Below are 72089 nucleotides of genomic sequence, written 5' to 3'. Positions count from 1 at the left end.
CTGGCTGTGCGCTGTTTAAATATCCTAGCCTATTAGTGTCTCTGCATGGTCAGCGAGTGGGGGGAAAAAAAAGTTCAAGACACCTGCTTATTAGTCTTACATTAAATAAATACTATTCTTTTCCTCTAAAATTTCTTATTGGACTCTCCAGCAGTTAATCAGGAAGCAGAAGTATCCCTCTGGAATGACAAGAGTAATTACTGTGCATTCTGCTTTGCTTTTAGGCCCGTCTGTTTTAATGGATGCCATAGTCTTTTGAAGATGCTTCGAGGTGCGTCTAGCTTCGGAGCTGTTATGCATTGCATCATGTCAATCTGTAGCACTGTGGATATTGTTTTGTATGAGTATTATGCATTGTACATCAATGCATCATGCCTGTCTGCTGTACTATTGATTGCTATGATACCACATAACACACAAAACGACATACACAGTCACTGAGTGGAAAGTGTAGCCATTTTTTAACCTGAATTTTGAAAAGGATTACAAGATGCACCTCCGACTTCAAAATGGGTAGTAAACACACCCACCACCTCCCCTGGAGCAACAGAGAAACTCTCTCATGGGGCACCACCTTTTGTATATGCAGCTGGTCAGCTTTTATAAATCCTGTCCATCTCAAAAAATTTTACTTTATGGGATAATCTTTCTTGTACATCTGCTGCAGAGACAGGGACTGGTGTACTAACCAGTCTGGATTCTCACACTGCAGTTTAAAGCTTTTTGAAAGTATCCTGATCTTGTACAAAGTTAAACAGCAAATCAAATTACAACATTTTACTATTGCATTTCAGGAAGACTTTAGAAATGTACATTTTCTCTCTTCTTTTTCTTTCTTTATTTTCCTTGCTTTTCACCAACAGTATACTATGACTTCCTTTGCCTCAGTTCTGTACATTGGCTGTTGTCTTGTGTAACACCTGTCTAAATGTTGAGGATTTGGTGTTTCATAATGTGTATATATATTTTAAAACTACTGTTTCTGAAAGAACTGCACTTCTTTCTACCAGTAAAGGAGAAGTTGTGGTGCTCTTGATTTCCCTCGCTTTAGTCTGCCAGGAAAACTGCATCATCCCCCCTTTTGACAATTCTCCTGCTTGGCATGAATAAAACACATCTTCATCTTTGTCCCACAGAGATTTTTCTAATATACTTTATATGCATGTGCACTTTGGCTGAAAAGATCATGATGAATCAATGTTATCTAGTGTGTGGAAACAATCAATTTTAAAAGCTTCCGTCCCTTCTCCTCCCTGATATTTGCTCTAATGTGAATATCGAGTCTCTCTACTATGTGTCTTGCCAGCAAGTTTACTCCAAGGTGACTACATTTTGTTAAGAAATTGATTTGGACACACTATAATTAATGTGTTGACTTTAGTCCCAGGTGGAGGAATACAAACAGTTGAAGGACACGCTCAACAAAATGCCAAGTTTCCGACAGCCTGAGAAGTTAGAACGACCAAATGAGCAACCAGAGGTGCGAGCACCATCTCCCCGCAGTGACCTCCCAATGCACCATGAAGCTGTGGCTGAAGAGCAGAAGGAGGTATAAAGTACTCATTGGCTACAGATGCTATAAGAAGTGGTTCTTATTCAGCAAAATACTAGCTGCGTGCTTAACTTCCAATAGAAGTGTATGTTTAATTGTAGATGTTTGTCAGTTCTTGAGTGAAGAAGGAACAGTTTAATCTTATTGAGTAGTAGAAAACTATATTCATGATGACCTTTTCTCACATGACTGTAAATGCACGTAAAACTGATTTATGTAAGCTGTTTTAAAAAGTTGCTAAAAACCCTAATTTTTTGAATTAGTGGTCTCTCAAATTTTAGACTACAGAAAAGTTTTGACAAGTTCTGAAGAAATTGCCTTTTCACATACTTTGTAAAGTTTCAGTGGCACACTTAAGTCAGTATATTTAAAATTGGCACACTATCCATTGTTCAAAAAGAAACAAACAAAAGTCATGGGTAAAGTCTAGAAGTTAAAAACATTAGTTTTAGTTTTGTTTTACAAGAGTTCTTGGCCAGCAGAACCTACAGGAAATAAAAATACAAAGCTTCCTTTGTAGATATGGAATTGTAATAGTTTTGTTCCACTTCAGATAAAACGAGGCTTAATCTTCTTTGTGATGCAATTGTACAACACCTTTTGTAGCTGTGCAGAGCCAAGAATCAGGTATTGATTCCGTTTCACAGGAGGGGTAGCTTGTTCCAAAGCAGGCATTTGGCTCTCCTGACAACAGCTTCACTACTGCAGGCTGGAATGAAGGATATCCATATCTGGTCCTTGGCTCTCTTGAAAATATGAAATCCATAATATCTTCTGCACACATGATCTTGTGTATGTTTTGCAGAATGAGAAGCAAAAAGAGAGAGAAGAAATAAATACCCAGGAAAAAGACGACAGAGCTGAGCCTTTTCATCTGCAAAGAAGGGCTAACGAGGGCCGGCATGCCAAAGAACTAAATATTCAGGAGCAACAAGAAGCTGGAGAGGATGATGAGCAACGTGTTGATCAAGTTGAAGAGGAACGCAAAAAAGAACTTGAAGAGGAAGAAATGGAGCAGGCAGGTCAGCCTGAGCACTTGGAGGAGGAACAGGATCAAGTACCAGAAGACCATGACTGGAAAAAACAGGAACAGAAAGAAGAAGAAACGAACATGTTGGGTGATCACTTCCATTCAGAGGTATGGAGCTCTTTTCTTCTCTACTAATTTATTAGATTTGCTGTTTAAATGGAAGCATCTCTTATCATTGCTGGCCCTGTATTGCACTTGCCTATTTCTAGGTAAAATCAGTGTCATGTTTATAGAAAGTTTGGGATTCAAAGCACTTGGATGCATAGGATTCAGGCTCAACTTCAGCACACACATACTGCAGTGCTTGCCAAATGCAGCTTAATGAACATTAATTCTGCTGATAAAAAGCAACAGATGGAAAAAAAGAGCAGTCAGGTTGAATCCCATCTCCTACTTTAAATTTGAGGCCTGTGGTAGCTGATGGGAAGAAGACAGAATGAGACTTAGCTTCAGCACTTTGGAGAGCTGTCCTGCCTTACTAATTTGATGCATCTCAGCAAATTGCAGTGTTTCCTTGTCAGATATAACTACCTTCTGTAAACACATTTCCATCTAAACATTCGCTGTCATTTGACAGGAAATTTTAACTGCAAGATGAACATGACTAAAATAGCCAGGGGAAATCAGTGCGCAGCAATGGCAAGTCTTGGTCTATGCAGCTCTAAATAAAACCAGCAAATCCTGGATTTACATTCTAGATCAGATCTCCAGTGGAAAATACATTTTACTGATCTCAGTTTAGGCTTTGTAAACACTCTTCTAGCAGATTAATTGTATAACTCCAGTGTGATGAGAAGCCATTGTTGAAGAGATGCAGTGGATTAGAACAGGAGCAATTAGTTAAGCTGTGAAACTAAAGTTAGTTTTAAGTTACTGCTGGCTGTAGAAAATGTGCAGTGTCTCACTTAAGGCTCAAAGCAACCCCTGCTGAGTCAATGGAAGCATATTCGCTGTCTTAATTGTCAGCCATCAAAACTTTCTTTTACTGGTAATATGTTGGGGCATTTTAGTATTATTGATGTGTAAGAAAAGCATGGCTTCTCCCAGCATCTCCTCTTCTTTCCCCATGTCCTCCACAAACATACCAACACTTCCAGTCTGTGTTCAAAAAAATAATTAAATTTTAAGCAGAGACAAGAAAACTTAAAATAACTTTGCTGTAATTTTGCCTACTGCATGTAGCATCTGTCTTGTCACAGGTTTCTGCGTGCTTGTTTCTGATCATTGAAATTATGATTAATCTATGACTAACACATTTCTTTGACAGATAACATCAACAAAAGCTGTAACAAAAAGACATAAGCCAGCTTATGAACAACAACTAGAGCAGCAACAGCTTGCAGCCCAAAGAGCAGAGGAAGCCAATCAGCTACGAGAACATCAGGAATTGCTACACCAGCAAAGACTGCGAGGACAGCTATTACGGCAGCAACAGCTTCAAGAAAAAGAGCTTCAACTGCAGAAACAGGCAGAACAAGGAGAAAAACTCTATAAAAACCGGCTAAGGTTAAATCCTTCTACATGTGTTTATCATGGTCTGTGCTTTAGGTTTTATGGTTTCCACCATACCACCTTTGAAAAGAGGGTGGTTTAACACTATAAACCTAGACTGCCCATAAACTAAATCCAGTGAGCCTTATCTCCTCCTTTCCAAGGATAAATCTGATTGCTGTTTTAAGGTTTTTTTCTTCTTGCTATGGAAGCCTCTGAAGTCTGGAATAACAAGTGTACATTGCCATGCACATCCTTGGGAGAGGTTAGGGGCTTCTGGCATACAATGTCCCTTGTCTTAAAGCTTGCTTTAAATTAGTAATTACTTTCTGCTAAGCAGCAATTATGATCTCTTCATACTGAGGAGATCCAGTATCAGATATGTAATAAGTACCTAAGCTAAAGTTCCTCTTAAATGTGAGATGCTGTTTCTAAGTAATTCCATGAGGACTTTCTGGACAAGAGTGACTAGTGTTATTTGCACTGTAGAGACAAAAGCATGATTTCAGGAGAAACCAACACTCTGTTAGTGTCACAAAATTATTGTGAATGCAGTTACATTCATGATATTGTAGCTTCTACATGCCTTTTACCCTCCCTGTCATATTCCCTTATGCTTAGTTTAAAATTGTTAGTGACAATTTTTTGTCTTTTGGAATCTTAAGCCCATTGAATTTTCTTTGCTGAAACATTGAAATATTAATTATTAACTTGACCCATGTTCTAGAAGGATTTTGGTATGAGAGCGCCTTTCATAAATTGATAGTCAAAATACTAGTCCTGCAAGAACAACGACACAAGCAAACCCCTTTGAAGATGAAAGCTAAAACTGCTTATTCAACAGAATAACTGATCCATGTAGTCTGTCTTTAAGACCTTTTATCTGAGAGGTTCTTTGCTTCCAGTTCATAGTATTTGTGCTTTGATTATGGAATATACTAGCTTAGGAGTTTTGAAAATACAAAGCGGATCCCATTGATATATAGAGAAATACAAGCACAGAAGTTAGTATAGTAGGACAAGAAAGTCTTTGGTCTATGAAGTTTATCTTCTTTCAGGAAAGGTGATGTGAAAACATACTAGGTAATAGAAAGCTAAACTGGAACCCATTCTGGCAGGAGCTGGGAGGGGCAGAGATGTAGTAGGATGGTTTGTTTATTAAAGCAAAACCACACTGATTTGAAACCAAAATGATGTATTTGCATTTAATTTTCTCAGCCAACAGGCTCATTATGATAACATGGACCATGATATTGTACAAGGGGAAGAAGAGCAAGGTATTCAGGAAGAGGAAGGAGGTAAGATAAAATGTGTGTCCCTACCATGTTCGCAGGTTCCCTGTGAGATTTTAATATTCATTTCATACCCAGTTTGGATTCAAGTGAAATATAAACTCACAATTTAAAATCAGAAGCTCACATAACATTGGTTGAACTGACTGAGTGAAATACAGGAGTTACTAAAAATCATATCCACATTCCTGAAAGGAAAAGTGTCCTTGTGATTGAGCTGCTAGGATAGGGCTTTGTGGATCTTGGTTACATTCCTGGCTCTGCCTATGATTTTGTTTGATCTCTTCAAATTGTATAATCTTTCACTGTCAGTATCCTACTAGCAGTAAAACAGTTCTGTTAGCATTATATGTTCAGGTAGGCTCTTTAGGTAAAGGCTGCCTACTGTTAAAAGCATGTATGGAAGCTAGTATATAGGAGGCTCTCAAAAAGGCTAAATAAAAACTGCTGTAATACAGTAATAATGTCAAAAATTTGTCAGCTTATGAACATGACAACCACCACCAGGATGAAGGTGAAGATGATGATCAAAATAATCCAAATGAACAGCAAGAACCAGAACATCAAGAAGAAAATCAGCAGGCTGATGAATCAGTGAGTATGAATTAAGATGCTATGGATTGCAGTCGTTACTGAACTAAAAACCCAGAAGTCTCATCTAACATAATTGCACGTTACAGAAATAAGATGAACCAGAGGTCTGCTAGGAAGACAAGTTTGACAGTTTAAAACTACATCTAAGATCTATTTAAAGTTGTCCTTACTGATTTGGGAAGAAATCAAAAAAAGCTTCCTTGTTGGAAGGAAGTTGTTTTTCTACATTCCTTTGATCCGTGCTTTAGGTGGAATAAAGGATTTGGATTTAGCTGGGACTTGAACAGATAAACTTGGATTAAAAAAAAAACAACAGCAGTAACTCATTGGTGGTCAGTCAAAAAGGGAGGTGACAATATTTTTATGCTATGAGTAGTTAAGAGGGTAAGAGCCAACTGAATAGCCACTGAAACCAGCTGGAGTCAGTACAGAAGAAGTGTGAGATCTTGAAAGACAACATACCTCAGCACTGAACACAGCCATGATATTGATTGCACAGAGATCTGGATGCAGGAGATTCAGTCCTGCGCCTTCCCCCAAGTTCCATCTTACTTGGCATTGTGGAACATAAAGCGTATCATCTTCACTCCCTTCCCCCTCAGCAAATTAGAGTTGTATAGTAAATATTCCTAAAGGATATTTAACTTGTCAGCTGTGAAGATATCAGAAATGCTTTTACTGAATGATAAGCAGAAAGAAAATGCTCATTTTCTGAATGGCAAACTATGATGAAAAGCAAGTCTTGTTTTCTTTTGTTTTATTATAGATGTAGACAAGGTCAATATTGCAGGACAGACTGGTACTGAAAGATCACATCAGCTCTTCTGAGCTCTGAGCATTTAAAGTCTTATCTTTTTTGCACCTGGTCTTATCAGGCATTGTTGTTGTCAGATAGTCAGTAAACAAAAGGAGTTCTACAGCCTATGTGAAATAAGTCATCAGATTCAATCTGCTTTCTAGCAGATAGACAGACCTGCAGTTCTGTCTGTGTTCAGTGCTGAAGTTTTTTCTTTCAGGAACTGACACTTGTGGATGGGCTAGGGTTTGATCTACTGACCCCTGACACCTGTAGAGAGGTTCCAGCTGGTTTCAGTGGGTATGGAGTTGGCTCTAACAGAGCTCATGCTAGGGGTAGCTTTCAAGTGAAATGGAATTTGACTGTGAGATAAAAGTATTTAACATTCACTTCTGAAAATTACAGAAGGCAGCCATGGAAGATGTGAATCCTGCTGATGACCCCAACAATCAGGGAGAAGATGAATTTGAGGAAGCTGAGCAAGAGAGAGAAGAAAATCTACCAGATGAAAATGAAAAGCACAAGCAAACCAGTCAGAAACAAGGACATCCAGGAATGGAAGAGCACCTAGTGGTCAGTAAAGGGAAAGGAAACATTTGTAGGTACTCTTTAAGGGCAGTTTAGCACAGCTTGATGAGAGAACACTGAACTTTGACTTCTAAAGATTTCTTTTAAGCCATATGACATGCACAGGTAAAGTGTGGAATTACTTCTGGTGATACACTGGTGTGTCTTTCATCACTGGCTCCACTCAGTGAGGTGCTGTAGTCTCATAGTTCAGGGCCCCTGTGTTTTACCTTCACACAAGCCCCTGCAAGAACACCCATTCATACAATCAGGTCTTTGCACAAATCCCTTCTATGCCACTTCCATGCCAACAACAATCAACTGTAAGCAGTGGCATCACTTTCCTTCTATGGCCATTCCAGTGAATGCTGTGCATTTCAACCATGTTTAAACTGTGAACTCCTCCAGGGAGAGATAACCTGTATTTTTCTGGCATTAGTCTTTAATGGTGTGACTATTTCATTGTCTTCCTGCTTAGTATGGAAAGTCTTGCTTTATTCTGTGAAGTGATTTTTATTATAATCATTCTGCTGTCTATTTTTTAATTTAGGGCAGTTCTAAATCATGTAGCCAGGCTATCATTAATGCTAATGAACACACTATAACCATATATAGTTATATACTATATATAGTATATAACTATAACTTCTTATGCTATTATTGTTACTTTAGCTTTACATAAAGTTTTAGTTCCAGAACAAGAAGCTTTAACCTTCAGTCTTCTAAAGCTAATAGGCATGCACACAGAACTGAATTTTTATATGATCTTTCTGCAGATGGCAGGAAATCCTGACCAGCAGGAAGATAATGTGGATGAACAATACCAGGAAGAAGGAGAAGAGGAGGTAAGAAAACAGACATAAGGCATATGTGGACTCAGGTAGCATAGCATGTCTCCATTCATGTTCAACATTGGTATCTTTTGTAACTACAAGATGAACCCAAATCACTTTGCCTGACTTCATGAAACCTAGGAAGTCTTTGCCATTACTCTGGTGTCCACTTCTGGACACACTTAGTATTACTCATACTTATTTGCTGCAATCCATTAGTCTTCCATGCAACACAGGATTAATTGTGCAAAAATTGAAAAGATTAAGCCATTCACAACAGAAGGAAAAATTCCCAAAAACATCAAACCCTCCACAGGTCACTAAAAAACCCCAACTTTGCATCTCTAATCGCATGCTGCTGTTCTGGGCAAACTGCTTCCTTGGCCAGTTACTTGCTCTTTAGCTCTGACCTTGATTTATCCTCCTAAGCAATCCAAGTTCTGTAAGCCCCTACTGTTCATGGAGTCAAATAGTCAGGAAGCTCTTAGCACATTGCTTTGAACTGGAGGAGAAAAGGAGAAGGGACTTTCTTTTGAATGTTGAATGGCATGCTCATTATGCATGTGCTAGCATAAGTTGCCCTGCAGTTCTTCAATACATACCTAATCAATTGCTATTTTCTACTTCATACACAATGATTTACAAAAAGCAATAGAAACAGCTACTCATTACTCCCTTATGGGGAACACTTTGTCTAGATTAGCTGGTACGCACGTAGAATTCACCAGTTCAAAATACAGTAGCTTAAATCAAATCAGGTCATTAGGAACTGGGAATAGTTGGCCTTTGGCAACTACTCTTTGGCTTACAGGAAGTAATTTAATACAAGTTTCATAAAGGACTATGACCAGTGTGCTTACGGGAAGTATTAAAGAGTGAACAGTGATTGAATGAGCAATCAAGAAAGAGTTAAGATGCTGTAATCAGGAATAGTCTCTTTAGTAGGTAGACTCTAATATTATACATTGCTGTTGTTCAGATCTTTCCCATATATCGCTCAAAGCAATCCAGGTTTGATGGCTGCCCTTCTGCTGGCAGCAATACCTAACCTCAGAGAACTTGTTCACGAGCAGCTTTGTCTGTCGGAAGCAATTGCTAAATATACTCTCCTGCTACCGATGATGTTGAGAAGGCTGTTGCTGCTGTTGTTCAGGAGAAGGTGATAGCAGCTGCTAGAGGCAGGGAGCCCTGTCGAAAGCAGCAATCTCATCCTTGCTCTTTGTGGCAGGGGTAGGTGGCAGCACTGAGTGGTGAATGCTTCCCAGCCAGGTGAAACAGCTTTTTTTTTTCCCATGGGGACAGCTGTATGGCCTTACAGCAGCATTTTACCCAGCTTGCAGGGCACCATTTGGAGCAGATACACATAACAGCATTGTCCAAAAGAAAAATCAAGTTTACTTTGAAAAGCATGCCTCTTTCAAATCTGCACCTAACCATAAAAGGACATGGAAGCGAGGGAGAGCACTAACATAAAAGTGCTGGATCAAGATCTGAACACCTGGAAAACAGAGTCAGTGTGGCCTGCTCTCTTCAAGGATAGAGTTGGAAGAGATTATTCTTCACTCCCAGTCCTACCTTGTTCCTTTGTGGTTTTCCAGGAGCAATTAGCAGAAAGATCGCTCAACTGCTGGGAAAACATGGACAAAGTTACCATTAAATACCTACCTTGCATCTCAGAACTGAAATAGTTCTAGGAGTCTGGGGGGGGGTGGACGTGTCAGTTAATGACTCTTTGCTATGTCACAACAGTCTTACCATGAAGGACAAGGAGAAGATAATACGTATGTAAAGTTAAAACATGGAATGGAAATCTAAATGTGTTAGCTGTGAAAATTGTAGTTAAAAGTTAAGTATGGTCTGAGAGGAAGCAAGTTTCCCAATTGTTGGGGGGTGGGGGTGGTTGTGTTCCTCCTTTAACCTCTCCATGCCCTCTCCTCCCTTTCTTTTGAATCTTCATTCTGTGAAAGTGTAGCTGTGAAAACGTGTAGATTTACACCACAGGCTACTTTTTTAAAGGAAATTAAAATACACAGAACATCTCTGTGCTTTGTAGATCCAGGAAGATTTGACTGAAGAGAAGAAACGAGAACTGGAACGCAATGCTGAAGAGCCATATGGTGAAAATGACGAAAATGTAAGTACTGTGTAAACCCACAAACTCGGTGACACGATTAAACACTTAACATAACTGCAATCATGTCACAGTGACATTATGTAATAATTGTTGTAGCTTGCTTTCAATCAAAGACCTTAAAATTTCATGCTGTCCCAACTTCCTTTTGCTCATTCTTCCACCCCCACATCAATTCTTGCTGCCTGGAGGACTTTGGAAAAATCTTTTACTGTTTCTGTCCATCAGCACTAACAACCCCAGCTGACAGTCATTTTTCCTTTTCCTTAACTTCATCTCATCACCTTAAAATAAACTATAAGGAAACTGGCAGTTGTACTGAATCTGTGTTTTGGGTTTTTTTGTTTCCCCCTGCCCCCAATCAGGCAGATGAAAAGAGTAACAGAGGAGCAGATCAAGAAATGCAAGAAGAGAACAACCAGAAAGTTCATGAAGAAAATTATGAGGAGGAAGAGGAGGAAGAGGAGGAAGGCCGAGCTGTTGCAGCAAAAACTCGTAGACGAGGGGAGATGTAGTCGTCTTTTTTTTAAGCACACAAATTCCTGTGTTTTGGTTTTTGTTTGTTTTAAAAAAACAACAACTTTTTTAGGATATTTAATTTCCCAAAAAGTTTGTGTTTTACACTTTTTACTTTTCTATTAGAAGCTCTCATATGTTTATATGAATATGGTATTTTGATACTCTAGCTTAGTATTTCTTTTCTATTAAAACTGTACATAAACAGACATCATAGGTTTAATTTTTTGTAATGCTGGGCATGTTTTATAAAGGCCATCTTGGAATACACTTTTACCTTGTCCAAGCCTGACAGAGGTGTTTGGTCTAATTTCAGATACATTCAACACTTGAGGGAATATATCTAGTGCCTAAACCCAGTCGACATTAGTCACTCCAACTCTCATTGTCTTCCTTGACACAACTTTTATGACTAATGCCTGGCCACACTACCCATCCGAGGCATGATCTGCGGTGCTTGTAGAGGCCCAGGGGTAGTTTCATTCATTATCTCATAAGATTCTTCAAATCCTTGAAGATAAGCACATGCCTAGCAATCTGCAGGACCAGGCCTTTTATGGTGCAGAACAGTTATAAAATATGCAAGTTTTACAAGCCTTCAAAATACAGCCAGGTTAACAGCTGTTAATTTTGGCAGCTGTTTATATACAGTTAAATTATGCATTTATTTTAATGAGCATACCTAGGTACTTTAATTACATGCACTACATAGCAGATAATGCAAATGGTGGTATGCCAAGATGAGATGCGAGCTAGAAACCAATTTAGACTTGAAGATCCATTATGCCAAATCAAAACACTACAGCTGTCACATGAATGAAGATTTACAGAAGGAACAATTTTGTTGTTCTAGTTAATATATAAAATGTTTGACCGGAGAAATATAACTACATCACCTCAGTGACATGCTTTCTGGAAACTGTAGAAAGAGTTAAGGCATGTTAACTGAGTTGACATGATTGGTGCAAGATGTTGAATTAAGGCCTTTACCTTCTTTTACTTATTTATTTTTAAGTCTATACTGGAAGGATTTCTGTGTCACCTAGTGTGACAAATCAGACTAGAGACTAATCCTACAGAAGTTTTTTTTGAACAGCAAACATCTCTAGCACTGCATGCCAAAATGTAAGGGGCAGGGGGAAACCACACAAAAATTGTGCCTTGGTAGGCTACTATGAACATAATCACAGTGCATGAATATATACAATATTTGTATTGGTACAGACCCTAGTTATTTAATATATGTTAAAAGGAGAATGGGAATCTGGATTTCCTAGGCTATGCCCCATTGCTGGAAATGAGGCGCACAGTAGCTCCCCGTGAAAGTGTGTGTTAATATATAAGAAGAGAACGTTTGAGGTTTTTTTCCCTTTTTTAATGATGATGCATAGCAATGTTTTTAGTTTAACTTTTTATATGAATGTAATTTAATTCATTTTTCTACTAACTCAATTATCTTATGTTTTATAGTTGGTTTCCATTCTTTGCAATTTTCCTAATGTCCCAGACACAGTGCTTATATTTCATAGGAATATTTTTGTCGGCAAGTACTTTGGGTTTTCTAGTTACCATAAATCAGATTTACCTTATGTATAAAAAAGTTTACATGATACTGTAAAATGTATAATATGTACATAATCTTCAGAATACAATTATTTTGTTAAATTGGCCTGTATTTTTAATGTCACAGTTGCAGTATTTAATTATTTGAGGCATAATAAAACTTGACTGCAGTCAATAAACTAGAATATAGTTACTGATCTTTCACACGTGTGATGGTTTGTTGTAGTTATCCTAATGATGCATTCATACTCAATAGAGCACAGTGGAGACTGGCAGAGAGAGGGAGGGAGCTCAGAGCCACTTTTCAGGGGTTTCAGGGAAGCGGAACAGGGTAAGGACCAACATTAGCACTAGTGGCACTTTTAGCATTCTGTGAATGTGGTCTTTAAATCATTGTTGCAACTGAGGTCCTTCTCCATCTAGAGCAATAAAGCATCTTGGCCTTTTTTATCAAACATGGGCCTGTGAAAGAGGAGGAGGGAGAGCCCAAACCCTTTTCTGCACAAGCTTCTCACACAAATGGGAGCCGTTGTCCTCTCTCCTGCCCACCCCACGGTGGGGGAAGCCATCCCTGCTGTCCACATTGGGCCCACTCAAGCTGGGAGGAGAGCCCTTCCTGGCAGAGGAAGACAACTAACTCTGAAGGTACAGGTACATACCAGAATACAAAGGGCTCTGTCTTTTTCACAGTATCTCTCACCTATAGCAAGCCATATGCTTCAAGCATTTACATTAATGCATACAGCATTGCCTGTGGAGACATGGAGAACACAAGACTCCATTCTGCCCCACTTACAGTGTGGAAAAAGCCACTTCCAAAGCCATCTGCAGGTACAAGTGACCTACCAGCACAGCATCTTTGCACCAAAATAAGCTGCTGCTTACTTCTCTGCCTTTGCTTCAGCAATTTGCTGGCTGCAAATGAAATTAAGCAGGTGCTCGCATGTTCTGCTGGCTTGTGGGCCCTGCTGTTGCCCAGGCCCCTGGGTGCAGAGCATGTTTATTAAGCAGCTTTGACAATGTCCTTTTGTTTACTGTCAGGCTGCTGGGCTTCACTTGGATAACTTGTGGCTGCAGCAAGAGCCTAGAGAGACAACAAAACTCTGCCCAGAACGAGAAGCTGCAGAATAAGGGCTCCCATTGTGCGTTGTACGAGCCAGTATTCACAGCAGATGCAATATTTACTTCAGCAAACATAACAAGTTCACATCTAATGTGATTAGGCCAAGAAAGTCTTAATGAAAGCCTGTTCTGTCCTTAATCAAGGGCCTATTCACTTCAGACAAGAGTTACTTGACTGAAGATCAACTTTCCGAGTAAGAGTTCAGGCTTGGCTGACAATAGCGGCGTGTAATCTCCGTAACTCGCCCCAGCCACTGCTCTAGCAGTGATGGGTTGTGCTTTCCCACAACTCCCCAGCCAACGTTGCTCCCTGCCAGCGTCTCAGGCTTGGCGTGATTCAAACTGCAATTCCTCGGTTCTTCCAAGGACCTTTTTGCAAAGGCTAAGGGCAAACCACACAAGACCTTGTCCGACTGCCTGCTCTGTAGCTGCTCAACCTCAAACGATTCTGACCTCTTTGCCCGACACACATCGCTTAGTGCCAGACCTTGCGGTCCCGTTTGGTAGATGAGCTGGTGGTGAAGGCGGACCCACACGGCTGGTCCTCATCGCCATAGGATGTCTTTCGGGATACAGGGAATGCTGAATGCTTTGCTAAATCAAGGAATTAATGTGCTCATGTGACCTAAAAATAAACAGGAGATGGTCCACTGCTCCAGCCCTGTGGGCATACAGAACAAATGGCAGAAGGAAATGCCCTCGGTTTTACTGCTCACAGAGCGCGACTCCGAGCATGATGCTGTGGCAAAGAGGACTAATGAGTCTCCCACACCAACGGAGTGAAAATATGAATTCAAAGGGAAAGGTTACATCACTTCTGGATTTGGCAGCAGCAAGACAGCTATTGGCGTACTGTGACCAGGTCTAGCAACCACTCATCAAAATATTGGAGACCATTCAGGGAAAAGGGTGCAAATAATGGGAAAACTGGGCTTATAGAAAGAAAGTTCATGCTACAAATAGCTCAGGAAAGAAGTGATCATGGGCTAGGAGAACCCACAGAGGCAACCACCTGATGAGACAGGGGTCATCAGCCTCCCAGAGAAAAGCAAAAGAAAAATCCCACAATAAAATTCAGGCCAGAAATACAGCACACATGTTTAGTAATGGAGCTAATTAGGCATTGCAGCAATTATTTTACAGGCTGTGATGAATTCTTGATCACTAGACATCTTTTAAAAGTCCTAGTTCAGCCCCAGCTTGGGCATCATGAAAGAAGTCCTACTGCCTACAATAAATTGAAAGGTCAGTCAAGAGGATCATAATAGCATGCTCGAGCCATAAAATACATGAAGCAATAACACTCAGTGGGAAAAATAAAATCCAGTGGAATTCATTCCGTAGGTCAGGAAATCTTCCAATGGATCAGATACAATATCTCGCCTCAGTAAAACGACCGCTCCTTGCCACATCGCCTTTAACAGCTCTGTGTACATCAGGGAGTTTGAAACCACTTGCAGGCTGAAAGCCACCGTGCACCATCAGGGTCCTTCTCAGCACCAGCGTGCAAACAGCACACTTTGTGTCCGGGTTTTGTCCAAATTATGAAATGCCAGCATGCTAACTTACAGCTTGATCTAACCCAGGCTGAAACGTGAGTTAGATAGCTGTACTTTAAAGCAAACAGAAAAAAATCACTGTGACTAAGAATGAAACACACAGATACACTTGTCATCGAAGTACAAACTAGTTTCTGGCAAGTTTTATCCCCTTTTACTGCAGCTTTTCATGACAAAGGAGCTGCAGAGCAGTCGTTGCTAAAAATGACCTTCACTCAGCTTTTCAAGTCTGAGCACATAAAATGTGTTTACTCTGTGCACAGAACTTCTTACTTAGCTACATGCAGGAAATAAATTTATATCATTACAGCCAAAATGTTTGCAGGGTGAAAGGAAAGAGAAACCCAAAGCCACATATCCAGGGCAAGATAAAAAGTTGCCTCCATACACCTAACACATCATCAGCCTTCAAACAAGTTTCCTTTCCACAGGTCTTGCTTTAATAGTTCTTGCTGGTTCAAATGTAAAATTATTCATTATTTTCTCATCATTGTCACTTCTAAAGGGAATAAAAACCCAAATAACTTTGCCATATCTACTAAGAAAGTAATTTTAAATTTTTATTAGAAGTTCAGTGTATTAAAGGTATTTATCAGCTCTGTTATAGTCAGGGATTCAGCTGACCAGATTAGCAATGCCTCTACTTGTTCCTACATGCTGAAATGCACAATAGAAAATTCACAGGCATGTTGTTATCATTAACCTATGAATCCTTGAAACACAATCATTGCACTGTAATAAATATTTTGTTCTCAAAGCTTCTTCTATCTGCAGATCTCAAGCCATTGTAAAAAAAGTGTTAAACCCTATCTTAGAGAAAGGCACAAAGGCAAGGCAGCACAAGAGGTTTGGAAAAGGTTTTCAAGGGGAAACCTGAGAACGGAGATCAGATTGGGCCTGAGTTTAGCCCCAGACTCCTGCTGTACCTTCTGATTGTGATCAGCAATATTAAACCGTATCTTCCGCATGTTTTCAGGCACAGAGCAAAATGCTTTTGTGAGTTCAAAAAAATATTTTGCAATAGACTTTTGGCCTGGGGTTGATCTCTCACTATTTTAGCCTTACAGGCCTTGCTTGTACGAGTTCCTGGCCTCGCTTTGCATCACCTCTGACATGAGCTAGGGCCTACCTGTTTCCTTAGCTCCATACCTACATTTCAACTACATAAATTCATGCTCCACCAAAATTTCCAGAGGTGGCAAAACCATCAGGACATTTTTTCATCGCAAGCACTATGTACATCGGCCACGTAGGTGACCACAGCATCACAAAATGCCTTGAAAACACTCATGCTGCCCTTGAAGCCAGATGAGCATATCCTCCAGCAAATGTCCATCACAGAGCTAACCGGCTAGAAGAGCTGTCATTTTCAGTGTTGCCTTTAGTGATTAATTGACACAATTGCCAGCATTTTCATAGCCCTACAGACTTTCACAGGATGCCCACACACAGCTCTGCTGCTTCAAGTTGGGTAGGAGTCCCCTTCCCAACCAACCACACCAACGTAAGAATGCTGCCTTGCTTGTGTATCTGTGCTAATTCGTCCATCTCTAGGTACCACTTACATACAACAGCTGGGAAATATGGTCCTTTCTCCTCAGCACTTCTTTTATTTCATAAAATAAACCATTACTGCCCGCAGAAAAAAATCAGCCAGTTCCATTCCTGCTGCCCATCACCCTACCATGGTCAGTACTTGATTGAACAACTTGGACTTCCACAAACACGTGAGTCACAGGCACTAGTAAAGTTTTTGAGGTAAAAAGAAAGGACTCAGATTGACTACAGCAGGAAATGGCTTAGCCCTTAGCACTTACGTGAGATTTCTCCCCTGGCACCTAAACTCTCAGTTCATTTGTTTCTCCATTTGAAAATGGGCCTCCAGAACAACCATCAGTCACCCTGAGCAACAAGCACGCTCATTTTGCAGTTCTGTGGGCAATGCACTCCATCATGCACCGCGCAAAGCACGGGCAGTTCTGCATCCCTCTTGGGTCACTCAGCCTTTGCGATTCCCTGGTCATGTTTTATAAGGAAGTGCTATAATGGTGCTTTTTAGGAATGACGCTTTTCTGCTCCAGGCTGCAGAAAGAAACAAACATCTCCCTGCATTGAATACTAGAGAAAAATCAGTGTCGACTCTGATCAGAGGTACACAACAAGCTGTTCTGCAATTCCTTGATGGTTTTTTTTGTCCTTTTCCAAGGAGGAGAAGGCAACTGTAAGGATGTGCTTGCCGAAAAACCTTCCGCGTAAAGAAAAATTTCATGGCTAACAATCAGGGTTGAGCTCTCAGTGTGCCACAGGTCAGAGCCTAGCTGTCAAGCAAGCCACAAGCATTGTGATAAATTAGTTACCATTTCCTAAATGTTTGTAGGGACTCCTCAAGTCATCAGCATTATGCAGGAGGCTCATGCAAACCTTCCTCACACAGAGGACAGGGTCAAAGACTGGAAACAGACAGCCAGGGCTGGCCCAGCAGTACCTCCTGCTGAGGACAGTGATGGTGAGAGATGTGGCTCCACAACCTCTCTTCTCAAACAAGCAAAAATATCTACCAAATAACCTGCTGCCATGGAGGCAGGATTAGGGGATCTCATGCCTCAGTGGTCAAATAAATTGGAAGGTCTGCCTTTGCATTAGTATTTCTCTAAAGGGTGCTGGGTTTTACCATGAATTTGCATAGCATCCAATGGAAACGTGCCTCTCCTTATCAAGGATTTTGGTTTACATCACCAATAAGTTAGCACAGTTTCTCTCCTGAAAGAGTTCATATTCATGTCAAAGCTGACCATTTTACATTTGTCCATGGGTGCAATTAAGACCTTAACTATGAATTGAAAGAGATAAAAAGGTGAGTTTTAATGAAAGGTTAAACTTCACAGGGAATTTTATATACTGCCTTATGTCAAGGGAAAAAAAAGAGTCCTAGATGGCATTTTGGAAAAGGCAGCATCCATAATTAATGAACAAATGGCATTGTTAGCTGTTCATCAGAACAAAATAGCCAAAGTTGTGCAAAAATGAGATTATGAAACTAATTCACAGACTACTTGGGATACATTATTCCACTGGTGTCAAAGAAAATGGCAAGACCTGCAGTTTCTCCCTGACCTGTAGAAAAGACAGGCTCAATCTTTCCTGGCAGGAGCTGCAAAGTACCTTCCTAAAGTAGTAATCGTGGTGAATAACCCAGGTCAGCCCTGTACAAGATACTCCTGATTGCAGAAGCCCCGAGCTGTTTGTGTACAGGAGATATTGCAAGTTGAATGCAAACAACCCTCCCAGTGTTACAGGCAGCCAATTTTCTGGTCATTTATTGTGACAGGTGAGAAATGAGATGGCTCATATACAGTAAGCTGAGATGGTTTATAATACTAAACAACGTCCTTGCACCCAAATAAATCCTACCTGGGTTTAGCTTTGCTAGTAGTTTTATACTGTAATTCCAAAGAATAAAAAAAAAAATCAGGATCTGGGAAGACATAGAAGGGATCAGAGTACTCATTTAAAAGTTGGTGCAGAGCACAAATGGGAGGTGGAGTATTGCCAGACACCTCGACACACCTCAGAATGATCTATTAAAAGCAATAGTGGTGCCAAAGAAAACGGCTGTATTTCAGTCACAGCTAACCAGGGCCTGTGCCAGGAAGTTGATATTAAAGAAAGATTAAAGGAGTTTTCCATTTCGCCACAGGAATAACCAACAGGTATTAGAAATGAACATATGCAAATGCCTATTACAGCAGCTACACCTTGGACAGCTTAAGAGTGACCTCATGGCAATTATTGGACATCACAGTTTTATCAGCCACAAAGGACAAGCATAATTCAGCACCAGCCGTCGTGCCAGAGCACCTCTGGGAAACAGGGGATATCGAAGGGACCCGAGGGGCTGTGCAGAAGTGGAATAACTGGAGCCATAGCCAGGGTTACCATGCCAAAAAAGGCAGAGGGATGAAGGACATAAAACCCACATGACACCAGATTTCATGGGCTCTAGTGTCTATGGAGCAATCTGAGCTACCTTGAAATTATACAGGTATGTAAAAAGAACATACAGGTACACAGAAATATATATTACATTAAGAAATAGTTTGCGCCAACTTGTATCTACCTGATCTTTGGGCAAAAGGCACCTGCAGATGAGCTCAGTTCCGAGTTTGCAGCTACTGCCCTTCTCCTGCAATCCGAGTTAGACCTTTATGAATATCTACTACATAGCAGCCTCTTCCACCAACGAGCAGTAACATTATGTGGCACAGAAGAGACAACTGCACTCCTTTACACAACTTGGGCTTCCAAATGCTCTAGAAGACATGGAAGTGGTTCCGCTTGTTTTACTGATATGTCAGATGGCCATGCTATTGTACTGATTTGCTTGTAAAACTAGAGAATGTGGTGTGATAACTAAAAATATTGAGATGTTTCCAATCTCAAGATAAATATTTTGATCTGTTTTAAAATAAATTTATTGAAAATTATGCTGTAATTGAAGAAAGTCTTCACAGAAGTGTTATAATTCAGTGATAAATGTGCAAAGCCACAAACCATGTTATTCCTGAAAAGCCATTAACATTTATTCTGGAGAAAGTTTCTTTAAAATCAGAATATTAGACAACCCGATACCCTTCTGCAGTTTGAAAATACTAGAAAAGTTGCTTACAAAGGCATTTCACATTGGTGGTTTTGTATAGGGGTTCATAAACCCTACCAGGAGAGATATCCAGCTCTGCTAGTCTGAAAACCAAAAAAACTAAGAGATCATGTGGGTTATTTGGTGGTTCTATTACAAACCAAGGTGACTTGGTACAAGTATGAGGAAAGAATATGTCATAGCTTCTAGCCTTGCTTCGATTTTCCATATTGATTTTGACTGTAATGTAATTAGTAGTTCACCAGGCTATTCTGCATGGTGGTTCCACGCTGTCAGACATTCCCCTTAGGGCTTGTCCTCACAGCAATTGTCATTAAATTCACAATTTACCTGAGTGCCTGCTACTCTCCTTGTCCAGACAAACCTTCATGCCATATTGCTTCAGTTAACATGAAGAACTGTTGGCCTACCACTACTTAAATGTGACACAGCACCATTTTCCTGTCCTGTCTCAATTTGTTTTTATTTATACTCTTTAGTTTCCCGTCTTTAACAGTTTTTCTTAGGAGGACTGGGTTTCCACTTCTTCACGTAAATCCACACAAACAGCACTGCTACCTCAGGTCTTCCCCTTATGTACCAAGCTGCTTTGTTGAGCCTTATGGATTGAAGCCCTTTGCAGGTAATGTCTCCATTAGATTAATTTAAACTCAAAATTTGAGCTGCACATACCTAATCCACATTGTTAGTGGGCCATCTGCAATACCAGAATTATAATCAGTGCTGTAAGGAGTGAAGGAAAGACGGGAGCATTTTTGTCTTGTTTAATAGCAAAGGTTTCACATCTCCTGAACTATAAAGGTCATAGTGTGGAAAAAGAAGAGGAGATCATCTGAAATTCCTCTGTATCTTAGGAAACTGCTAAGGATTCATGGATAGTTCAAGGAGCCCTGGCTTTTCTAGAAAGTACCTTGGTTCTCTTTGGTGTGCTACAGATGTGGATTTTTTTTTGATACCAGGTACAGCATCATAGATGCATGGATGAAGATCTAGCATGGGTTGACTGTATTTTAAGCATCAGAGAAAAAAAAAAGATCACCATTGGTCTTTCTATAGGGTAATCCCACACCTTGCTCAGTTGGTTTATGTGAACACAGAACAATTGCAATTTCACAGACTGCCAATTCTTTTTGTGATTCACATTGTCTATAGCCAAATACACATTTACACAGAACCTGGTCTGCATGATTTGCTCACCCTGCATAGTCTCTTTGTTCACAGGCAGCTGAATTTTGCTACCACATGCCTCTTGTAGAAAGTAGTACTCATCTTGAGTAGAAGTACAGAGTCAGGTTCCGATTTTCAGAAGTTTTTGTTTCCTTGTCTCCATCAAATGGTATTTTTCCTTCAGATGCTGTTTTCTTGGGATAGTTGTGCCCAGAAGACAAAGCAGCTGCCAGGTTCAGTTTCCAGGGGACCCTGCAGACCCTCGCTGCCCGTTTCTATTTACCATTCACTCAGCCACCAGTTAACACCCCATCTGTACAGCCACCCAGCAGTGCCTTACCATTGCAAGCCTGGTGGGAGCACTGGGATTTGTAACACAACAGAGTTCAGCCCTTCCTCTCTGCCTCCAAAACCCACAAATTTCATCACCGTGAATGCACACAAGGAAAACAGAAACAAAGAAACAAAGAAACAAAGCTTCAGCACTCCCAGGAGGGGCTTGGTTTGTTCAGTTCCTTCTGATTTCATAGGGAGATAAAGGCCTTCCACATTTTGTATTACCAGACCCGTATTCAATAACTTAGCCGCCAGTGAGCAAACTGCATTCATCCTCTGCAAGACAGGACATACATCTAACTGTCAGAGACAGAAAATGCTAAACTTTTACTAAATTTTCCCCATCCCTCACAAGATCTAGGCCTGTATAGGTATCATCTCTTGCACAGTACTGATACAAATTGATTGATGTATCATGCCTTTTTACACAAATCATTTACCATGTTCTCAAAAAGTGACAGAACACTTCATTACTTCCCATTACCAACAGGTCACAAACATGCTAACAGCCAAGGTAATACAATACCTAATAAGAGGATTAAGTAGAGAGGATTTCTATTTAATATTGTATTAGCAATAGCAGATACCTTCCCTGCCCATTCTTACTCCCTCACAGGATACAATGTCCACACTTGTAAGGGAAGCTTATTGACATCTGATCAGTCAATAAATCTGTTCTTGTTTTTTAGTGACCCCAAGAGTTGTTTCCACATGCTCACATAATCTTACCAACAATTTAACCCCATAAATTAGTAATTACCTTTAGGGCCTTTTAAACCCTAGAACCTGATTTAGCTCCTCTGCAACAATTCTCTTCTAATTGTAAATCAAGACTCAGCACAGAGCAGGATTAAGCCTCACCAAACCAAACACAGCAGTGCATAACAAATAACCAAGAGAGACAGAGACAACAAGACTCCTTCTGTGCACAAAACCCCTCTGACATCTACAAAGAATAGCAAAAAACCTTCTCAAAGGAAAAAGGATGATCCCAGAGTTTGGACACTAGATTTGGGATAAGTGGGTTTGAGTCTTTGTTGCCAAATCCTGCATATGATATTTGCAATTAGCTTCCCTTCTGTGTTTCAGTTTTCTGTCTGTGTAAATGGGGAGGACAGCATTTTGTTATCATACAAGGACATGATCAATAATATATTAAAGATTCATATATAAGTGCATTAAAGCATCCATGCTATGCTGATGTCTCCTATTTAAATACTGTAAAAAGCTCACTGGGCTCTTGACTGAACCATTCAGTGAACAACAGGCAAATAAGAAACATCCAAAAAAAACCAACCCAGAATTACATTCTGCTATGAAACACAGGCAACTCCTATAAAAGTCAATGGGACTACATAGTTGTAAATTGCCGGGGAGATGAGCTTTATTTCATGGCTCATAAGTGAAAACGAATCCCTAACAACCTGTCAGTCCTGAGAGCTTTGCCTCTGGGAAGAGCTGGCTTCTCAGGTGCTGCTGCCACCGCAGCCTCCGTCCCCCAGACCCGCTCCTTTGGGCAGCTGCCCCCCTGCACCAACAGCCCTGTCCTTCAGCAAGGAACCACGGGCTGGAGCACTAGCCAGAGGCAGGGATGTGCCCATATTGCATCTGGTCCCCAAAATACTGGGAGATGGCAGAAAACCTCTCAAACCTGACCCCACCAAAAGCTGCAGCGAGGAAGATGACTGATGTGATGTTTGCTCCAGCAAGCTGTGCAAGCGCCTCTTTAAACCGTGGGGTTTAGTTTTTATGCGTTCTGCTCTCTGCCTAACAATCTTATGCTTCAAACAAACAAGTTATTCACTAACAACTTGAAAGAAGGAGGCACTGAGAGAGAAAGCAGCCAGCCTGAAAACAAACAGAAAAAAAATCTATGACAAGGCTACAAATTGAAATGGGAGCAGGGCTCCCACATGCCTTGAAATTTGTGTCCTGGTCCAGAGCCTAACCAAAGCAGAAAGATGCAGTGTTAGCTAGCTGGTTTTATGTTAGGAAAATTGTCAACACATGGCAGTCATCAAATCAGATTGGCAACAACTGTGGTGCTACAAAATACATTACCAGAGGAAAAGATGCATATTGCAGAGACATGGACTTCAGTGACTGCACTGTGCTCGCTGAACTGGTAGGATGGCTGAATTTGAGGAAAATGCATGTTAATATACAAGATGTCCTGCAATAACGAGTAGCTTTGCTGCTCACTTAGCTTGCTGGCAGACCATTTACCTACCCTCGTACGCCAGAAACCTAGCATGTGCCAATAAATTCTCTCTTTTTGGATTATCATACAAATAACTTGTTTTGATGCTGGCTGTTCACTTAGGGAGCATAGTGCCATCCTCCAGATTCAGCAATAAAACCCAACAGGGGATCTACACAAATCAGCACTTTGTGGCCGTATCCAGAGATAAAAGTCTATGGGAACAATAGATAAAATCAAATAAATTGTTGTTTTGTTTTTTTTTCAGAACCTCAGGGATTTATGCTGTCTCAGATTTAACCATTGCCTCCTACTTCTTCACACAAGGACATTAAAACAGGCCTTTATCTGACAGTGAAAAGCATAAACTCCTGACACCTTGAGATGACAAACCAGCCTAAAACCAGAGTGTATTTTCCTTCAAGCCAAGTTCTTCACCTTATCCTCTCCTCAGATACTGCCCTTGCCTTCAGCTCCCCCCTTCAAGCTGCCAACCTCCTTACACAACCCATGTCAAGCAGGCACTTCCATCTCTCTCTGCCTAATCTTTCAGCTATTTTCCTTTTCCGTAGTGGCTTTTTTTCCCCCGATAATGATTTCTTGCTACCATCCAAAAGACATTTGAATCTGTTTTCCCAACTCATACAGCACAATAAGTTATCAGGAATTAAATTAGTTATCAAAGGGTTAATAAACTTGTTCCTTCAAGGGCTAAATTAGTTTTATCATACTTTATCTGGAAAGGTGAAGTTTTAAAAATGTACTCTTCCAACAGGTTTTGTTCCTCGTTATGTATACTGAAGCCTATCTTCAACAGCCACTCAAGGGACCAAGAAAAGTCAGCTGCTCAGCACAGATGGCCTTGAACTAAAGGTCAAAGAAAAGAGCATGAAAAACACAGAAACACTTTAAAACCATTCTTGCAGACAGTAGTTGCTGGCTGGAGCTACCTTTCTGTATAGGCTTCACTGTCTTTGAACTGCCTTCTCAGTATTACTGCATTCAATTGAATTTTACAAGAGGGTTTTTTTGGTTTAGCTTTGCTTTGTGTTTTAAGTGGGATTTCTGGTATCTCTCAAGAAAGGAAAAAATATTTGCTTCATTGTGAAAGGATTAGGAAATATGGACAGCTGAATGTGCTAAGACATTGTATTATATTAAAGCAGCCTGGACTCTCCATTATACAATAAAAACAACAAAAGCCCTCCAAAACAGATTATGAGAACTCTTTTTCCCTGTATATAACATCCTGATCCCCACTGGCAGCCGAGTGGGTGAAAAAGCTATACTGGACATTATTACATCTAGGAAAAACACTAGGTAAATACTTATTGTCTGAAGTCCCTTTCAGCTTGTCAACTGATATCTGAGCAAAATGGAATATATCATTTCTTTGACATTACCACTTAAAAACTGCTCTCAAACCACAGCTTAGTGCTGCACTCTGTGCAGTTTATTTCCAATGCACTCATTAACACAGAGATTATATGAAAACAGAGATCCCTGGTATAACATATTGAATCTTGAACATTTGTAAGACCCATCAGTTTGTGCTACCAAGCTGGGCAAAGAAACCTTTTGGGTACAGGATCAGCCCTTACCTGGGTGAGGCTGGACCAGACGACCTCCAGAGGGTTCCATTCCAACCTGAACTCTCCAGCAACACAACATCCACCACAACCACCCTACCACAAGCATTAACACTAACTTGCCTTGTCCTGACCACTATATAATGTGTTCCAGCAACAAGATACACCTGTGAGGCAGGCATCAAACCCACCTGCCTTTGGCAAGAAAAAAAAGATGCTTGATTACAGGAGGAGTGCAAACAAGAAACAACGGGGCCATTCATTAGCACACACCCGAACCAAGGAATGGAAATATTGATATGACCTTATCTGAGGTGGAAATTAGTGGGTGGAAACTTCGATTTCATAATTTTGTAGGAAGAAATAGTTCAACAACGCGCAACAGAAAGAGTTTGTGATAGATACGCGGGGTGCTTCAAGGAACTGAATGTGCTCAGCTCTACAGTAATTGATTGTTGGCAGTTCAATATCTGCACAGAAATGGCACCTTGTGAGTCTAAAGAGAGACCTTTCAAATGAACATCTAGTTAATTTTAAGAAGCACCATAATAAAGAGATTTTATTCCTTTGGGCATCCTGTGAAACAGAATTCTTTGAGGCCTGCAGGAAGCCTTGAAGAGTAATTTCGACAATTCAAAAAATCAGCACAAAGAGGGAAAAAAGCACTTTGAGCCCAAGGCCTATGGCCAGCCACCTCAGGTAGGCTCTTTCAGGCATGCTGGAGACAACAGACTACATTTTTAGCAAAAAGTTAACAACCGGGAGACCCACAATGGCTTATGGATGAGAGGAAGACCAGCAAATTGCACCTGATTACTACTGTCAAAAAGTTCAGTGTTTCTCTGTGAAATCTGTGTTTCTTTTGACTGTAGTTCATTCCAGTGAAAAAAAACCTCTTTTTATTTTACTAATTAACTTTAACTTTTGGCAGTTGCACTGCAGTTTATTGGCCAGGGTTTGGTGGCTGCTCTGCTCTCTGCAATTCTTATTGTTGGATAGTTCAGGTCATATTATTTCGCCCAAGACAATATTAATTGCTGTGACAGTTCTCAGTGCTCATACAGATATCTATCTAACAGCTAAGCCAGTAATTCTGTGAATATCTTCTCTTCTAATCAATAGGCTTTGTTAAAATGGGATTATATACTGAAATGAATATAAGGACATTCTATAGTGAGTAGCTAAAATTAGTACTAAGGGAGTTACAAAGCCCCGTGCTTCAGGAATGAACCACGTACTGGCTGGTGACAGGCAGACTTGCCCTTCACCTATCTCTAGAAAAGGACAAGAGCTAAGCATATCTGAGAAACCCTATTCATTTTCTTTGAAAGTTTGCACCTTGGCTCTACTGCAAATAGCGTACCATCTGTATAGTCCTATCTCAAATTAAAGGGTGCGTCTCCAAGTAAATTAGAAAAACAATTTATTTTCAAGAAAGAGATGAATTACAACTTAATTAAAACAACACGAGACGGCTGGAGAAGGAAGGATGAATTCAGACCAGTCCTAAGGGAACTCCAGCCCTCGCAGCACTTTGAGAAAAGACATTTGCGTATCATACATCATCAGCACAAGAATTTCCATTAGTTATCCCCAGGAGGCACAACTCTCCTCAGGTAGATGGCTTCACAAATATACCTCTTTACCACAGCATACTTCCTAAGCACAGAAATCACTCACTCCAAAGTCAGGTTGTATTTAGAAACAAAAAGGAACAGAGATTGAATGGGAACACAGCAGCAGTCTGCTTCTGAAAGATTTAAAGTCGCGGCAGACAGAACAAAAGATGTGCCACTTGCATAGCACGAAATGCAGCCGTGAGGTACAGCGCAGTAGCCAAAGCGGGTGTTTCAGCATGCTGTCCCACGCTGGGAAGCAGACAGTACTCTTGGAGAGTAGATAAATGCAAGGAGAGTGTTAACCTTCAGCAATACAGAGTCTTTCAAGAAACTTGCTTACCAGCTGCTTTTCCCCAGCAAAGTCACATTCAGCGATTAATAACCTAAGCTTTATGGCCTATGAAAAAGTGTATAATAATTAGCTTACCTTGTGTAGCACCATGTTGTCTCCTTATTTGTTTCCACTCATAGGTTGATAGTTGTCCTCAGACTGTTAGGAAGAACTGAGGCTTCAGCAAATCTGCGAAGGCTGGAGGAGCAAATCACAGCTAAGTCCAGTGGGGAAAGCACTTCCACAAAACAAACTCAATATCAACGACCCCCCCTTTCCCGGCCACTCCATGCACACCCTAGCCCTTCATCTATTCTTTTTTCAGGGGCTCTAAAGTTCAATTCACCAAGTTTTTACCTTGTTAGGCAGAGCCCACAGATGTCTTGGTCCACTGGCTGTAGCTGGCTATGCTTCTTCTCTGGGCTGTATTTATACAACTGTCACCCGTTGTACTTTGTGGGAGACTGTTGACCTCTGTCCTTAGCTTCCCAGAGAGCCTAACAAAAACCCTTCCGACGTTAGGAGGGCTGCCTTATATCTGGAGATAGCTGCATGGGCCCCAGACCTGGAGGGCAGCATATTTTTTAATTTACAGGCAGGGGAAGGAGGAGAGGGAGTAACAGGGAGACCAGTTACAACTGGAAAATGAGCACATCAGGAGTCCAGCTCACTTAATGATGGGCCTTACAGCATCCATACTGGATTCCTGCCCTTTAGAGGAATCAGGCACATGGAGGAGATATGCTTATAGAGGGAGAAATGGCTTTCATTTATACACAGATGTTTATAATTAGAAACAGAAACCAAGATTTTTGTTTTCTCCTAATATTGTCATGTAATACCTTTCACTGTAGTTATTTTTAAAAATACCTAGCTTCTTTCAGAGATGACTGTTCACATACATTTACTAAGCAAACAACCCCACCACCCCCAAACCCCTGTCCTTCTCTTGCACTAGGAACTGCCCTGTCTAGCACACACACATTTATTATGTCACATTATATTTTGCTGTGAATGTAGATGTTTGGGATATCTGGGGCTTTTATTACTCATCTGGACTTTTTCCTCTGGTAAATACAACAGAAGACATTACCTTTCCAGTCATGTTTATACTTCTAAACTTGAAGATAACTGTGTGCTGAGCACTGCATCAGTCACAACAAAGGCACGGCAATACGTCTGCTAGACCACCGAGGCATTACCTTGTGAAGCTCCTGCTGAAATGTGCCTCTTTAGCTTTGTTGTAACACTGCATTTCCAGCCCTTGCCCGGGCTCGGTCCTCTCTTCCCAGTCTGTGCCGTCCTTGGCCATCTGCCCCTCTGGTGCGTCCCCAGAGCCCAACTGGTTTCTCTCCAGCACAAACCCTCTCACCAGCCCTGTCCTGCTCAGGCTCCCCAGGCACAAAACCTGCCTCGGCACTGGCCCGTCACTACTACTTCAGGCATCCTGGCATCGCACTGAATCAGGATGTGAAGTTGCAGAGCTTAAAGGCAGATTTTGGGTAGACTTAATTATGGCCTTTTCAATAACTGGCAGACATCTGTGGTGTAAATAAAGCTGACTAGAATAAATGGGATTATATCTGCAGAGAAATTTGTCCTGGACTTATTCTAGCACCTTCAAGCTGACAAATATTAGGCACCGAATATAATAATTAGGCACTCTGCTACTGTGAGGTTTTTGGTTCAGAGTGCTTGAGTGTGATACTGTCACAATAAAAAACTTAGGCATTTTTATCTCATCTTTCTGGCATGGGGCATGATAAGCACTTTGAGCACTTCCCTCTATAGAATTAACATTATATTCCATTTTCTCTACCGTCATACATCTACCCTTTTGAGCTTAAGCTGTGATTTTATAGTTGTATTTGTTGTAATGTTTAAAGGAAGACAATTAAAAACAAATAGCAGAGGAAAATAGTCTGCCAATACTAGAAGTTAGAACCAGTGGTAAAACATTAAGCCGAGTGAAGAAATGCAGCAGGTATAAGCTCCTTATTCTTTCTCTTTTAGGCACTGCTGATTTCAAATGTCCTCCAAGCTGAACACATTCCTTTGTAATGTACCCTGATTTAGACATCTGTCCTCATGAAGAATTCTGCCTTTTAAAGATAAATAGGGATACCTTGCACCGAAGGGATGTCATTTGACTGATGTATTTAAACCCACAGAACTTCTTGTCCCACCAACAATTTTGTTTTGCCTACATGATACCAAGCATACCAAATGCAGTGGTAGACCTGAAGGTGGAACTGGGAGAAAGTGCAGGGCAGGACCAGAGACACGAGCAAGGAAAGAACAGCTAGGTCTGGGAGGCAATGGAAGGCTTGCAGCAGCCTGAGCGACCAGAGACACCCTGGGCTAGAGTTTCAGGCTCATGGGAAACATTAGCCCAACATGGGGAAGGTCTTTGCAGCCACAAGAGCGTGACTGAGCTAACACAGAAAAAGAAGCAAGATAAAACCCAGGAGATTAAAGCTCCAAGTTGCGTAATGCTGAGAAAAGGTGAGAGCTAAACACTGACTGGAGAAGGGCTTGGAGCTCTGGGCACCGATGCAGTCTCTTGTTCTTGAGTTCAAAAAAATGGAACTTTGTACATTTTACACAGAAAATTAAAATTGCATCAAAGAAACCTCTGCCTTCATCATCCATGCCACTTAATACGAGCATCCTTAAACTGGTTTAGTGCTCAGGTTGTAAAGAGCAATTATGGCAATCTGTTAGAAACAAAATAGACTGTATGTAGAGTAGGAATGGGAAATATAGTAACACATAGTAAAAACAAAATGATCAGTATGAAAAGAAAAAAAAAAAGAAAGGCTTGGGTTTCAGTCCCCAAGGCTGACTGCACCGTTTCCTGTAGCTTGACTATTCATGAACTTTCTGGTCATTCCCAATTTGTTACTGTCCATGCTTGTCTTGTCCCTGTTATGGTCATTACGTTTATTGTTATAGCTGCTTTTATCTGAAGCATATGTTGTCAATGGCCTTCTTTCCTTATCTTCAGTGCTTTCAATTACTTAATGTAGCATGGTACCTGGCAATTCCAAAGCAAATGTATCTTGGATGATAGATTACAAATGAAAAATGAATGCTCTGGGACATCTTAATAGCTTATTTCCACCCATGCTTCCTGCTAATGTGCCTCTGCATGTCTCATACATGTATCCAAATAGACCAAAACATCAGACAGTATATTCACTAAATTCATTTTTTCTTTTAGTGCTGATAGCAAGGAAATAATCAAAAATGCTGAAGGTTCTTTATTGAACAGAAAAACTTAAGTGGCAGCGATTGAAAGCTGCCTTACATAGACCAGAAGGTATTTGATTTTAATCAGCCAGGAAGGAAATGGTAAAACAAACAAATACACTCTGATCTTCAAAAAGAGGTTCTCCAGGGAAAGGGGAGAATGTTCCGCTTCTCAAAGGTTAACAGCCTCATAGTGCCCTTTTCGGTAACCTGATCCCTGATTTGTGAGTAGTTTCTTTCCTTCCTTCCACACAGAAGAATAAAGCTGTGCTTCTGCAGCTTGGAAGTCACTGGAAGTATTGCTGTTGAATTTAATGCGGGAAGGACTTTGGTCATCACTTGTGTTCGGTGAGGGAATAAGCAAGCACTGAAAGCACCGCTGTCCCGGCATCACTAATACGCAACTGCCATGAACAGAGGCCAGGGCAGACAAAAGAAAACTAATCCCTTTCCTGGCCACGGGAACATGCAAGTTGGTCCACGGAGGAAGAGCTAGACTGTCTTCAGCAGCATCCAAAGCAGATCCTGCCGTGGAGCGAGACACCGGTGAACTGTCAGAGCGCAGCCCTCTGCACCTGCCGCGCCGTGGTCTGTGATGATGCAGCGAGCGCCGTCACCAACCACGTCACCCACATCTCCTTTCTCACAGCACGTTTCAAAGTGCGTGCCAGGCAAATTTCTTACAGATACAGTGACCTGAGAGTTGACAAGGACCTTGGGAAGTCACTTGTGATGTCCTTATAACCGTCTGTGCTGCAGCACTACCAGGCTAAACTCTAAGGAATCATTGACAAGTTATTTACCCCAATAGGTGTATAAATTTGGGCTTGAGCCATTTGCATTAACATTTGTGATGATGAATTACAGGCTTAACTGATCAGCTCTGATTTGCCTCTGATGCACACTCTCAGTCTCTGAAGATCAGTGTAAGGAACTAAAAGAAGACATTTTTGCAAGGTCTCCATTTGCAAGGAAAGCCACTGCTTTCCTCTTCTGTATTCACATCTAATACTGGTGCTGCAATGCACAGTCCTGGAGAAGGATATTGGCTCAAAGTCGTTATTTCCTGAGTGATTTAAATAATTTGGACCAATATGAACGTGGGGTTTTGTGCTTCATGTTCTGCAAGGGTAATGTGTATATGAACAAACAGTCATCTTTGAAATGCTCCTCAGTAGTTGATGATTTCTTTTCTGTTACAACTTTGCTTCCACGACCCATGTACTGTAATACAGATTTTTTTAAACTGTGCTCTGGAATTCCTGGGATCATAATAAATGGATTAAATGAAAAGTCTTGTTTTCTCTGTGTTCATTTAAGGAATCTGTCTTTTGCTTTGATATTGCTCACTTTTAATTTTGTATTGAGAGATTTAGACATAATGAGAAATGAAGAGACAGTTTAAATGAGACTTGGAAACTCACTTCTGAGCTCTATCAGCCTTGGACTTGTCCCATGATGTCAGGCAAGACTTTGGAACACTTTGCTACAACTTCATGCAATGTCAGGTTTGAGGGAATCTTTGTGAATAATTGGAAATTGATTTCATGATACTTTGATACTGAGCTCACAGGTGGTAGCTATTATTTTAGATTTCAGAGTGCAATCACAATAGATGAAATCTCAAAAGCTCTAGCAAAATAAAGACTCTACTTTTGTTCCATTCCTTCCAGATTTTCTTGAAGTCATAGATTAGGTTTAGATTAGACCACCCCATAACATAACTGTGGAAAAGCAGGGGAGTAAAACTCAAGACTAAATTGCCGCAGGCCTTTTTTTTCTTGATTGAAGCTGACTGTAAGTTTGGCAGGAAAAGAAAGTTAGATAGTAATAATCTAATTTAGAACCCCAAATGTATATTAATTTATCCCTGGCTTGGCATGAACGTGGGGCCAGTTTCAAAAGGTTTCTGCTGCTGGGGTTTCTAGCTGGCCGTTATTGGTGTAACATATGCAGTGTGCTTCCTCTGTCTTAATGGCTGTTGTCCAGTCAACCAGCTGGAACGTGGTCTTTTTTCCCAGTTTCTCATGTGACATTGCTAATAGTGAACCCCTACAAAGGTGATGGGTGATGGTAGTAGGCAACTCTTTTCTGAGAGGTACAGAGCACCCATTTGCCAACCTGACGCACTCCCTAGAGGCGTGCTGCTTACCGGGATGTCACCGAGAGACTGCCAGAACTTGTACAGTCCACTGACTATTATCTGCTGCTCTTGTTTCATATGGACACCAGCGATGCAGCCGGGAGCAGTCTGAGGAGCATCAAGAAGAATTACAGAGCCCTGGGAGCTGCGGAAAGGGGCTCTGGAGCGCAGGTAGTTTTTTTTCACCAGTCCTCCTGGTCAAAGTAAAGGGTTTGAAAGGACCAGCTGAATCTGGCGAATCAACGAATGGTTACACGGCTGGTGTTACAGCCAGGGGTTTGGCTAGTTAGACCATTGGACTCGCTTTGAGAAACCTGGTCTGCTGGGGGCTGATGGGGTCCATCTGTTAGAGAAGGGGAAGAGCATCTTCGGTCATGGGCTTGCCAAGCTGGTGAAGAGGGCTTTAAACAAAAGTTGCCGGGGGAGGGGAACCTCAATCCATCCCACTCCTACCAGTTTAATGCCAGTGCCAGCAATAGATGCCCTGAGCCTGGAGAGGGGTCACAGGGCAGCAGGAGAGCACCTGAAGAGCAGCACAAAGCAATTCCAGCCCCTCCAGCCAGTAAGTCAGCTTCACTGGGCCCCCAACTTAAATGCCTTTATGCAAACACACATAGCATGGAGAACAAACAAGAGGAGTTAGAGACGTGCACAGGCCTGCAGGGCTATGATCTTATTGGCATCACAGATACATGGTGGGATGGCTCCTATGATTGGAGTGTTGGAATGGAAGGATACAGGCTCTTTAGGAAGGTCAGGCAGGAGAGACAAGGAGGGGGTGTCACCCTCTATGTCAAAGAACAGCTGGAGGGCATGGAGCTCTGCCTGGGGATGGATGAGGAACCGACCGAGAGCTTATGGGTCAGGATTAAAGGGAGGGTAGGGACAGGTGACATTATAGTGGAGGTCTGCTACAGGCTGCCCAATCAAGAAGACCGAGTGGATGAGGCCCTCTATAGACAGATAGGAGCAGCCTCATGTTCACAAGCCCTAGTCGTCATGGGGGACTTCAACCACCCTGTCATTTGTTGGAAGGACAACACAGCAGGGCATAAGCCAAAAAAAAAAGGAAAAACCGCGTAACTACAGGCCAGTCAGTCTCACCTCTGTGCCCAGCAAGATTGTGGAGCAAATCCTCCCTAAATCTATACTAAGGCACATGGAAAATAAGGAGGTGATTGGTGACAGCCAACATGGTTTCACTATGGGCAAATTGTGCCAGACAAATTTGGTGGCCTTCTGTAATGGGGTTACAACGTTGGTGGATAAGGGAAGAGCAACCAACATCATCTACCTGTGCAAAGCATTTGACACTGTCTCGCACGACATCCTTGTCTCTAAATTGGAGAGACATGGATTTGATGGATGGACCACTTGGTGGATATAGAACTGGCTGGATGGTCGCATCCAAAGAGTTGCGGTCAATGGCTCGATGTCAAAGTGGAGACCAGTGACAAGTAGTATCCCTCAGGGGTTGGTACTGGGACTGGCGCTGTTTAACACCTTTGTCGGCTACATGGACAGTGGGATTGAGTGCACTCTCAGCAAGTTTGCCGATGACACCAAACTGTGTGGTGCGGTCAACACGCTGGAGGGAAGCGATGCCATCCAGAGGGACCTGGACAGGCTTGAGAGGTGGGCCCATGCAAACCTCATGAAGTTAAGGCGAAGTGCAAGGTCCTGCACATGGGTTGGGGCAACCCCAGGCAAAAACACAGGCTGGGTGATGAGTGGATTGAGAACAGCCCTGCGGAGAATGACTTGGGGGTGTTGGTAGATGAGAATCTCAACATGACCCAGCAATGTGCACTTGCAGCGCAGAAAGTCAACCATATCTTGGGCTGCATCAAAAGATGCACTTTAAATAAAATCAGCAAGGCTCCCCAGATATTACCTCGTATTTCTCTGGGACTCCAAAGCCAGAGCATTAAAATAATGAAAGGCAAAATTATGAGAGTAGAACCAACTTCCCGTCCGGAAAGAATAAATCACTATCTGTGCCTTTTTCTTGGGACTGACCCAGGACTCAGGTCTAAAGAGCAAAGCCTCTGAGCGTATTCCCAGGAGACACTCGATCAGCTCCTAATTACATGTGCAAGAAGTGGGTGGTTACTTCACTAGGAGCTTGTAATTGAAATGTCTACCCATGGGACTGGAGTAATTTCCCATCTCAGTCTCACTTTCTAATGCTAAATTCTGGGAAGAGAGCCTAGTCCTCAAGTGCTTTTTGTTGTGATTTGAGCATCACTGATTTGAATGCTCCTTAGTGTCTGATACCTTGGGAAAAGACTGTTTCCCGTCTTCAGATGCACAGCCTCACAGCAGTCAGTATTCAGCTGCTCACTGCTGTCTGTCTCTGGCTGGGTCAGTAAGGGTGGTCCTTCAGGCTCGGTTTTGTCTCTGCTTTAGCTGTCTGCCTTGCTTCTGAGGAGATGGTGTTTTCTCACATACATCCTCAGTTGAGAAGACTATATTTCATCCTTTGTTTTTACCCTTTTCATTCCCAAACACAACAGTGGGTTTTTTTTTATGTTGATTACTGTATTATACTATGTCTGGATTAATTTCTAGATCTGAGGTAGACTACTAGTCTCACTCCTCAGAAAGCTTTCAGGTTTTTCTGTTCTTATTCTCCCCGCGTGAAAGATTGCTGTTCCTCTGGACCAGTTTGCCATGCTGTACAGTACACCATGTTCCGCTTTTACTGTTTCAAAGCTCTGGTTGCCTTGTTTTTTCTGTGTAAACCACATCATGTCTCTCTGAATCTGTAAAAACTTGTTGATATGTATTGTTGAACTGTACCCTCTTGATTCTGTAGTATGTTTATGGAGGGGTTTGTCATAGCGTGGTCTGTTCCCACTGCTGGGGTGGACTACACTGACTGTATCTCGTTATCAAACCCTGTGAGCACGTAAATACTGGAGAGGAACTGACCTGCTTCAATGAATTGCAAGAATACTTCCTGAGTGTGAGCCCTCAACCTGACACTTCTTTGCAGTGGTCCATTGTCTCTTTCCTTTCACAGCTGTAAAAAATAGTTTGAGCAAGATACTGTTACACATTCAAAACCTTGTGATCTAGTTCATGCAATAATTTGATCAACTGTTTTGACTGCTAGGCTGTAGGAGAGGTAAGGACAGTCTTAAGGGAGTGCCTGGAAACTTATCCAGCTGGTCATTTCTCTTGCCCGGATCCAATACAGACATTATACAGAGCTGCTGCAACCTTTTTGCTGATAAGTCATTGCACTGCAGAGCTCTACAGGGCTGAGCAGTCGTTACTCCTCCCCGTGTAACTAAACCAAACCATGCCTGCAGCCGGTACACAGCAGAGAATTTATTGACTGTCTCTGGAATTAGGCAATTTTCTTAATTGTCTTCGTTTTCCAGGACTCTCTCATTCTTTTCCTATTTGTGTGCCAGCATGAGCTGACTGGAAAAAAAAGCTAAGTTTGAATGGCAAATGAGTCAAAGACAAGGACAGATACCTCTCAAAGATAATTGCATTCAGATATCCTGGGGAGCCCTTACAAATCCCTTTTCAGCTTCCACAGGTCTTTTCCCTCACTGTGGCTTTGGTTGGAGGAACCTCTATTAAGAAACAAGACATTCCTAAACAATGCCAGCAATGAGTCAAAAGACTTTCCTTTTTAATGATTTACCTCCCCAGTACTGTCTAGCTGAACCAAACTCCCATGCAAGGACTTTTTGCATTTTTTTTTTTATTTCTAAGGGTCAAAATGATTGCGGTGGCTCTGCCTTTCCCATCTACAAAGCACATTAAAGAGCACTAGGACACTAGCGGGACATAAAGAAGGAAACTACATAGCCTGTTCTTTTATTCAGGTTTTTGGGTTTGGGGTTTTTTTTTCCTTTTCTTCGGAGACTGGATGTTAATCCCTGTACCATTTCCCACAATGAATATGTGGTCTGAACTTTGACCTGTTTTAAGTAAATGCAGTAGGAGTCAATAACTGCGAGTTGTCTACATAGAGTTCCTAGACAAGAAAGTCACCTAATATTTTTAATACACCAAACTCATGACACTCAGTATACACATTATGTCTTATTTACATATCATTTTTCCATACTTACATGAAGTCTGTGGTATCACAAATGCATTAAAAAAATTATATTTCTGCTTCAGTATCTCTTTGACCAGCAAAAAATAGTAACTTCCATACACAGGATTTACTGTACCTTTTAAGTGAGGTGGTCCTAGCACAACTGTGGTCCTACAAAAATACAGTGCTAAAGTATAGTACACATTTTGAAAAAAACCCTGACATCTGGGGGTGAACAGTCCTCTGGCAGTTTTGGGATACCATCCAGCATTTTCAGATTTGGCAAACTGGAGAATACACTTAAAGAGAGACAAAAGAAAAACAGAAATTGAGATAAATAATCTTGGGAAATATCGAGAACAAAACAGACATTGATAAAAAACAAATAGTGGATTCAAACATATCCAGAATAGATTTGTATTGTTGGAAATCTTGATTTGTCATTTGTTTCAGAATTTATCTGATAAAGAGCTAATTCAAAATTTTCAGGTTTCACTCTGTTGCACAAGTTTTATATCCTCAGACTCAGTAAAGCACTGCAAGTAAATGCATTTTTAATAGAGTAGAAACAAACCAGTTGTCTAACGCAAAAGAGAGGACACAGTGTTAGCCTAGACTGAATTTCCTAGACTGCTGAAAAGCAAAGATTCAGATTGCAAGAAGTGCAACTCAACTTTTATCCTTCCGTGACAGAGAAACTGGGCTCTCTGCAAACCTTTTTGCACTTCTGCTTCTCCCAAAGGAAAGAAGACCCTGTTTTGTGGGCATGACGCCAAACCAAAAATGAATGGCTCTAACCTCCTGATACACTGTCCCTTTTAAACAGCACATCAGTATCTCTAACCTCAGTCATGAAGACTGCTGTTTTCTTCTTCAGAATTTGATGGAGCCGTAGCCCCTCCATAAGCATCGTACCGGGTGTTAACCCACATGCTATGATATTTGCTCCTGTGGCTTTTGAGGTGAGTGCAGACTCCAGTGCTCAATCTCAGCTGATAACTCAGGGTTTTATCTATGCTTGAAAATGATTCACTCTGTCTTCCAACACTGGCAGTGAAAGTATATACCAGAGTAATACCAATATTTAATTGCCTTAAGAACTGGTAGGATTGGGAGCAGAAACATAATTAGTAATTGTTAAAAAGTGCTTTTCAGCTTTTGTTCTCCTGTACCTTTTGATATGCAAATAAAATGTGAAATCAATAATTTGAAATTTACTTTTTAACTTTCTTTTGATCTCTACCTATCTGCCTTTAGAAAGCACAAGCATCACCATCACACTGTCAAACGGATGCCTACTAGACTGAAGGAAAAACTGTACTGGAAACTCAGAAAGGTTTTCAGTAAACACTTTCTTTTAAACTTCTTTTTTTTTTCCCCTCCCAGGAAGAGATGACTTCTTAGACACATGCTGTAAGGTTTATCTCAAAAATATCAACAAAGCCTTCTGTAGATGGCTGACACGACTCTGTTTGTAGTGGGGAAAAACATGCAACCATGCAGATTTCTGAAGAGTTCAGAAGGAACACACTTTGTTCCCCTTTCTGACTTGTGTGCAAATTTTTTTTCATGGCAGCAGGGTTTTGGAGTCAAAGCAACTGGGGAAGAATGGAATAGGGGGGTGAGTGTCAAAACATGCATAAGACTTAGAATAAATTCCCTTCCCCTGAATTCTCTATCTTGGATTTGAATTATCATTTCCAGTGTCCGAGGCAGGTCTGTTAAGTCTACACCACACTGGGCTGCCTGCAACATAAACCTATATTGAGTGGGGTGTTCAAGGCAGTGGAACTTCCACAGTGCTGCCACAGAGAGAGAATCCAGAAAAATCAAATTAAGGTAACTTAGTTTTCTCTTGCTTTAGTTCCCATCTTTCAACACATCCTTCTGATTCCATCTCTGGCACGTAATGCAATTTAGACTCCCTTCAGAATACATGAGGGATGCAGTGAGATTGAAGAGAGTTTGAGTAATAGGTAGGTTCTATTAATAAAAGGGAGCCTAATTTATCTGCACTACTCACTGTCTCTAAACTTGATCCATGGACTTAGTTCAGTTCAAGAACTGCTAGTCATGTGATTAGAAAGCCTCCCAGGCAGTTTCTGAATATTTTGTGGCTATTGTCAGATACTGGCTCACCAGCCCATGTTCGTGGAGCATTTATGGTAGTTGAGACTACGGGAAAATAAAAAGATTGCTCGGGTGAGCTTGTTGTATTTGAGATCCTATTCCTTTTGAACTCTCTCACAAACGCTTCTTTGTGTTGATCAACTTTTGTTAGCCATGAGAGGGTAAGACTTACAGTTGTCTGTATCTTTCTTGAAACTCACAGGGATTCCTCTTGAGTATAAGGGATTCAAGTGGAGTATGTCTGAAGTCTGATATTCCACTTAGTGTCACAATGTTATTTTCAGCGAGTGATAAGTGCTGAATCTGAGGTATCTTTGGCAGCTGTTTGAAGGATGTAAAGTGGTTTTTATTGACATTTAGTTCTCTGCATCTGTAAAGTACAAAGCGCATGACATCACTGATCACATCCATAATAGTACGTACCTGTAAGCCAACACAGGGATGGCTCTTCACGTAGTCGAAGTCATGGCAGTTTAGGGCTTCCAATGAGAGATACAAGAATCTGATTCCTCGAGACCTGCTTTCACAATAGTTTTACATTTGTGCTATTTTTGCCTACCTATGGACTGCAAGATCAGATCCCTACACTTTATACTCTCAGCTTTCTTTATATTATACAATGGATACATCATTATTCTTGTTCTCAGTATTACAACTTTCCATATACCTAGACATATGACCACACGTAGCAATAGATGGATTGTAAAAATGTAGTTGTCACGGTCACACTTGGCCTCTCTGCTTGGGTTATGTTCCACCATCTCTTCATATAGAATCCTTCAGTGTTTAACAATGTTCCCCTTCAGCACAAATATTACGGAACTTGACGAGGCTCATAATTATTCGCCAGGAATAAATGGGACATCATCTGAACTCCTGGCTGAATATTTTCAACTTGGGGATGACATGAACTCAGAATAGCAATATACTGATGGATTCTCAATATAATACCCCCCAAAATACCATATTTTGACAGTTCTCAAGAGACTGCTCCAGCTAAATAATAATTTTGATTTCTATCATATTGCATAAAAATAGAAACAGGACATTTTGTCTACCTTGGCAACCTTATGGCACTTAGGTCTGTCAAAGAATTGTCCACCAACCAAAGTTTTTCCACCCGAATTAGTCTTTGGAGAATCCTTTTAAAGTTTTCCACCTGGTAAAGATCACCCAGGTCCTGAAATGAAAGGTTCAACTCCTGGGAAGGGAAAAACAAAAGAAATCCCTTACATTTTTTTCTTACTTTCTAATAACTACGTCATTAAATCTTTTCAATGTCAGAATTAGTTAAAAGATGAATCTATTTTATTTTGCTGCTTTTATAACAATTGATGGTGCCAATTGCCAAAATCACCGTAGAATGTTAGTGATGCACTACGTAATTCTTTGAAAATAAAGAAGAAAGAAACCATCTCTTAAGCATGTGAATCTTACTGTCCAGCCCCTCCTTCCTCTTTTTTTTTGAGTGGGGATGCCAGCGTCTCTGTGCTCTGGGTGGAAAAAGCAGGACTAAGTGATCATGGCTCATTGGTTTTGAAACTCATTCGAAACTCATCTGGAAAAACAGTGCTGTGCAGCAGCCAGATATCAATATGCCCCAGTCTGTATCATATGTTTACGCACAAGGAGAGGTGTGATCATCAGTACTGGATCTCAGTGTTAGATGAAGTTACTACCTGGCTTCCTCCTTGATCTTAGGGAGGTCGTAACTTACTGCTGATCAGAACCAGCAATAATGTAGTATCTCCAGCCAAAAGAACTGCTCAGGCTGGTATGAGGAGAGAGTGAAAGAGCTGAAATGAAACTGCTCCATTCTCTAACCATTCAGTTATCATCAATTTTTGAGGAAGGCACTAAGCAGGCAAAGAATGTCACTAGTTCTTATGTGCCTGAGCACAAACGAAGACCTGTCACAACACAGGAGTTTATTCTTTCACGTCACAACCCAAATAACAGTATATTCCAGTGTTTCTTCCAGCTTGTAAAAACCTCCTGGCTTACAATGTCATAGTGCCAACCAGAGCTTTAAAACTGCTAACTGCAATGAGCAGCCAGCACATTATTATTTGGCTTATTTACTATTACAGTACAAAATGTTAATGAGAAAGTTTTACAGCGCAGTTTTCCCAGTTCTCTTGCAGTTTCTTTTGCCACTTCTCTGTGTCAGTTACTTGTTTTCTTTTTTTCAAAGTCTGTTCTTCTCCTCTGAAAAACAGCTCTTCTTCTGAGGGCCCTGGTCAGAAAAAAAGCTTTACAATAGTGGATGTGATATGGAACTGGCACTTAGTTACTTGCTGAAAGATTATATAGATGGCTGGGAAGAGATCTGAAATGAAGAAATATATATGATATTATAGGTGTGTGTAGGTTTCCAGGCTTCTAAGATGTAAATTAATGTGAAGATTTTTCTACCATTTCTGGGCTCATAATTCAGCAAGCAATCTAAGATCGTGATGATTTGGTACATGGTTACTAAATGACATTTCTTCTACAGCTCAGAATAAAAGCTTTTTCTAAATGGTTGAGCATAAGCATCTGAGTTCTAAAATACTGTTTCTATATATTCTTTCACATGCTAAGAGTTTATATAGCGGTTATGTACTTATCCCTTAATTGTCCTCAGAAAGGGATACGTTTGTAACTTCCAGACCACTAACAACAGCTGCAACTGGGATCAATAGCCATACTACAAAACCTCATTTGTATTAAGAATGACACACGCTGAAGACTTAAACTCTTAAGGTCTACTGAAATGCTTACAGCTATGGACATCTTCAAATTCCTAACTAAAGCAAGGACAGTGTGGAATTTTTCCACTGTGTAGTCCCAAACATGCAAACACTGGCTTTTAAAATCCACCTTTTATTCTCTGTTCCTGAGTGTGTCTGTAGATTGTAATTGGGCCAATCCAGTCTTAAAATAAAATATATGTGCCACTGTTTGCAAGACTGGATTTCACTCTTGGTTTCTTGTTTGGCATATGGCTATTGCATTGTGAACAGTATTTAAATGTTAATGAACTTTTGAGAGAAGTAATCGACACCACATTAATACTAAAAATTTTCAAATTACAGTTCTGGCTTTTGTTTCCCATTGTCAAAATTATGAAGGGTATTTTCCTAGTGATTAAAAAAAGTAAGGATGTACAGTATGGAATGAAATCCTGCCCCTTTTCAAACCAATGGCAGACTTCATGATTTAAGCTCATAACATTTAAGGATATACTTAAATAGAGTAAATAGAGTTAAGGCTTAAACGTGAATATGTCTTTTTGATCTTTACCTTCTCTCACTCGGGGACAATAAAGCTGATTTCCTCGAACATCATGTTCTTCTATGTCACACCAGCCGAGATACTTGAAGGAATCTGAAGGAAGCTTAAAGAAAGCAAAATAAAGATATAAAACCATCCGTTAAGGTTTTTCAGTCTCTGGCATTGTATTTTCTCATTTTTCTGGCCTTATTACAGTAGAAATAATATTCATAGATGTTTACAATGTCTTCTGCCTTAATACCATCTGGTGAATAGCAAAATGATGTATGGAAGTGAGGATACCATGGCATGCATTTGTGTACACTTATGTATGTAAACACATTTCTGGACAAGCTTACATACAATATATCCTGAATGCAACTGTGGCACTAAATCTAAATAGAGAAAACCTGCCACCACAGTCAAGAATATGAGGTTTCTACCCATTCTGCTTTACCACTAAAACATGTTCTGTAATTTCCAGGGCATCAGTCTCCAAGGAGGGAGCAAGGAACAACGTCTCTAACTCTGCCCGTAGTGGGTGGAGTAGGTGTGATTTGTGTCATGCCCAACAGACACAGCACCGCGATTGCCTGTGGTGGGGGAACGTCTCAGTGCTATGCAGCTTGGCATTTGCTTGAACGTCCAGCATTTCTTTCACTGGAAACCGTGATCGTGGAGTTGAGCGGGGAGCAGAGATGGAGCACGCGCCTCTGACTCACCCCCTCCAGTTAAAGCCACATCCAGAAGCTGGTAAATGCTGTGGGAATTCACAGTTTAGGTGTACTTTACCACAGCTCATTTTGGTTTATTTCTATGAATTTGTTCCAATACTGGAGAGAGATCTTCTCACAGAATATCTGTAGTGTTACCTTTCATAGCACTCCCAGTTAAGAGATTTTCTAGCAAATGTACACAGCTTCTTCAGGACTTATTATAAACTTGCCCATTGCATCCAGTCCTGTGCATAGTGCTCAAAGGCTGAGTCAAATCCTTTGCCACTGCTGACACCATATCATATAATCTTGTTTATAATCTGACCTAGCTTTGGAAGATAAAAGGAGGCAAACCATAATCAGCTTCAAAGCTGAGGAAGAGATTTCTGCCTTAGTTACTCTTTGTCAGTGTCTCTCTCCTATAAACTTGTAATCAGACTGGTAAGTCAAACACTTACTGGGGATGGTAGCCCAGAATCACAGTTCTGCCTGATGATTCCTCTGTTTTGTGATAAAACCAGTGGAGTAGTGTGTGTATCACTTAGGATGGAGTAGCAGGATGAATAGGATTTACAGAATTTTTGATTGCTTGTAGTCTGACCTGAGGAACTAGAGAGGACATGTTAAACCAGTAATTGATTCTGTTCAAAGAAATGCAAACTATTTTATAATAACAGAAAATACAGAGTAGCAAGGGGTAGGACTTACCACCAGACAATAGCCACATGATCCGGAGGTCAAAGCATAGGTAATTCCCTCCAGTCCCTTAATGGGACCTCTCGCCTAAGTACCGTTTACTTACACGTACGAGGCTTTCACAGATATGTCCAAACATTAGAAAGAGAAACTTACTGGCAGTTTGTTAGAAAAACTCAGTCTTCGATAAAATGAAGAACTGAACTTGTTCAATAGCATGATATGTCCCTTCTATTCTGTATAGCCCTGCTTTTATGGATCCAGGTTGTATGAAAAGATATCTATCTCAATTGCATATTTATTTTAACTCCTTGACTATGTTTTAGTAGAATATCAAGGCTCCAGAGAAGATTTGAACTTTGTTCAGTAGAGTCTTGAAGTCATGTGCTTGCGTGCTTTGCTAGTTCATTGCCTAAGGACACTTTCAAAAATACATTTTATATACCCCAAATGATGCAATTTCTCCAATTGTGCTTCAGAGAGATTGAATAATTTGCAGACTGGCAGCTGCAATTTAGAAATTTACCATGGAATACTTAAAAAAAAAAAATTTTAATTTAGTAAGTGAGTGCATATAGCAGTATAATTTGACTTTTACTGTACAAGCTCGGTGAGAGCTTGCCAGAAAGTATCAGCTGTCAGTAAGCATCATTAAAACAATTATAGTCAGGAGCAGAAATGCAGAATAAAAATGCAGCTTTAAAATGGTCTAGTGAGGATGGTAATGAAAGTTTCATATTGCGTGTAACAGACAAGCTAAATAGAACACCAGTTAAAACTTAACGATTACAGATTATTGGTAAATACTCATGAAGAGACACATACTGTCTACCTTACTGTTTTGCCTTTTTTAAACCTCAGCAAAACCCAGTAGTACATCTTTCCTGGCTTTTGCCTGAAAGTGCATACAGACTGCACAGAACAGTACTGACATAGGGAAGTACTCCTCCCTTCATGCCTTATCTTTGGTTTTTTAATGGGATCAAACCAGCCACAATAAACCGTAGGTGACTTAAAGGAAGCTGAGCAAGCTCAGCATTTCTGAAAATAACAGCTATTTACTTAGGCATTTTTAGAGGTCATCTTGAGGCAAACAGACCATTTTCACGCGTGTGTGCTGCTACAGATCAGCAGGCATTCACACACACACACAGCCACCCTGTGAAAAGAGGATTTACATTAGGTCAATATAAAAAAAAAAAAGAAAAAAAAAGTGCTGAGAACTCTTGTTTAGCCCTATGTTGGTATTTGTTTTGCTTCTTTGTATGTTAAATGAGGTCACACCAGAGAAATATGTAGAAATTCTTTTATATTTAAGAAAAAGATCTGTTATTCTTAGTTTTGGAAGCGATTTGTTAGGGTGTATTCATATGACTATTTATAACTGCAAGACTTTTCAAAACCTACCTTCCTCTCAGCTAGATACTACCTCCTCTGCTGAGACATGAATATACACTCCTAGTCCCTTGAAATGTGGGATAAACCATTTTAGCTGAACCATTTAACATGATATCTATTCTGATCTTTTGGCAGAAGCCCACTCACAAAATTCTGTATCGGTGATAGAAAATAAAACATAAAGTTCCAGAATCAATATGTGATAAGACTTCTCCAATTAGGTGGGTAGTGAGATTTCTTCTGGAAAGAGTGACAGAAGGAAGCATTTTTCACCTCAGAACTGCCTGAGTTTAATAAGCACCAGCTGGACCCTAACATTATGTCACAGATTTTTCTAAAGGAGCAAGTGCAACACTGCTTTTCTCTCCTTTGCTTTGTCTTCCTTACTATTTTGCTGCAAAATTGATGCAAAAGAAATGGCAATGAATGAGGCAGAATGCAATTCCAAACAATTACAGATCACACGATACATGAAAGTAACAAAATTTTCTCCCTTGATTGTGAGGCCCTTTGGCTGGATATGAATCTCCAATGACACCTCTGGGAGCAGCACACTAGATTATGTCAAGCATTAGGGGGGAAAAAAATTAGATTCATGATGTCTGTCCAGGCTGAGTCATTTCCTCTCACTTTGCCTGCAGTGAGAAATTGGTGGTTATCATAAATCATAGGCCTAAATTCTTATGAGAGAGGAATTAATTTCACTAATGGAAACCCTCTGTGGCAATAGCATTCCTCCATTCTCTCTCTTCTTGGGGAGGGGAGGGTATATATGATGTCTTTTAAGGAGAGATAGTTGACTATATTTTAAGAATCCTATAAAAGATGATTGGAAAGGAAACTTAAAATGGTAAGGAAGAAAAAAATCTTGCATGTGACCAAATTCTAATTTCTGAGGCAGGCCCTCAGTCTTTGTTTGTATCATGGCCACAGCTTCGCCAACTGATATCAAAACCACGTACAAAATTTCAGAATACTCAAGTCAACTTTAAACACCTAAAAGCTCCATATGGTTAAAGTATGATTTCTCCTACCTAGCTGGAGTTGCCAGCCTGCAAGGCCAGGCTTAACAAATTTTGTTGGCTTGAGAGGGAGAGTGGAGACAAGTGGTTATGTTTCAGCTGGAGTGAACCACGGTCCACACTGTCAACATGAGGAGCCCACAGACTTTCCTGAGAGTGGACACAACTTCAGGGCATCTGAATTTTGATGAGGAGGATCCCACTTTAATTGTCTAAAGGGTGCTTTGAAATAGCGGACTTCTCATCACTTCAAAAAAGCTCAGGGAAATCATTCTGTTCCATGTAGCATAATTGAAATATATAAAATAGCCATTTCATCTAAATAATTAAAGAAAGAAACAAAAAAATTGTACAAAGCAATTCTTTGCTAGCATCTCGAAATCTAGAGTGCTGCATATGAGCTGAATAGAGGTAGCATGGACTGTGGGGGTAAGCGAAAGTACTCATGACTAACCCAATGTATTTTATGTATTATCCTCAGCAGAAGTCTCAGTGGGGAATTAAGTGGCTGAAATATTTTGTAAACTGGAAGGAATGAGTACAGAACAGCCACTGCATTTTTCAAAACATGATTTATGACATATCAGGCCATATCTTGGAAAATCATGCACTCCTATAGAGTTCACTGATAAAAGTCACACTTTATCAAGATGTCAGTGTCAGTCGTGTGTCCGTGAAACGGGTCTGCCTCTCCTCCCACTGACATCTTGGCAAAATTTTCATAGGCAACAAAATGCTGTAAATTTCCTAACTGCAGTGCAAGTACATTTGAGTCCAGCTGACATTAAGGGTAGAATATATTAAAAGCCCATTAAATACTTTCAAGAGCTGTAGCTGAGCTACTTCTGAAACTACATCAGTGAAAGATATTCCGAGTGAAACATATTCCTCCTGTGTATTATTTTAGATATTTGGCCATTAAGAAAAGACTGTCAGTCAAAAGACTCCTTTCTCCTGATATGACTGGCAGCCTCGATAAACAAACATCTTAGACTCTACAGCACAGGTTCAGTTTGCCTCACAAAAAAGGGCAAATGGAAAGCTCAGTGGAAGAGGAGTAAAGATAAAGAAGGTTTTAAGCAAATTCTTGCAGTTGGGATTTGAAAGGTTTTTGTCCCAGTATTTTGAGGAGTTTTGGGGTCTGGTCTAGCTTCCAGTAGTCTTATCCCCAGCAGCCTCGAGCAGGCTTAGCTTTCACTGAACCATGGCTGCTTTCCTCGTAGATCTGAAATGTCCTTGATAAAAGATTTGGGAACAAGTAGTAGAGCTATTTATACTACCTCTTCACATATTCAGAGTCAAAATTCCTATGAGGCTCGCTACAGCTTCACATCCCACCAAATCACAGAATATATATGATGGAAGGGCCCGTACTCCCGTGTGGTTGATCTCAGCAGAGGTCAGATTGCTATTTAAGAGCAAAGTGCTCCAAACTCTTTCAGTCCTGTTACTATGGAAGTGAAAAACATGGATCATTCTAAAGGAACGAAATCTAACATATTTTAAGATCATCTTTAAGAAACAAAACAAAACAAAACAAAAACCAAACCCCAAAAGAAAGTAAGAAAGGGGTGATAAATCCTCCCAAAGAGAAGAGTTCTTATATCTAGGACAGAGCTGCTGATTTTGCACAGGCTGTAAGAGAGCTGGTCATGGGTCTGTCCAAACCACTTGCACAAATAGCTGTTTGCTTGCATGATACAAATACCCAGTTACTTATGTCGTCTCAGTCAATTGCACATGCTACAGCTGATCAACATAAATCAACTGCAGGGTTAACTTACAAATGCAATTTGTATAGGTATTCAAAAGAGAGCAAACTCAGAAGTCAGGCTGTGCTTTGTTCAAAATGCACACAATTTACTTCTATGTAGCAGCTGTTGCTTGTATGCAAATATTTATTATGAGAACTCTCTGATCTTAGAATAGTAGAGGACTTGGACATAGTGTTTCCATGGTCTATTACCTTTCAATTATTTTTTTATAGGAGTTTTATGAGACATTATGCAACATTTTGAAGCAGTTCTTTTGAGCATAATTTAGTGGCAAACACACCTGTAAGTTATGGTTACAATGCATCCTTGCTGTTAGCTGTATCATCAATTATCTTGCTTTATGCATCATAGAATTGCCCCCAAAACCCCATAATTAACATAATTAGGTCTTATCACCATAATTATACATTCCTAGCATATTAACTAACATTCCATACAGCTCTTCATGAATCTAATTTGCAACGATGCAAATTCTACATCTCAATCAATGTGTCTTTCACACATTTTTACAACAAATTATACATTTTTTTGAGACACCTTTTGTCTTTCAGTAATCAGCCAATGGCACCAAGAAAAAACCCATTTTTCTTCCTGTTTTCACTGCACAACAATCTCCATCAGCAATACAGGTCGGTACATTTTAAAAAGATACTCAATCCTGTAACACTATCTTTGTTGTCAAAGCATGTCAAGCCAGCTGTGCAATGACTACAGTTACTTCTCTTCTTTCACCCTCCTACCTTTCAGACATGTCTTGCTGTCGCATCAAATCCTCACATCTTGCATAAGGCCATTTGTCTACAGTCAAAGCTTATCTTCCCACCTTTGCTCCTGCATAGAGAGGTAGTTCTAGATCCTCTGAAGAGAGGTAACCTGCAAGGATCCTGGCTGGGGCTGTATGGATTCACTGTCTCCAAGGAAACACTGTCACCTCGCAACGCAGTCACGTTAGGAGCTATTGTTACCAATCTCTTAAGCACATCAAACAAATTCCTGTGCTGATCCAGCTGGTATCAATGAACCGTCTTTCTAGAAGGTGGCTAAAGATAGGTTGGTGATACCTGTAGCAAGATACTTGATCATCCAGATGAATCTCTAGTGTGCTCACTCCAGCGACTTCACTTTTCTGAATTTCTTTCAGTTTTGCCCACTTGAAGTTTACCTTTTCTTTGCTTAAAAGATCCCCTGCTTCATTAATGGCTGTTAAACGCTCTATTGATTTATCCAAGGACTTTGGATGAAAAGAAAATAGATACTTAAAGAGTCTCATATTTTATGTACCATTCATGAAAGTTCTTCATGAGCATTTCTTCACTCTGTTGAATGTCCTTGCCTCATTTGAACATGCTCAGCTGTTTTATAAACAGTCTTCCTTCCAGGCTTCCTTCTTTGAGTTTGCATCTGAGAATGAAAACAAGAGACCCTACTCTTGGTGGGAACTGACAGGTCAGTTTTGTGTCTGCTTTTATATTATATTTTTCTTAAAACATTAAAGCTATAGGTTCTGCGAATAAGTCTAGTGAAGCTATTCACTTCAAAATGTGTGTGATATAATATTCGTTTCACTCACTCAGACAAAAGTGCAGACATTGGCAGTGTGCCACTGATGGAATTGCAGCAACCCAATATTGTTACGGGCATTGGCTAGTCCCTGCTGAAGTTTACAGATGGCTTTTAAACTCTAACAGTAGTTACGGGAACCAAGTTTCAGTGCTGCGCTGTGTAAGGTTATAATAGAGCAGTCAATCATTCCCCATTGATCTGCATCTCCCACATTACAGGCACAGTTCCTTCTTCACTTGAGCTCCTAGGCTCCATGCTGGAAGAAGAGGGAGTAAATAGATTAAGATCAGTGTGGAAAAAAGTACACAGTAAACCCCTCTGCCTAGGGATATTCAACTGGAAATACCATATAGTCACAAACCTCTATGCTTCACTTACTACCTTTCAATTTCTTCACAGAAAAAATATTCCCTACCTTCCTGTTCCTCCAGATTTCTCTTTTCTCTTCTTTTTGGTCTCATCATTATAAAATCTTTCTGTATAGAAAGGCATGTGCTTTCCCCAACAGTGACTGAAGTCTCCAAAACATTCTCTTAGAAATGCTGCTGGCAAACTTCACTGTGCCAGTAAAGCACAGGAGCATAATGTTTATCCGAAAATTTCAGCTCCTGTGCAAAAGTATTTTGTGGTTCCAAATGTTGAATTGTCAGTTCATTATCTGAAATTTAACAAAGTAGTCATTCCACGCGGGTTTCACTAAAACTTTAGGTGGCATGAACTGAGTTTATTACAGGATGGGCAGAGGATGGGGTATTAAGAGTTTCATCAGGTCACCTGAACATATCTTTTCTCTATGGGCTAAGAAAAAAAATAACAATTATTTCTAAATTAAAAAAAGACTGTAATTTACGGCCTTTCTACTGACCATTTTTCCTCTCTCTATATATAATGAAAGGTATTGGACCACATTACAGCCTAATGGGCTTCACATCTTCTGTGGCAAATGCATTCCTCATAAAGCATATGAAAAAGCATCTATGTGCTATTTCAGTGAAATGACATATTTAAGATGGTGTCGGCCTTTCCATTATAAACACTATTTTTCATATCTTTACAACCTGCCCTGTAAAAATGTGTTTCTGCCAAGACATTCAGCAGCATGTCCCACCCCTGCAAGAAAGAAATAGTTTTTCCCACTTCATCCAATTTTGACCAATAATTTTGTCTTTGAAATGGCTGAGCAGGGCAAATAACAGGGTGGGCATCAGTCTCAACCACGTGTCTCTCCCATCTACATTCGACCGATTGGGTGCTTCCCTGCATGTCCTACAGGTACATGAAATATATATGAACTGGGCAGAATACGTCTCATCCTGAGATCTGATTAATGATGGAAACAATTCAAATTATTATGACTGCTGTAGGCCACAAGAGGCCCTATTGTTCTGGGCACCACAGAAAGCCAGTAAAATAGAGTTTGCTCCAGAGAGTTTGTAGTCTAGTTGAAAAGAGCAGACAGACAAAGAGTAGGAGAAAAGAAATAATATTATCCCTCCCCCTTTTATACAGAAATAACTGAAATGCTCAGACCATGAAATGCTGGCACTGTAGTAGTCAACAGCAAAAATTCTGTTAATGTGAATAGGGTCAGCATTCATACAGGATTCACAGAGACTGACTTCACTGAGATCAGACTAGATGAACGATCTGGCTTTAAAGTCTATGCATTTAAACGGCTGAGTTTTTCTGATCTGACATTATGTTAATCATCATTAAAGAATATTTAAATGATACCTCTATTATAACATTTTTCTGATTCAGGGATACAGAAGCTTGTAAAAATCAGTTTGTTGATGTAATTTCATGTTCTTTATGTAAAATTCTTACTTTACTGAGTGTTAGCTGGATACTTATTGGTGATATCAAACCATTAGGTTGATGCTACCACTAAAACCAGATCTAAAAACTTAACGACACTACAGTGACAGCAGAAAGTTAATTTCTATATTGATCTTACCTGGTTTGACTATATCCAGGAATCCATGGCATTCGTGTTGGATGAATCAGTTAGAGAGAGAGAATTTCTTTGAATATTTCATTAGTATAATCTGCATGGATACTCATAGGAAGCACTAGAAAAGGAACACAATATTAAGCTTATATATGCTCATCTATGCTTCAGCAGATAAGCAGGCACACTTGCATAAACTAACTGGTTATTTTGCTGAGTTACCTAGGCAACAAATTTCTTTTTGTCCTGCCCATTCAGGATTCCAGTAAACTATGTGACTCCCACTGGTAGGACTTGGAGAGCATTCACAAGGAAAAGCCAAGTACTGCAGAATAAAGCCTTGGATAGAAGAGGAGCAGAGTTAGTGAATCATTTCATCAGGGTTACCAGACAAAAAGGAATCAACAACTAGCTGCATAAATAATTGAAGTGAAAACTACATATGTCTGGTTTTCTAAGGTGTTATAAACCCATGAATTCCAAGAGGTTTAGAGGGGCTGTAACCAAGCAACAAGTACTGAAACTTGGTTCTCTCTTCTGGAAAAACAATGGGCTTGCAAGTCATAATGACAATATCTGGCACTGAAGATTGAGTCTTTCCATTGATTTTATGGTCTTTGGATCAAGCCATAAAAAGATATGTTTATGGGATGAAGAATGGCATTTTTATTTGGTTTAGGAGAGACTTATTTCAGTATCAAATCTTACTTTTCTCATAAAATGTAGGTCAACAATTTCTGGATGAAGTAGACTTTTTCTGACACTAAAGAAAGATCACGTATTAAGTAATGTTTTCAGTTTTTTTTCTCAAAAGTTTCTTTTAAAAAAAAATAATGGCTATAACTTGCCTTCTCTTGCATTTGGCAACCTATCTGTGCATGTATGAAAGAGAAAACAAATTCGTATCCCCAGTGAAGTCAGTGGCATACAGCACTCCTGTTGATTGATGTACAATAACGATTTCTCCCATTATATGTCTCACTGAGATGAGATATATTTCCCCTTTCACCTTAAAACATGGCTTTTTATATTGAATGAAATTATTGCATCCCTAATCCACAGATGCACATAAGCTTATGCTTAACCTTTTAGCCCTTAAGAGTAATGCCATTGAATTCAACTGGAGCAGAATCAAACTTGTATGTGCATATAGAAAAAACCCAAAAGATATCTGCCAGATATCTGCCCGATTCTTCACAAGAGATTGAACCAAGCATTCTTTTACAGAGGTCATGGTTTAGAGCTCATTGAAATTGATAGGCAAACTGCCATCCATTTTAATGAGCTTTCTGTCAGTCTTCACTTGTCCAAACGCCATTTCTGTCTAATTCTCAAAATTTGAAACATCTTATCCAAAGCTGCCAAAACAAACAAGATCAGACATCTGATGAAGCCACCCAGAGATGAAAACTCTGACTTCAGGGCAGTCTCATTTGCCTCCATCTGCATCTTTATTATGAATCTCATGTTTCATCTTTTCATATGTTAATTGTTAATAATTCCGGAAAGAATAAAACATTCATTAAGTACTTCCTAATTTATTGAACATAAGTTGCATCAGGTAATTTTAATCATATGAAAATCATTCTAAATTAATTTTGATAAACAATTTCCTGTTGCAGTCTTGTAAGCTTCCTTTTACACCGTGTCATTTGAAGCAGTATCTCTGGTTATTCTCCTGTCTAACTTTTGTCATTGCAGATGCTACCATATTTCATAAATTGCTGTATTTATTTATGTAACTGCTGCCAACTGCTAAAGAGTTATGTTTCCTTTTTTGTAGAGAATTGATTATGTGAATTATATTGAAAAAATTGTTTCACTTCATCCATCAAACCCTTGCCTTCCTGAAACGCAGCTCTCGCAAATATGGGAATACTTAGGAGTCACTAGAGCACTCCTTTATTAAACTGGCTTTACGAAGTTGTCATATGTTAGATATTTAAGATAAATAGGCATAATCTCTTTAAGTATGAAACGGGAAAACTACTCATAATACATTTGACTCATTCAGTCTGCCATTATCAATACCAGCAGTTCTCAAATATTTTTACACTGGGCAGCCTTTTGTCTGAAATACTTTGCACCTTTCCCTCCTTTTCTCCCCAGTACCGTCCTGTCTCACATGTACATCTGTTTCATTCGTATACTGAAATACCTGCACACTCAATACACCAATCTCCACCCGCACAGCAACCCAGTTTTACATGCATATTTACAGATATATGTATTTGTACATGTATATGTATTTGTGTGTGTATGTGTGTGTCTACGCGTGTGTGCATGTTTACATGCATACACATATGTAACTAATGTGCAAAGACAGGGAGGGGAACAGAGTGTAAATATTCTTATACAGATGAAAATTTCATGGAAAAGCATTGCATTTCAGTACAAATGTGCTTTAAAACATATCTACTCTCTTTCAAAGATCTATCCATTCTTACTTTTGTTTCAATGATACAGTATGTTTTACTAAACTACATTTCATCTACAATGTTACTCCATTGCTGGGCTAAGATGGTAAAAACTACCCAGCTCTATATACGCTAAGAAAGGAGTGAAAGAATAGGAAAGCATGCAAATGCAATACAGTTGAATGATAAACATAATTCAGTTGTTTAAAATTCAGAGACACCTGCCCCCATTGCAACCAAAGAAGGAACTGAGAACTATGAACATGGATTTACAGGCAGAAGTTGCTCCTGACATCTCTGATTTTTTTTCACCTTATTCTTTCCTCGAGTCTTATTGCCAAAAAAAAAAAGTAGTTCAAACAAATGTCTTGTTATTCACTGCCTGCAAGGATAGTAAAGATGTTCTCTAGCTGAAAACAGAAAGCAGGGCCTCCTATAACCATGGGGAAGACAAGAGAGAAACACTATGAGGAGAAACATCTATTTTTATTAAAGGCATTGTGTTCATGCAGCTTTTGTCAGGAAATCCAAGTAATTTGCTCCCACTTGCTTTCAGTTTGAAAAAATGGCAGCCTTGTGTTACAAGAAAGGAGAAACAGCCTTGTTTCTCTCCAGTTCTTCTTTTATAGGAAGGAGACAGACGCACTGTAGCTGTCCATAATTCCTGCATTTAAAGTTAGAAACTGGCATGTCGTGCCAAAAGAAATTAAATGTAATGAAAATGTGTTTCTGGTCAAAGTCAGAGACTGCATTTGCTGTATCACAGTATATGTGTCCTGAGGGCTACACGACATTCTCCTTTCAGCAGTACTGCAGGTATTTAAACATTATTGGGACTGATTTTCCATTGCTTTGTCCCTCAGCTAAGTATTTGTACCTGCTGCTAAGCAGGTGTGAGTGCTAGCCTCACCAAATGGGGAGTTTGGAGTAACAAGCATTTTGCATTCACAAGGTACAGCTATATATATCTATTTTAAATCAGGTCTACTGATTTCAGTAGAGAAGGAATTCTTGACTCATATACATTCAAAAGACAAGATGACCTTAAAGTATCTCCAGATGGATAATGTACCTTCCCCTTACTCTGCACAACACTGTCTTTCCACCCAAGTTCTGGTACTGTAGGACACCAAATCTGTTGGCGGGACTTCCCAGAGCATGTGTTTGTAATCACTGCTAAGGGAGTGCACCATCAATATGCATTAGTCTTCCCTGCCAACTGATCAGTTTCAATCAGGGTCCAGTAAAGGCAATCCACTGGCTTGAAACAGAATGACTTCATCCAGTGCCTCTCTCTGCTTTAGCCCTCTTCATCCAAAATCCCCTCTGAAAACAAATCTTTATTATTTCTTAGGTTCATTTCATCACCCCCTTACATTTTTGCTTTGACAGAGATGAGGTGATGGAAGCAGCAGGTTTTCTTTAAGGAAAAAAAAAAAAAAAGATTAAAAAAACATACTATTCAGGTCCATCCTGATCTTTGGACTTCAAAGAGGCTAAGTCCACTGCTGGCCTAAAGGGGGGTTATAAAGGTGCCGTTAAACTACTATATGTTACTATATTCTCTAGTTACAGACCTGCCACTGAACTAATCTCAGACATAAACTATACCCATCTTTCAGCTGCTCCACTTTGTCTTGCTCTGCCAGCTCCATGCTGCATTCCAGCAGATGGGAAATACAAATTTCTTTTCTCCTTGACTGATACTGGGGGAAGAGGAGGGCCCTGTCTTCAGCAGGAAACATTATATGCTGTTGTTGCTTCTTCAGGCAAACAAAACTTATTAAAAAAGTAAGTGACCAGGTATAATTCTCTTGATTAAGGTAGTTTAATATTTCTGCTGATACTTGTACTTTAATGTCTTCTTTCAGACCTCATAGTTTTTGCAGTTGAATTGTGAAAGATTGGCAGCTGAGCTTCAGTAGTATTCCTCCTCATTTTGCATGCTGCCTTTGCTGTTTTGTAGAGCTATTGAATACAAAATGAACCTGCAAGAGTGTGTTTGCTCTACAGCTAGCAAGGCATGAAGTACTTCTTTCTACAGCTGTGGAGTACATCCAGAATATTCTAACAGTGTCGGAGGAGATGTGATTCAATGTGTGACATTTAGTGTGCTGTTGTGTGACACCAGATGATTAATGCTCACAGCAAAGCACAGTCTGGTTTAAATAAACAAAATTAAATATATTTTTATGATTATAGAAATCATGTGTTACATCTCTGAGGGAATGTCAGCTGCTGCTCACAAATGCTTCATCTTTGTTGGCTTGTTTTTAAATGCTTTGATTGTTCACTGGATTTTCCTACCACATAAATCCATTGACACTTTGGCCCAACAAGGCGAGTCAGTGATTTGGACAGTAGCTTGGGACACAGTGGGTAGCTGCACATCAGTCTCCATCTTGTTTTACGATCAGCAATTTACAGCATCATATTGTTCCAATTTTCAGCCTTAGAAAGAGAGTTTAAAAGGGCAGGGACCTTAACCCAGTGCCAAACTAGCAGGATTCTTCCTTCCCTGCCACAAGGGCATTAGACCAACTGTACTTGCTGGTCACTCAGCATGAGGGTTACTTTCTCTCTTCCAGCAATGTTGTCTTCTGTGGAATGAGTCACTTGAGCTACAGTGAAATAGGTGGACCAGAGACCAGTTCCGAGTCCTGTGTGTGCCCTGGCAGTGCTCCAGCTGCGCACTGGAGCAAAACCGTATGAGTCAAACGACCGTCCCTCTGCATCTTCCCCTCCATGGGAAGGAAACGTAGGCATGCAAACCACTCGACTGTATCATATGCTAGTCAGTGATTACAGGCACAGGAGCCAAGGGGAAGCCAAAAAGAGTACCAGCCTCACAGCAGAGGCAGAGCCACCTTCTCTCTTCGGATCTTAGCTGACAAGCCGGTAAAAAAGCGTTTTCCTGCACAATAGCCTTGCCCCATGTGAAGCAGAATTTTAACCTGCAAGGTTCTAGGTAAGTTCTGAGATTGAGGACAGGAATAAGTATACTGCTTGACCAACTGTGTTGGGGAAAAATGAGTCCTAACTGCTGTGTCTGTGCAGGTTTAGATAGTGTTCCAGCAGCTTAAGTCACCAGCAGCATTATTGCCATACTTACTTACAATGGCATGACACAGAAAAGCACAACACTCTCATAGATACCCCTTAGTTTATTAGAAGATTGTGTCTTCCATATGTCTGTGCTGAATGTGAACACACCTGCAAAATTAAGAATCTCCAAGTTCTGTTTAAAAAAATCAGGCTTTGTACAGAAACTCTAAAAAATAAGCAAGGCTTTAAAGCACTGAAGGAGATACAAATGTAAAACATGTTTTCCACTTGAAAACCTTTGTCTATGGAATTGTCAGGATGTATTTCCTGGGGAAACAGCAAAGACTTGGACCTGCCTTTTTCTTGAATGCTGTTCAGATAATCATGCTTACAATGAAGGGTGGAAAATGGGCTGCCAGAGGGTTAATGGGCCTTCCAAAAAATAGCCTTCTATGTTGCTTTTTGGAAGTCTCTTGTCATGGAACTATCATAACATAATCTCTGTACTCTTGTCATTCATGGAAGCATATTTTAAGCAGGCGTTATCAAGGCTAAGAGAGCCTGAATTAACTTGTCTTAAAGATACTTCTTAGTGCACTGCCAATAAATCTACTAACAAGTTGCTGTATTGAGAAAATACATGCAAAGTAATACAGAGGCAGCATATAAGGGAATGAGTTCTGCCAGCTCCTCATATGTGGGTCATGGCTCCTCTTCAGGGCCCTCTGTGTTGACAGTGGCTGGGTGGCTGGTGAGCTTTGCCACTGCCCATCATATTAAACACCAATATCCCTTTATTTCCCCAGGATTCTCTGCCTTCATCTGTCTATTTATATTTACCTTGTGAATTGTCTGTGCAATGGTTGTAGGCAGAGGAATCTGCTGCCAACAGTTTCAAGAGACCTGAATTAATCTCATTTAACTCCAGGGACCTAAAGAGAAGGACTAAGCCAAGCTAGGCTCCTTTAAACAGTTACTGAGAAAGGAAAAGGGGCAAACAATCTTTTTATTCCATTATAGGCATCTTACACCAAGGAAAAGTCCTCCAGCCTCTAAACAAAGAGCGGCTTCATTATTTTGTACTGCATTATCTTATGGTTTCATGCAAAGATACTTAGGTTAGGTTTTGCTTACTTATTATAACATAATAGTAAAATAGTAACAGTGTTTGTGATTCTCATAGTATGTCCACATTTAATGGAGTGTCTGCACATGTGTACACACACAAAACACAACTTTATAAATTCTACATCTTGAATGCTTATAGTCTTGACTTTTTTTGTTGTAGAAACATTGTGATTAGAAGTCAATTTCATATTTTCAGGTAAGTGGCCCAAAGTCATTTTTGCAAATTGGGCAAAAATCGAGGTCTTACTAATCACACAAAATCACAGGTGTGTCAGTTTCCACCCGGTTCTTTGCACTCATTCTTCAGGGCATAGCCTGAGAGAAACCTGCATGTGGTCCAAAACTGACTGAAACTAATGGCAACCTTTTTTTTTTTTTTTTTTTTTTATGGACTACAAAGGGATTTTGAACAGGCTCCAGCTGACTCTGATTAAATTTAGTTTTTTCTGATGATGCTCTTTGCTATGGGTGTTTTGGACACTATACGATTGTTTGCTTGATTTAAACATTTAAGGTTATGGAACTAGACATTCCCTAATTTCTGCTCAGAGATAACTGCACTTTAGGATGGCTTATGCCTACCTTGCTGTAATCGTCATAGTGAAGAGGAAGAACTGGTAATGTCCTCAGCTTTTATAAGTGCTCGATACAAGGCAAGCTATTTTACTCATGGTTCCAAGCTCTCAGTCCCACATGTGTTACGATTCAAAAGGTCAGTAAGCAAGAGATCACCTCCTCAGAACAGCTCGTTCCATAGATGTATACACATTAAACTTGGAATGACACTGGAAAACAAATGAATTAAAAGTATTCAAGGTTAGCCTGTTCAACTTGAACTCTATGAAACTGTAGCAGTAAGACTAGCTCTGATACATTGGGACAATATGCAAATAACTTCCGTTCAAAAACTCTGAAGTGAACTTATAAACTGCAGCACACTGTCCCCGATTCTCTTTTTGTTTAGACCAAGGAGAAAATTCTGTAGGGGAAAAAGCAATGGAGACACATATGTAAAACAGGCAGTAGCAACATTAGAATTGGCCTCTTTTACCTCTTGGTGGATTTCACCAAGGGCTTTAATAGAAGTGGGAGTTTTATATGGTCTTGCTTCTACAAAATGACAGACTGGTCACTACACGCTGGTAAGCCCAAGCTGCAGCCTGACCCAAAGAGAACATTTCCCGGAAGAGACAATGGATTTTAAGATCAGTATTTCTCTTGTAATAAACTTGAAAAATTTTATTAGTTCCTGGGTCAAACTATGCCAGCTTTCTGGCTGTTACCTTTAGAAATATGCCATTTACAAAGTATATTGACAATGACAAAACCCTCAAATAAATAGACTTTTTGTATCAGACTGCTGATGACTGGTGAGATTTGACATTGTCCAGACCATGATCTTTACAGGTCTCAGGGCAAGACTGGACTTCTTGATGTCTTTTATTTCTTAGTATGTTTTGACATGTTTCTTTCATTCTGTTCAGGCAACGCTATCACACACTTACCGCACGCAAACATTCCAGCATTGCAAATTGCTTGGTTTTGAAACATGACTCTTAACAAATATATGTAAATAGAGTAAAAATATTAAACTCTGATTTGGTCTAAACTCTTTTGGTAGCATCAGAATACCTGAAGGAATGGTTGAAGCTCACCCAAACAAATTGTTATTAAAGAAAAACCAGGATTTTTCCATGGCCAATCCCAATCCCTTAATGAGAGCACAAAAGACACAATTTAGACACAACCCAGATTTCATCTATGTTTTTTTCTTCCTTACTTAAAAGCACTTCTACATAAAGACAGAATAATTTTTCTGTAGGAATTCTTCCCTCAGTTTGTCCAAAAGATGACTCTTCCACAGGGAAGAGAAGATGTGTGTTTATGAGAGATAGATAGTAAAACAACTTGTTATCAGTAAAGCATGGGTCATATCTGAAACATCATTCATATTGTGATTCAGCATGGCTGAAAAGATAAAAAGTCAAGCAATGGGCTAAATTCCCTAGCTGCAGGAACAACTTCAATCTTTTTCCACAGCTGGGTCATAGTAGACCTCAAATTTTACTACCGCTATCTGCCAGATTATTTTCCAGAACACAGCGTCACAAACATATCATTAAGAAAGAAACCTCTCAGACTATTTGATCACAGTTGAAAGTGGAGAGTGCCATGAAGACATTTGCATACCGTGCTTTTTAGGAACAGCTGCCAACATTTTCAGCTTTACTGTTCTTGCTTTGGAGTTGCACCCGAGAATGATCAGCTGCCTGACTTCCAGGCACAGCCATTAACAGAGTTTGAAGGCTGTATTTGTAAGGTGTTTTGAAAAAGTCTGAACAATTCCTAAAATAGTGGGCGGAGCTGAGACTCACCTATTGTTCAGATAATACATTTATCTTCACCACCTTTCTCCATTTACCTGCCTGCCAAAGTGACTGTGAATAAGTCAGATGTCCTTCATTAGCCTTACAGCCTTGACTAACTGCACCGTGCTATCATCTATAAACTGCAATTTAAACTGCATTTTATTACATGACTTTTGTCTATTTTCTTATTCAGTTTGCCCAATGCCTAGAGCAACTGGTCCATGACTCAGGCTTCTAATTAGTGCTGTGAAATGAAAAACATTCATGTGGATGTTGTTGTAATAGCAGTACTATATAAAGAGAACGTCATTTGAGAAGCCCTGGTAGATGAGGGTAACAGATATGTAGTGTTGTTCATGAGTTTTACAGTACCAAGTATATTTGTCTATTGCAAATGGTTTCTCATGTGTAACTTTGTTTTACAGCCCTTAACCAAAGCCAGCTGGAAGCCAAAGACAAGCTACTGAACCAATTAACAAAGGTCCCCAGTAGGCAGGCAGAGTCTTCATTCTGTCTGGACCCCTGTGACTACTGCAGCTTGATCCAAAATCCTTAGGGACCGCAGACAGTTTTACAAGCTAAATTAATCTAAGATTTCTCATCAACTGTGTCAGTATATGCAGAGTAGCTCACAAGGGAAGTCAACTCGCTTCTTGCTGGTATTATCTGAGTTACTAAGGTACTGTTTTCCTCCTCCCTGGCACTGGGTTTTGGGGGTAAATCATTCATCTCTCTTTAATCCATGTATTTCCATTTTCCACTATAGGGACAAAAGCAAAGATCGCCCATTAAAAGGGACAGAAACAAATCAAGAATTAGCTTGTAAACACCACTTTTGGAGTATGCCTTGTGTTTTTTTAGAAAATCCTCATAGGAATAGTATCACCTCCTCCCCAAAAAGAGAGTAGAACACCTGACAGTGGTGTGACCTCACTGTATAAGGGGAGAACACACTGGGAATCTGCTCACATAGAAATTCTAGTGACTGTATGTAAGGCAGCAAGGGAGGGGGGAAATAAAAGAGGTAAGCAAAAGAGAATAACAACAGAATAAGACCAGCATATCAATGACTTCAACCGTAGTTATTTCTCTCTTGTAGTCAAGAAAATACATCTCCTATTGCAGCCCTGACACTCTGAATTAACCACAGTACAGCTCTACTGCTGTTCATGGAGATGGGTTGAAAGAAAAAACTTTTTCTTTTATTTCATCCCACACCAATTATACAATGCAATCATGCAGGCTATGAACTGGATGAAAATTCTCCTATGAGCAATGAACTTAATCCAGCAATCTCTTATCAAGAATCAGAGAAAAGTTTGCAACACAAAGCAGGGTTTTTTTGGGCTTGTTCCCCCCCACCCCCGATTATTAATCTCAGGCACCTGTGTCTAATTATGCTCTCAAACTCAAGAAACTTTCATTGATTTTACCAAGACCTACATATGCTTGAGTCCCATTCAGGATACTCAGCTTTCTAACACTCCCACAGGATTACTGTCAAGGGGAAAGTACTTCTCAGCTTCTTAGGATAGAGTGACATCTTGTGGTTTCTTCTTTTGTCCATCATTGAAAAAAAAAAAAAAAATTAGCCACAAAAGCTTTGACTGAATTTTTTTTGTTTCTGGTATAACACTAAGATCTTAGTTGTTTGAGGAATATCATGTACTTGAATCACAGAAACTGAGACAACAGTTTACTTTGCCGCCATCAAGGCTTGTGGAAGGACAGTGAAAATTAGTGCTTGGAACAGCAACAAAAACTTTCTCATTCCTACATGACAAATTTTTGTTTTAAAGTAGCGCTAATCTAGAAAAACTGTTTGGTGCTCAAGATCACATACAAGGGGGATCCTATTAGTTAAATAAGTCGGTTTTCAGTGGTAGCACTACTACTGAAAGGATTCGTAGGGAAAGTACTCTTTCCAACTGCAGCTCCAAAAAGCATTTCCATCTGGGCTCCAGTACATGTATGCAAGAAAGAGAAAAGATGATAGCATTAGGCAGCTGCATCTCATGCTTAAATCTCCATCTGCATCACAGAAGGATCTCGATAGACAGTGTCACATCAGGGGTCACTTACACAGCACAGTTACAGAAGTTTCAGTAATTTATTTTCTGATATAGCTTCCAACACAAAATACATTTTTAAATTTTTTTTTTTAAGACTACACACCTAAGCTCACATATGAGCCACTACTGACAAATTCCCCTTACCAAAAAAAAAAATCCAAACAAAAAGACAAAATTATTTTTCTAGTTTGGTCTCAAAAAAAGCAATAGCATCTTTGAAAGAAACATTATACAAAATCTAGATGAAAAACCACAACGGAATTGTATTCATATACCTCAGTAAATCAGTAACAATAATTAAGATATTATCACTACTGAAAACCAGTGTCGTTTGAGAGCTGTTCTCATTGTGGTCTACAACTAACATCTTTCATAATTTGGTAATAAATCAACTGACATTGCTGCAAACCAGATAATTCTCAATTTTCAAGAAACATGAAATGGCTATTTTTGCATCTGTAAGGACTAGGAGAGTATCAAGTGAAATAACTTGTGTTTGCATTTGTTTCTGCTGGTTTTCCTATATGGTCATTTAGGCAATTATCAGAATCAGATTTGAAATACATGATTCTGCATCATTCCACTTACACCTATGCTCAGTCTAACTGTGAGGGAAGTCTGATATCCTCTATAAATACTTCTGACTGACAGCTCTCCTTCCATAATTCCATACCTTTAGTTCAAATCTATCTTCAGTCCTTCCCTTGGTAAGAAGCATCTACGCTGCAAGGAACCAATGCAAAGAAAACACAAAATTGGTCAGGAAGAACCTCTGATGGACTAAAAATAAACATGACTGAAGGTTGTCATCTGCTTTCTCATGTCTTTCTGAATCAGAATGAACACCTCAAAAATTAGCCTGAAAAAAATGTAATAACTTAAAAATCAGGGTCCCATAATGTTAAAACCACAAGAGATCCTTAGCATATGGGTCACTTTTACAGATATTAGGTGATGTTCATAGAATCATCTAAACATGAAGAACCAGGTCTTGTGTAACCCCATGTCAAAGGAGCTGGTTTTTACCTGCAGTGAGACTAGTTCTGTATCTTGGTAAAATTAGCCCCTGCTCCTTCTTAGAAGCACTCCCCTTTTTTCCCCCTCTCCCAAGCATAACATTTTTAGCTATACAGAACCAAAAATTACAATTTTTGTCTGAATTTAAATATAAAAAATGTCTCGCCAAGTCCAAACTATAATACGCTATGGGTAATAAGCAAAAGCAATAGACTAAGGAGCTCCATTTTTCTTCTGTGCAACAGAACTAAACAATTCAAGGAGGCAGGGCTAGAAATGTGTTCAAATGCCCTTTCTCTCAGGGAGCATAACCAGCCTCCATGGAGAACATCCATCACTTCGCAGTTTCACCTGCACGATGTGCACCAGCAGTATAAAAAACTAAGTGAACAATGTGTCAAAGTTTGGAAGTTCTCCTTGCACGAATAACTTTGTGAACAATATCTATGCTGCAAGTAACTAATGCAAAGAAGCCTGTAACTAAAGTTCAGCCAATACACATTTGTTCCCATAGAATTCAAAAGACAAAACTCCTATTGACTGAGATGAAACCCACTTATTATCCAGAAGTTTGTATTTATGATCTGTTTCAAAGGAGCTCCTCCCTTCTTTTCTCCTATTCTCTCTTACCTTTTTAATAACGTCGGTTCTTTTTATATTTTGCACAGTGAGGGAGGAAATAATTATATGCCTCTCTGGTGACAACTGGTACTGCTCCTCCTCTTGCAAATGGAAACAGCAACTAATTCCCTTGCTAATATTTACTTGTTGTATGCGTCATTCTCCTCTCTGTCAGTTTACTCTCAATAAAAAGGGATAAAGAGATTATGTTCTTCCTTTAGATATTTATTTATGAATAGAACATTTTTAGACACTTAAGAGGGTTTGTTGGTTTTTTTTTTTTTTTTTACTTTGAGAAAGATCGTTCTAGATTCCTGAAGTGAGATACTGCAAAGCCTAGGTTAAAGCAGGACAACTACTTTAGGGGAGAAAAATATGTCCACACAAATGACATGACTATTCAACTATTTTACTTCAGTCACATACATAGCTATTCTATACTAACTCAAATACTCATGCGATCAAATTTTATTGGCATCAACAGTTACGGAAGGTGAATTGCAGTCACATGCAGGAGCATTCATAAAAGCAACATTTTAGAATCACATGTGGGAGAGTTCACACAAAGTCTGCCACAGTTATCTTATAGAATAAAATCCACTAGGCTTAATTTGTTCCATTAACTTTGATGAGACAGCATATCGCAGTCTGTTTACTACTTTTACAGGAACAGGAAGAGATCACATTTTCCAGATGTAGTCCTTCAACTCTATAAATTATCATCAAGGTTTGCCATTGCAGTATTCAGAGCTACACACTTTGTGCTCCTGTCTCATTAAGTCAGTCTTTGGACTGTAAAAAAGATTACGAATAATGGATTTGCAGTTTTTTGCTTTACAATTCACTAGAACAAGAAACAGTTGTTGACATGTACACAATTTTATTTTAAGGACACAGCAATCACAATGACAAAAACAGAACCATTACTTTAATACTGTAAGCTTTCCTCTGGAAACCGACTTGCACACAGTTAGATCTGAAAGCATTTTAAACAATATCTTGGGGGAAAACACAGCAAACCTTAAATATATTAACTTCAAACTTTATGTGCTTATCTCCTCTTTTTGGTAGCTGGTGGCAGTTAAAGCTCTTCAAAGTCATGGCCACTTGTATTCATTGCTTCAGGGTGCATAACCCTTCCCATGAATAACACAGTACCTGTGGAAAAAGTGGGAAGGGAGGAAGAGAATGAAAGATGTCAGAACCAGAAGGAAAAGTTGAGGTTATAAGATGACGAATACTAATGGTGAATTCCAGAGCATCTGGTGCACAATTCTTATAGGAACATATGTCTCGGAGAACTTGGTAGCCATGAAAGGCAATGGATCAATAGCCCTAGAGAAGAGGACCTCTTTGTATTCAGAACTGATACAGTACAGACAAGAACAGTGAGGTCTTCTGCATTTCAGTGCCCCTCTGCTTATTCTAAAGGCCTGACTGAAAACCCACCAAAAATCAACACAAAGGTTCACTTTCATTTCAGTGGTTCTGAGGATGTCTCATGAAGTACTGCCACTGATGTCAAGTGGTTTTGACACAGTACTGGTTTCTAGGCTGGGGGCTCCAAAGGTGACAGCTAACCTTAACTGAAGTGCAAACACTGAATCAGAGTAACCTTCATGATCATTTGGACCCTCACATGCCTGAGCTGCTGGACAACATTCCTCACAGAACTAAAAGTGAGCTCCAGAAGCTCCACACTAATCAGTTAACGATTATTAATAGACAGATACTTTGAGTTCACAGATTGATATTCCACATTAGAAGCATGCAACCCACAACAAGGAATTCTCTATATGAATACTGCTCCCCTACACCATTTAATCACCATTTACATCTTCCCTGTTTTATACATTTCTATCTAACCTGTTTAAACAGGTTATCAATCATGATAAACAAGTAATCAATCATGAGCACTTAGAGTATTCTTGAGAAGAAGGGTAACCATCACAGAATTTTTTCAAAAGGTTTCTAACCTTAGATTTCTAGATTAGTAACAAGCTTTCAGGCTTTAACTACAGTTGTTGGCAATTCTTCTTTCTACATGCAACAACAAGGCCTGTGCAACATTAAGAACTGCCCAAAGCTACCAAGCTCTACTCTGTTCTGATTTAAACTTTTCTTTCAGGGGAGATTTTTGTATATTGAGTATAGAAAAGGGCACATACCCTCCCCTCCAGATACATTTTTGCCTAATTATATGTCTATAACAGCAAGGATACTCAACTTAGTTTTGGTCAAAGAAAACCCCTAAGAGTTGGTATCATGCCTTGCACACTAGTGACCCTACCTAGCTAGACTGTAAGCATTACTGCAATCTAAATAATTTAATAAACATTGATACCTACAATGGGGATCTCAAATACAGAAAAAAAAGGTCAAATTGAATCTACTAGAGTTTGCTTGTAGAACACGTAAGACACCACAACTCACAGACCTATATGACAGTCTGTAGGTGCATAGTAATGTTTTGTCATCCACATCATTAAGACAAATTACAAGTATGAAACTAAGGAATCACTTAATCGTCGCCCATTTTGCTAGCGAGTGCTGTTTTCATCCCTTGCCTGCCACAGAACACTTCAAGAGCACAACAGAATGATAGCTGTAATAACTATCCATTATGCAAATTGTTTGGTACCAGGAATGTATCTCACTGGTCTTACTACAGCCAAGCTCTTACAAAATGCAATGATTACGGATATGCAGGGCAGTAACATTGTATTCCCTGAGGAAAAATGGTGAATTTTTCTTCCCCGGGGTTTTGAATCACATAACTGTGAATATTTTTCAGGATTGTCAGATTTTGGTGTCTTACTTGGAGAAACATTAAAGGGACATAGAAAAGTTGAGTCTTTCAATATTAGGTATTTTAAGACAAATTAAGGAAAAATTCATAATACAAGGACAGTTCATTGATCAAAATAGGCAATTTTCTTTCGTATATTTGTTGATGTACTATGAAAAATGTGGAAGTCTACAATATTCTCACCTGTTCTTCTGTTTCTGACCAAAAAGAAAAAGGGATGGTCAACTATAACTTGGGGATACAGCACTGCCATTCTGCTAATGGCAATCATTCCTAAAGGAAAAAGAACATAGACAACTTGTTAAATATCACTGCACATTCTCCTGCTCTTCATGAGAGATACTTGTGAAGCTCATGAGCAGACACTGAAGCCTCACACTCTCAGCATTAAGCATCAGCAAAAAATAGCATGAAAAATCTAACATGAAAGAGACCTACAGAGTAAATGCATGCCTATTTATGCTTTAAGAATGATTAACAATGGAGAGTGGCACAATCTCCCAGGCTGAGGTAGCAGCTTATGAATTTTAAGATCCAGAACCTTAAGGGGAGTTATGATGCCCGCTCACTTGTAGAAAGAAAATGCATTACATTAGACAGCACTGCTGACCTGTTTTAAACAGCTCCAAGCCTGCAACTGATAGTAAAAAGTAACCCTTAATAACTATGGAATATGCAACAACTAAATGGGCTGATCTTGCAGCTTTTAGCTTGAGTCTTTAATGCAGAAGTTGAAAGTAAAATTAACTGGGAATCAGGCAGAATTTGGCTCTTTGTTATTTTTATTTGGAGATACATGGATTTCTCCAGGATGTTATTATTATTTCCCAGTGTTTCATTTACTTTTACATTTTCACTGCACTGTTAATAAAGCCTCATGCATGACAGTAATTTCTGCCCATATCAATGTTACAATTCAACCCAGTTACTGATATTCATGACCAGGGAAGTAATTCTTCCTTTCCTCAAAGACTGGTACAAGTAGAGGCAATTAGAAATCACCTAACCATACATATTGGCAACTAATGTAATTTATTTTCAGGAAAAGCATGTGCTAATGAAGTAAACCAACCACCTGGCCTCCTAGCATTAAGAGGGGCCAGCTATGTTTTTGCATTTAGTACTTCCAATCTTGCATCTCTATATACAAGCTTACTAAGATGCAATTGCAACAACTCTCAACTCTAACTATTCTGGATCAAATGCCTCTGACCATCTCAATTAGCAGGTAAAAAAATTACAATGCTTAAGTTCCATAAAGAAAACATAAATTGCAGTCTGTACCCTCCTGACAATCAGAAGCAAAATAAGGAACAAGAGGTTTTCCACAGGATGCTCAAAATTCTTTGTGAAAAACACCATGTTAAAAAAATGCTAACACTTTTCATTTCCAGAATTCTCCCTGAAAAGCAGTACTGTGTCTTCATGCTACATGCTATTTAGCTTTCCTGGCTGTACAGCAAGTCAGTTTTCAAAAATTAATTAACACAGAATAACCAGACATTTGATTTAGTTCTGCTTTTCAGTCAGGTACCTGAGGCAGCAGCAGCTTCTGATCCTTCCTCATTAACTTCTAGAAATGCCTTGTGAAATGCCTTTGCAAGGTAAAGTTCCTTGTTATCTGGAGAGGAAAAGGAAACATATTTTGAGTGGCTCAACAGTAAGACTAAAGTATTTAAAAAAACCCCAAACACTGCAAAAAACCCCAATGCTATTATCCACCTTCTATACCACAGAGGGAAGGGTAAAGAGCTTTGTGCATCAGAGTTGCATTAAAATACCTTCTGCCAATACCTTTAACAGCACCATTTACCTTGCTTAAATTTGTAGTGCTCTCCTACACTACGGATATTAAAATAGCTTGGCACTGCCTAGAGCACCAGTATACCAGACACAGTAAAAGACAATCCTTGAACACAAGATTTTAAATGCAACTATTGGGAAAAAGGGTTATGACGTTATATGGCAAATACTTATACATAAATAATTTTATTTCTGCATTAGGTGCAATATAGACTTCCTCCAGGAAAATTAGGTATTTTCTTTCTTCTTATCATTATATTTGAAAGAAGCTGAAGATAAATATTTATTGCAAAAACCACCATGCAACTAGTTTTTTTTCAGTCTTGTTTGTTTTCCATCCTTCTTTGTCAGTCTTTTAATTTTGGTCCAAGCCTACTCCTGCTTAAGTCAGTGGATGTTGCATTACTTTTCTTCAGTGGCTAAATGATCAGACCTATTGGAATACTCAGCACCTTGCAGGAAACAAGGCACGTAACACCATTTAATCTGTTTGACTAAGTTTCATCAGTAAGACATAACAAGGATTAGATATACATTTATTGTACCTGCATAAAACCCGCAGTAATGACAGAGCACAACTGGCAGTTAAAAAAGGAATAAAAGCTTTCTCAACAGGGAGATACACAACCATGAAAATCTAATCTAACCACTCCAGTGAGACAGCTATACTCTTCTGCATTTCTGATCCTTCACAAAATGTTCAACACCAAAACTCTTAACTGAAGGCTGACTAAGGAGGGAAAGGTTGGGACTATTGATCTAATTGTTACCCATTTATTTTGGCTGTCACAACAATAGCCACTAGCTCTAGTAACTAATGCAAGCCAAACTCATAGAAGGCAGCAGTTTAAAATGTCTCTCCCCAGCATGTCTTATTACTGCTATCTACACTCAGAAATGAAGCAAACCTCCTAGTTCAGCTGCTTAACTCAGTAACAAAAGCCCCAAATAATTCCCCTTGGGATTGTGCGTAGGAAAACATACGCTAAATTGCTAAATACTGTACTAGTTCTAGGCTTCAGTTCTAAGCCTTCAGTAATGCTATCTTGAAAGCTAGGATAAAGTTTCCACCATGTTACTTTAAAACATGGGACATGCAGCATCTACTTATCTTGAACACTAAGTACAATTCTCACAGCTTTTGTCTCCTTAACTGTTAACAGAAAGGCCACCTGAAAACACAATGTGGTTGCATTCCAACACTAACATCACCTTTAAGCCTCAAGCATTACCTGTAAAAAATAAATCACAAGCTAACTAAATACTACAATCAAGTGTTAAATAATCATCCGCTGAAGCTTCCATTCCTTAGGGACCCATTAAGACTCAAGTTTTCAAAAAGCGTTTTAGAACAAACACTGGATGTAGAAGAACATTTACGTAGGTGATAATGGATAGATACCCAAGGCAAAAAGGGTGACAGATCCATGCACATCAGTAAGTCCTGTTGTGCATGTCTCACATTATGTGTGTGCTGCCTTTGTAAACATGTCAGTTAACAGGATTCTTGGCAAATTTATTGGTCAGTTCTGCAAATTCTACCTTCTAGGCAACTGTATTCTGCTATCCTTGCTTGATTCCATTTTAAAGCTCTATTGAGCATTTGAGCTATACAGCACATACCAAAAGAAAACAGCAACTTTGTAGCCTTTATAGAAAAACACTGATTTGCAGTTCCTTATCTTAAACCCAAATAAATTTTTATGTTTTATAAACAGACAAAGAAATGCCCATTTAGCCTAATCACGTATTTCAATCACGGGGGTTTTTTTTATTACAGCACTTAAGCCTGCTGCTGTGACCTGTAATATTCACAGCAATACTCCATATTTTCATCCCGAATGCTTTATTTTGCATAGCCTGGTGGTGCTTACGGTACTCCAAAGTATATTTCTGGTCAGAACACTTAGCACCTTGGAAGACTGGTCTCCACCTGATGAGTTTATAGACCCTAATTCAGACAGCATAAACTCTGCTAACATTTACCATCAGGTATAACAGTAGGCCTACTTGTAAATGTATTCAGGATCTGAGTATTAAAAAAACCCAACAATATTTTGTTAAGTTGACATGACTATAAGAAGTGCCACTGCAGATGAGACCAGTACGTCCAATTAGTCTAGCACACTGCGCCATCTATAGTATTATTGTTGCTTCAGAGCAAGATACAAGAAGCTTTACAGGTGAAAACTACAGCACCAGTTACAAGAGAAAAATACCCTCTCACCCAGCATGTGCCTTATACCCTAAACTAAGTTTCTCATACAAAGAATATACAGAATGCCTTTATTCAATGTAGTATAGATAGCTTTGAGTGCTCTGAGGCAATTTTTTTTTTTTAATCCTACCAATCTCATGACCTCAAGGAATACCCAGCAAAGATCTCTGTGGTTAAGTTTTCCATAAGAGAAATATTTTCTGTTTGGTTTCAATTTGTTGCCTTTCACTTCATTGGATATCTTTGTCCTTGGATGGTGAAAAGAGCAATTCCACATCCCAATTTACTTTCTCTAGACTCTTCTCTTTATATTGCTACTATCACATCCCTCTCATTCATCTCTCCCCGAAGTGAATGAATCTGTTTTCATATGGAAGCATAATGTTGTCACTGAGTGTTCAGGCAGTCGTCTCTTTGTTCTATTTTGCGATTGTCAAATCACTGACTGCAATACTTCAATATCACACATATCTTGTCATTATTATACACCTTTCCTTTATGGCTTTCACTGTGGGTAAGGTGGGGCTTACCTGAGTATCTACTATCACATCATTTTTCTCTAGCTTTTTTCATAAAAGCCAACATGATTTGATTGTTAGCTTCTCAGAAAGTCCCATGGAGATCTGGTATCAAAGTTTAAGCTTTCTGCAGGACCTAGCCTAGATACTCATTAATGTGTGGGAGTAATCTGAAGCTTACTTCTAATGTACATAACTCCGTTAGCATCACACTTCATTTGTCATTACACTCCATATGCTTGCAAACTCCTACTCATAGCTACCAACTGGTTGCTCCGCAAGTCTCATTTTAAAAAAGCATGCAGGTTTATTGGCTTTTCTAGCTTAGGTTGTCCCAGAAAAATTATACCTACCTCAGTCAAGACTTTGAAGAGCTATTTACTGGACCGATGCTCTTCTAACTACTTTATATTGTGAAAGTAAGTCATTAAGATCACTTTAGTCCTCACTGAAATGCACGTCACCCCGAGGTTAAAAGCAGTTGCCATTTAAAGCATTATACAACATTAAGAAATATTATAATCATTTGAAAGAGAAGGGGAATTTTAGTACTGAAATTAGTTCAAGGGTAAGTCCTAAGAGGTGTGAAAATACTCAAGTAGCAAGTTTACGTGCTGTGTAAATTATGAAATCCCAAAACCCAGAAGTTGTTTCAAGATTATTTTGAACACCTGATGGAATCAGAGATGCAAATAACACCTGTCAAAGTCTTCTGCTGAAAGTGAGAGTCAGAATACATGCAACTAGACAGCCAAATAGGAATGTCCTCCTACTCACCAGTGTTAATTGACAAGGAACTTAATTTCTGCAAGAGAGTAACCTTTAAAATGTGCATTTGGATTAATACTTTCTCTTTGGTTGCTCACAATCCAGACATCCCAGAAGGTAAAGCTGACTCATCTATTTCCATTTTTCAGATTGAGTGCAAAAAGCAAAAAATTCTAAATATTGAAAAATAAGTCTGTAATCCTGCCATTTGATTTATATCCACTAAACCCACATAGAATTTTACTGAACTCAACAATCTGTGCCTGGATCTGATTACAAGATTAGGGCTGTTGTTGAAATTGCAGAAGGCTTTCCTTGACACTAATCTAAAAGCAAGAGTAATAGGAGAGGGGGAGGAGAGTATTTTTAAACGCAACAGAATTTCTCAAAAATCT

The 72089-nt window shown here is 39.7% G+C and overlaps 3 protein-coding genes across 3 annotated transcripts in view; 1 reads left to right on the top strand and 2 right to left on the bottom strand.

Annotated features, from left to right (window-relative positions):
- Positions 1-10801, top strand: part of GOLIM4 (golgi integral membrane protein 4) — a 32542-nt gene extending 21741 nt beyond the window's left edge. Inside the window, 9 exon segments of the mRNA XM_010572856.1 lie at positions 1382-1566; positions 2438-2732; positions 3886-4088; positions 5292-5371; positions 5847-5959; positions 7161-7328; positions 8099-8167; positions 10209-10289; positions 10652-10801. Of these exon segments, the coding sequence (XP_010571158.1) occupies positions 1382-1566; positions 2438-2732; positions 3886-4088; positions 5292-5371; positions 5847-5959; positions 7161-7328; positions 8099-8167; positions 10209-10289; positions 10652-10801 (1344 nt within the window).
- A 25722-nt stretch (positions 10802-36523) lies between these two features.
- Positions 36524-54981, bottom strand: LOC104835195. The gene is made up of 7 exons (XM_010573083.1): positions 54938-54981; positions 42963-43113; positions 41819-41912; positions 40651-40769; positions 39592-39734; positions 38706-38903; positions 36524-36702 (listed from the first exon to the last, which is right to left on the bottom strand). Exons 1-7 carry the CDS (start codon positions 54979-54981, stop codon positions 36591-36593), a joined length of 861 nt encoding a protein of 286 aa, XP_010571385.1. The 3' UTR covers positions 36524-36590.
- Positions 54982-64438: 9457 nt separating this feature from the next.
- Positions 64439-72089, bottom strand: part of SERPINI1 (serpin peptidase inhibitor, clade I (neuroserpin), member 1) — a 23767-nt gene continuing 16116 nt past the window's right edge. Inside the window, exons 6-8 of the mRNA XM_010572854.1 lie at positions 67922-68008; positions 66571-66660; positions 64439-64736 (exon numbers count right to left, since the gene is read on the bottom strand). Of these exons, the coding sequence (XP_010571156.1) occupies positions 64660-64736; positions 66571-66660; positions 67922-68008 (254 nt within the window). The 3' untranslated portion in view covers positions 64439-64659. The remainder of the gene's footprint in view (positions 64737-66570; positions 66661-67921; positions 68009-72089) is intronic.

The sequence above is a fragment of the Haliaeetus leucocephalus genome, unplaced genomic scaffold, assembly GCF_000737465.1.
Source record: "Haliaeetus leucocephalus isolate CR32 unplaced genomic scaffold, Haliaeetus_leucocephalus-4.0 Scaffold362, whole genome shotgun sequence".
NCBI lineage: Eukaryota > Metazoa > Chordata > Aves > Accipitriformes > Accipitridae > Haliaeetus > Haliaeetus leucocephalus.
Note: the sequence above shows the minus strand (reverse complement) of the source record. Positions and strands in the feature narration are given on the sequence as shown.

Coding starts and splice junctions, on each gene's coding strand:
- LOC104835195 (XM_010573083.1), bottom strand. CDS start 54,981: ATGGAGCTGGCAGAGCAAGACAAAGTGGAGCAGCTGAAAGATGG. Junction 40,770..41,818: donor TTGTCCCCGAGTGAGAGAAG/GTAAAGATCAAA, acceptor TTTTCTGACCAG/GGCCCTCAGAAGAAGAGCTG. Junction 39,735..40,650: donor AGAACTGGGAAAACTGCGCT/GTAAAACTTTCT, acceptor TTCCCTTCCCAG/GAGTTGAACCTTTCATTTCA.